Below are 72,089 nucleotides of genomic sequence, written 5' to 3' on the forward strand. Positions count from 1 at the left end.
TGGCACCCAGGGCATTGTGCTCTGCTGCAGAATTCAAAGTAGCTCAAGTCCGTCATATGATAAGATATGCCAACTGCCAATGAGGTTAGAAGATTTCGCTTTTTTTTTTTGCTTATTAAGCCTGTAGTATTATCCAGCATTGCAGTGTCACATGGTTTATCAGTCTCTCTGTGACATCCAATAACTTCACAACAAAGTTGACAACAAATGCAAAGTTTCCAATGTCTTTGCAATTGTTACAAACAAGCAACACATATAAATATGCTTTAAATGAAAACTGAGATGACTGCATTAAAATATAAACAGTAGGCTATAGGCCTATTTCAATCATATTGAAATATATTTTATGATCAATCGAGTTCTATTTTGCTACTTATAGGCTACTGTCTGTAATTTGTCTCAATATATTTCATGATGATGATGCCTAACGTGTGCAATGACATGCCAAATCGGTGGTTTAGTGCCTTTTTATTGGGTAAGTGTTAGAATAAGCCGCCTCGATATTTGCAGCTCTCTAGGAGCTGATCCATTGTCAGTATTGTGAAACAATTCTAATGTTAAGGAAATATTTGAATGGAGAAGACTGATCCGAGAGCAGCATTACCTTTCAAACACGTATGTGTACATTTATTTCGCAACTCTTGTGCACACAACCCGGGCGGTCTGGTTAGCATGTTAGGCTTATGCTTGTTTTAACAATGCATATTTCCAATAACAGCCAAAGATGTAACATTCGTTTCCCAAAACACCACACATAGAGAACAGTTGCTACGTGCGCCGTTGGGGCATGTGTCGATACTGATAGGATCGAAAGAAAGGCAGTGCTGCTCTCGGATCAGCTTTTATAATTAAAATCTTACCTTATCATTATTTCGCAATACTGACAACGGATCAGCTTCTAGAGAAATACAGTACAGTGGCTTCAGAAAGGATTCACACCCCTTGACTTTAGGAGTTTGCTTTGTTGCAAACAGGATGCATATTTTGGAATATTTGTATTCTGTACTGGCTTCTTTCTTTTCACTCTGTTAATTGTGTTAGTATTGTGGAGTAACTACAGTGTTGTTGATCCGTCCTCAGTTTTCTCCTATCACAGCCATTAAACTCTGTAAATGTTTTAAAGTCACCATTGGCCTCATGGTGAAATCCCTGAGTGGTTTCCTTCCTCTCCGGCAACTGAGTTAGGAAGGATGTCTGTATCTTTGTAGTGACTGGGCGTATGTAATTAATAACTTCACCGTGCTCAAAGGCTTGTTAAACAAAAATTGACTCCTGAACTTATTTTTGCTTTCCATAACAAAAGGGTTCACTACTTATTGACTCAAGGCATTTCAGCTTTCCATTTTTAATTAATTTGTAAAAATTTTGAAAAACATAATTCCACTTTGTCATTATGGGGTATTGTGTGTAGGCCAGTGACAAAAAGTGGACGTGAATACTTTCTGAAGGCACTGTATTACCACCTACGGCTGCAAATATTGATGTGGCTTGTTCTAATGTTTACCCAATAAAAAGTAACAAAATCATAGATTTGGCACATCATTGCGGCATGTTAGCCTGAAACGAAATAGAGACAAATTACAGACAGCCTACAAAGTAGCAAAATAAAATGTATTAAACATTAAATATATTTCATGATTGAATAGGCCTAATGTATGTGAATGCAGTCATCTCGCTTTTCATTTGAAGCATATTTTTATACGTCGCTTGTTTGTATCAATTGCAACGACATTGGTAACGTTGTATTTGTTGTAGGCAGCTTTGTTTTGAAGTTTTGGCGGTCACAGAGAAACGGATAAACCATGTGAGTTTAGCGGAGATCTTCGGTGTACAAATTGAAGCTGTAGGCCAAAAAAAACATCGACCGACGCATTTAGCTGTTCTACGAGTGGTCTGAGGCAGGCGTTAGATTATGAGCATTTAAGTACCACGTTATAATAAAGATGGTTTTGGTTAACAGCTCGGAGATTTAACGATACTCCTACTAAGGTTCTAACGATGATCTTAGCCGTAAGATGCTTTTTGGAAACAAGGCCCTGGTCTTTAAACTATACTCCGTTATTGCACCTGCTGCGACTATGATGGGCGTCAAATTCTAACCGCTTCATGCCAGGGGCGAGAGGGTTAAAACTGGGAGGGATCACTCTCCGGAGCCTGACGTATCCAGCACAGTCATTGCAGAACTGGGTTGCAACGTTAATAAAAACTGCATAATACTGCTGGATCATCGGCGTTGCATGCATTTAAATACAGGCATCATCCCAGGCCTATTGAAAGCGACTGGAATGCTTTTTCACACCTCTACAACGCTAACAGGAAATTCTGACTTATTTTCTTGGTTTCTATAGCTGTACAGAGGGCGTTGCAGGAAAGACAGAAAGTGACATGCCCTTCATTCGTAGCCGGACGCGGTTAATTCAGAATGGTGCATTTTAATTTGTGTATCTAGAATACGCGGATTTTCGTATAATTGTTGTGATAACGGCGGATACGACAATATCTATTACAAATCGATCAAAACGGATGCTAAAATGCGAGGTGCCAGGTCGATTTGAGCGGGTGGATGGCCAATCTGATGTTAACAATTGCGTTTCTCCCCGCGTCTGCCGCGTTGCTATGCTGTGAAGCTGGTCGTGAAGACCGGTCACTCGAGCCATGCTTCCCGGGGTCGGCGTGTTTGGCACCAGCTTGACCGCGCGTGTGATTATCCCTCTTCTGAAGAACGAAGGATTCGCCGTCAAGGCTCTATGGGGACGGACTCAGGAGGAAGCAGAGGAGCTGGCCAAGGAAATGAACGTACCGTTTTATACCAATAGAATCGACGACGTTTTGCTGCATCAGGATGTGGATTTGGTGTGCATTAACCTGCCTCCACCTTTGACGCGGCAGATTGCTGTCAAAACATTAGGTGAGTCGGGGATGCTGTGACATGAGCTTCCTTGGTGTGATAGCCTATATATGGCGTTTGACTTATTCCCCATTGATTTCACGAGGACTGTTATACAGCTTATTACAACATTGCCATGTATTATTTTCAATGAACAGACGTAGAGTAAGGTAGGCTTTTTGCGGAGAAGTGTATCTGATGTTGCCGACAGCTGTGTCAGTCTCTCCCAATCAGCTGCAATCCAAATGAATGAAAATGAGCAGCCTATAGGAAAGTCACTTCTGTATAATCACTTTAAAATCCCTTACTAATAGGCCAGGGTTCGGGACACAATGTCCGTGCTATCTTAATTACATCTTCTTCAACATGAACCAGTTGACATTTGGTAAAGCAGGAACTTTTGCAATTGAGTCTACAGTTATTACATAATTATGACAGCAATGACTGGCTGACTATTTGAGAAGGGTGCAACTGCAGCTGCAATTTGGGGTGTTCCTGCAGGTGGGAATTCCTGCATCTGCAGGAACCCCTCTTTATTCTCGTCCATTTTTATTCTACACTACATGACTAAAAGTATGCGGACACCTGCTCGTCGAACATCTCATTCCAAAATCATGGCCATTAATATGGAGTTGGTCCCCCCTTTGCTGCTAAAACAGCATCCACTCTTCTGCAAAGGCTTTCCACTAGATGTTGGAACATTGCTGCGGGACTTGCTTCCATTTAGCGATGAGCGGTAGGGACGTTGGGCATTGATGTTAGGCGAATCGGCCTGGCTCGCAGTCAGCCTTCCAATTCATCCCAAAAGTGTTCGAAGGGGTTGAGGCCAGGGCTCTGTGCAGGCCAGTCAAGTTCTTCCACACCGATCTGAACAAACCATTTCTGTATGAACCTCGCTTTGTGCATGGGGGGCATGAAAGGGCCTTCCCCAAACTGTTGCCACAAAGTTGGCAGCACAGAATTGTCTAGAATGTCACTGTATGCTGTAGCGTTAAGATTTCCCTTCACTGGAACTAAGGGGCCTAGCCCGAACCATGAAAAACAGCCCCAGACCATGTTTCCTCCTCCACCAAACGTTATAGTGTGCACTATACATTGAAGCAGGTAACGTTCTCCTGGCAGCTGCCAAATCTGCCTTTCGTGCACTGTTTTCCTGCAGTTCCGTTAACGACGGCAAGGGAAGGTGTTCGGCAGGCGGGAGCGAAGGACACTGTGCTAGCTTAATCAGCTTGTCCTAAGGAGGACTCCGGTACACGGGAGGCGGCGGGGGGGGGGCAGCACCGTGTGCTACTGTAGCTAACTAGCTACCTAGCAAGCTAGCTAGCACACAATGTCGCTAGCACACAGTGTCGCCACCGCGTGGGGGGCGACACTGGTGTACCGTGTCCCTCGGTTTTCTATGGTGCACAGCAGGCAGGGGCGAGAGCTAGCTAGTTAGCACACAGTGTTGCTCCAGACTCCTGCCTGCTTTACTGGCGGGAGGCGGGGGTAACCAGTAGACTGTGTCCTTTGCTACTGCCTGTCGGGCACTGTTTTCTTGCAGTTCTGTTAAAGACTGTGAGGGCAGGCGTGAGGGCAGGCGTGGGGATGTTCATGCAGGAACCAATGGTATACTCGAGGTGGGGGCGTTCCTGTAGATGCCCACAGGCACCCCAAATTGCGGGTTGCAGTTGCACACTATTGGACTATTTGCCTCTAGTCTAGACCATGTGATAATGGATAAATCAAATGGACAGACTGACACATGCAGGTGTCCAGTGACAATGATGAAATAGGAAATAACAATGGGACGGGACATGGGAGACCTAAAGATAACCCCATGCTGGCCGAGCCAGCAGAGGGCAAAACACATCACTAAGGCAACATCACAGAGAATGATACCCTTAATGAATAAAACCCTCTTAATATGCCTACTTTCTGCGGTCCTTGGAGCTGTGGCCTTGATACATAAGTAGAGGCTGAATATATTTACATGATGTAGGATCTTAATTTGATCACTCTTTTGTTGGTGAGAGTTTTCCTACATAGCAGGATATGCAATCTTGTAGTGTATTCTAGGTTTAAAAAGGCTTCTAAAGTTTGTAATTTCTACTTTAACATTTCATTTTTTTATGTTATTATTATTATTATTATTATAACTTGTTCTCCCAATTTCGTGGTATTCAATTGGTAAGTACATTCTTGTCTCATTTCTGCAACTCCCGTACGGTCTCGGGAGAGGCGAAGTCGAGAGCCGTGCGTCCTCTGAAACACAACCCAACCAAGCCGCACTGCTTCTTGACACAATTCCCACTTAACCCGGATGTCAGCGGCACCAATGTGTCGGAGGAAACACTGTACACCTGGCGACCGTGTCAGCGTGCACTGCGCCCGCCCGCCACATGAGTTTCTAGTGAGCGATGGGACAAGGACATCCCTGCCAGCCAAACCCTCCCCTAACCCGGACAACACCGGGCCAATTGTGCGCTGACCCATGGGTCTCCCAGTCGCGGCCGGCTGCGACAGAGCCTGGACTCAAACCCAGGAATCTCTAGTGGCACAGCTAGCACTGCGATGCATTGCCTTATACCACTGCGCAACTCAGGAGGCCACCACTTTAACATTTCAGACATGATTTGCCCTGATATAACATTTATAAATCATTTTAATCCACATAATAATTCACATTTCCTGTTGCTGCAGGATTATGTCCCTGCTGTAACAAACTGGCTCAAATTAAGATCCTACATCTGTAGCTAGCATTTGGGTCAGACTCAGCAGATAGGAAATTATGGACTTTAAGGGGGAGTTTAGCAGAGTAAAACTAGTAGTAATTACAGTGTAACAGTGGCGTTTGGTGCCGTTTTAAGATGAGGGAAGACAAGATTTCTTTTCATGAGCACGGCCTTATTTCTATTACAGAATATTGGATGACTGTCATTCATATTCAATTCACCCAGCTCAATGTAACATCGATAGGTTTAGGCTACTATACCGATTATGAGGTTGCTACAACCTAGCCTATGAATGAAAGTTTACAATGTAGACACAGGTGCACAGGTCAAGACAATTTTTTTTGTAAACAAGGTAACACACAGTGACACATTCAATACCACCTTGCACACTCTTGCCTGCATCTATCTTGGGTGTAATCACTAGTCCAACAGTTGCAAACAAGAGTTTCTATTGGACAAATTCAGATATGTTTATCCATGTTTTAAGAAAAACATTTCAACAATCGGCGGAATGAATACACCCCTGATCACACGCAAACACAGTTCACTTTCATAGGAGCCACATACAAACAGCATGATCACTCATTGTAGCTAACATAGCATCCCTCTCTGTTTGAGCCGGGTGTTTGAGTAGGCTAAACTAGCTAGCTACCACAGTTTAGTAAGTGAAAGTGAAAAAAATACTATGATACTCTCTCTCTTGCTTCTCCTTCATTTTTGAAGAAATGTATTTGTTCAAAACTGTTTAACTATTGTCTTTCTCTCTCTTTGAGTCAAATACTTACCACATTTTATGCATTGCACTGATATCTAGCTATAGCTAATGCCTTCAGTACTATATTCATTCTCTGGTCCTTTGATTGGGTGGACAAAATGTCAGTTCATGCTGCAAGAGCTCTGATAGGTTGTACGACGTCCTCCGGAAGTGAATTACTGTGTAAGTCTATGGAAGGGGGTGAGAACCATGAGCCTTCTAGGATTTGTATTGAAATCAATGTACCCAGAGGAGGACGGAAACTAGCTATCCTCCGGCTACACCATGGTGCTACCCCACAGAGTGCTTTTGAGGCTACTGTAGACCTTCATTGCAAAACAGTGTGTTTTAGAGGGTTTGTGTTAAATGCATAAGACACGTTTCAATTGAATGCATTCATTCAGTGTACAACTGACTAGGGAAAGGGAGATACCTAGTCAGTTGTACAACTGACTGCCTTCAACTGAAATGTGTCTTACGCATTAACCCAACCCTTCTGAATCAGAGAGGTGCACCTGGGGAACAGTGGGTTAACTGCCTTGCTCAGAATGACAGATTTTTACATTGTCAGCTCAGAGATTCAATCTAGCAACCTTTGTTACTGGCCCAACTCTCTAACCACTAGGCTACCTGCCGCTAGGTATCCCCCTTTCCCTTTCCTTAATCAATTATTTGGTGATGTGAATATTTTATTTTATTTAACTAGGCAAGTCAGTTAAGAACAAATTCTTAGTTTCAATGACGGCCTAGGAACAGTGGGTTAACTGCCTTGTTCAGGGGCAGAACGCCCGATTTTTACCTTGTCAGCTCAGGGATTCGATCTTGCAACCTTTTGGTTACAAGTCCAACGCTCTAACCACTAGGCTACCCTGCTGCCCCTATTTAGTATAGTTTTATCTTAAAATGATAGCTTTTTTTAATGTTTCACTATTTTTATTTTTATGAAATCCACTGAGGAGGAGGGTCCTCCCCTTCCTCCTCTGTCCTCTGAGGAGCCTCCACTGCAGTGTCAGATACTACACAGGTATAAGAGCAATGTGAAATGTTGCCCAGATGAGTACTGGCCAGTGTGTGTTCAACATATGCCCATGTAGCTGATGTGATGTCAGCCCTTCCTAACCTGGAAGGCTTGTGCTCACTGTCCAGACCAATGTATTTGGTTATCGTTAATGTGTGAAGATTACATTTTACTTGTCATTTACCTTTCTTTGAAATTGTTGCCAAAGCACCAGATAGCAGCCTCAAGGACACAGCAGTGGTAGAACTGGATGGTGGCGTCTCTTCGGTAGAAAATGCTTGGGGTCGTTAAGGTTCATTGACCATAGTAACAAAGATGGAACAATTGAAACAGATGTTTCACCGGATGTATAAGTCTGAAGCATCCGGTTAGCATTTCCACTCACCACCAAATATGGTGATGAGAGGAGGCCCAGTGGCCGGCAGTGGGAGAAGATGGAGTGTGATGGGTTTTGCCCGACATTCTGCAGATTTTCGCATTGATGAAACATTTGATCTCTATACGGTTTTCTGTTCCCAAAAGTTGAACCTGTTACGAACAAAGTGGACTCGGTTTTGTAGACTTTACCCTTTGCCAAAGTTTTTTTTTTTAAGTGTGTCATTTAGGAGTTCAAGGGCTAATTGAGTTATTGCACAGTTAACAGAGTAGGCGTTCCCTACCCTTTTTGTGGTACCTTAAATTGTCATGCTGGTATAACCAGAGCCTGAAGATATCAACAGTCACTGAGTAATCAATGTGTCATCATTGTAACTTTTGGAGTGAAATCATTGTACTCGTGTGTTAAAGGTGTGCTGATGTGCGTACAATGGTCTTTGTCATAACTTGAACTTTACTCTGGCGTGTGTAAATAAAGTTGCCACCAACCGTGACCACTCACGTGTAAACATGTCCTCTAGCTTCTGTTTTGACAGTCTTTCGTAGAGCCCCTTATTACATTTCCCACCCCAGTTTTGTTGGTTTAGGTAAATTTAGTGACAGTGCTAGCAGATGATTGATGAGAGCAAGGCAAGGCAAGCCTCTGTTTACTCCATGACTGGACTAATGTGAAATATTAGAAAGTGTGACCACACACCACCTAGGATTTTGTTCCATTTATTGCTGTGGTGACTGTCTTCGTGTTCCCTCCCCACCTGAACAGGTACTGGCATTTTTAGTCACTTTACGTTCTCATTTCTCACTATGATGTCAACCTGGAATGCTGTAGCCCTGCCCATCCTTGACCAGTTTCCTCCATGTCTCAAACATTCTCTCTCTCTCACTCTCTCACACACACACACACACACACACACACACACACACACACACACACACACACACACACACACACACACACACACACACACACACACACACACAGCGGCCCATGAGGGCTCAGGAACTTGCTTTGACCACCAACCCACGCTGACTTGGAATAGTGGCCGTTGAATGCAAAGCTACTTCCCCTTTTCAGGGTGTGTGACAAGGCAATGCTTATCTCTCTAACACCGGCTTGTTTACCTCGTTCATCGTGTCGATAAGCCCTAATCAGACGGTTGCTGAACTGGAATTTGCACTTGGAAGGCATTTGCCGACTGTCTAACCAAAATCATGGATGGGGCCGGCCTGACAATGGACATTGAACCAAACTAAGGGGACCAGGGTAAAACACTGGCATGAGGCAAGTGATGTTTCCCAAGCAACTGGTATTGTTATGCGGTTTTACCCCTCAGTGTAACAATCTTGGTCACATTAAAACAAACGGGTCTAACCAACAAGGCCACATCTCTTCTTCAAAAATAATTTCTTCTTTGTTTTTGTTTTCTTCCTCCTTCCTACTATAGCATTACTAAGGTATCTGATGTTGGGAGTCTGAGACATTTCTCAGGGAATTGGCGCCCTGGCAAGCAAACACGCTGGTTGGGATTAGTAGCTCATCTTACAGTCTTCAGTTAAAGGACTTGCGTTAGCGCCTAGAATGTATTGCCCGACAGTGTAAAGTGCATCAGTGTTTAGAAACTCCCTTACTCAAGTTTTACCCAAATTCATTAGCATTTCTTCTGCACCCGAGCCCGAAGAATTTCCATTTGCTGCTGTGCATTCTAGCAACTAGCTGGAGGATAAGATCAGATTGTGTGATGCAGGACAGATGCTAGATGCAATCAGAGACTGGAAGCAAATGTATTTTGAGGAAGAGGTGCAGGTGTACTTTCCCTCCCTTTTGCAGATTTGTCTTGTAGGCGGGAAGAAAATATAGGCGGGGAGACATTTAAACCTGTTTTGATGCACACTCACTATCTAGCACGTTCATCTGGTGTAGAGCGCGTGTGACACAGGTAGAGCCTTGAGCCTTGAGCCTTCCTGTGCAATTCATGAATGAATACAAAGCCAAGTAGTGAAACCACAGGGTTGACTTGGTACAATAATTACCAATCATTACCAAGCATACAAGCATTCATTCAGTGTACAAATTTAGTGACAGTGCTAGCAGATGATTGATGAGAGCAAGGCAAGCCTCTGTTTACTCCATGACTGGGCTAATGTGAAATATTAGAAAGTGTGACCAGACACCACCTAGGATTCTGTTCCATTTATTGCTGTGGTGACTATCTTCGTGTTCCCTCCCCACCTGAACAGGTACTGGCATTTTGAGTCACTTTACATTCTCATTTCTCACTATGATGTCAACCTGGAATGCTGTAGCCCTGCCCATCCTTGACCAGTTTCCTCCATGTCTCAAACATTCTCACTCAAACATTCTCACTCTCTCTCACACACATACACACACACACACACACACACACACAGCATTCACTCACTATCTAGCACGTTCATCTGGTGTAGAGCGCGTGTGACACAGGTAGAGCCTTGAGCCTTGAGCCTTCCTGTGCAATTCATGAATGAATACAAAGCCAAGTAGTGAAACCACAGGGTTGACTTGGTACAATAATTAGCCTACAAATGGCATCTTATCAGTACATTGACCAAAGTATCACCTGTTAATCTTTTGGCTTATCTGTCTCTTCTCTCTATGGCATGTCAATCTGTCCGTCTGTTTCTAAGTGTCCCTGGTTAGTTGAGACTGCTCACTCCCACTTTGAAGTAGTTTCAAAGGAACAGAAAAACCTACGGAGACGTGATGGGCGAGGTGAACTAGTTGGGCCTGGGAGGGAGGAGGAGGTTGACAGACTTTATAGTCTTCTCCACATCCCATTTTCCTTTGACCTATATGTCGTTATCAATAAAACTTCACAATACGGTGCAGAGCATTCGATTTGACTCCTGGGGGGCAAGGAGACCCACAGCTCCTCTAAAGCCATTGACAACTACGTGCTGTTTTCAAGGGATTGTTAAATAAATGTTAGCAATATTTGGTTTTAATATCATCACTTCTCAAAGAGCATAGTCAGAACAACACATTTCAGATTATTCCACATTTGGCTCTATCATCAGAGTTTTATACAGCAAGCAACTGCATGCTTTTCATGACCAGTAAAACTCAATCGATCATGTAATTTCAGATATGTGAGGGTAGCCTATCCATTTGGCATGTAGCTAGCTAGGATCAGCAAACAACATGCCATATCGCTTCCTTCATCAGAGATTAGGCTTTTGGAAAGAGCTTGACATCGGCAAGTCCTCGTCCTGGTAAAGTCGGACTACTGTTATCACCACTAACATGGCAAGCAAATCTAACAATATTTGGATATAGCCATCTAGTTTACCTCCTGAAAGTTAGCTTGTTAACCAGCCATATTGAAGTGATCTGTTATTAGCTAGCTAGCCAATTTGACGTGGTCCATCAATCCATGTAGCCTATCATATCTGTCAGCAGCAATCGTGATGAAACAATCTTAAAAACAATGTTGAAAATGGGATGTTAGCTTATTTCGCTAGGTAGACCTACATTGGTTGGAGGAAAAAGTACATTAGGTCTACTTACCACGATGTTTAGCCAATTATACAAAGTTTTTACCTGTAGCTTGCAAGGTCAACATTATCAGCTAACAGTAAATCGGCAACACAGGAGGCTGTTGAGGTGAGGAAGGCTCATAATAATGTCTGTCACAAAGCAAATGGAATGGCATCAACCACATGGAAACCATTTGTTTGATGTATTTGATACCATTCCACTAATTCCACTCCAGCCATTACCACAAGCCCGTCCTCCCCAATTAAGGTGCCACCAACCGCCTGTGATCGGCAAAAGTGCCCTTCTGCTGCTTGGCAGGCAGAGCCAACAAAGGATGGGAAATTAATCCTAAACCACAAACCACATACTTGTCAGTTACAGTTCACTTTTTATTTTTATACCACTCAAATATCCAATTGTAATGAACAAAAGTATATACAAAACATGCAACAATTTAATTGATTGTACTGAGTTACAGTTTATATAAAGAAATCTGTCAATGTAAATAAATTCAGTAGGCCCTAATCTATGGATTTCACATGACTGGGAATACAGATATGCATCTGTTGGTCACAGATACTGTACCGTAAAAAAATGAGTCACACAATTGGCCTTTTTGTTCATTCAAATTGCCATCGATAAAATGCAATTCTGTTCGTTGTCCGTAGCTTATGCCTGCCCATACCACAATTCTCTAAAACGACGTTAGAGGCGGCTTATGGTAGAGAAATGAACATTCATTTCTCTGGCAACAGCTCTGGTGAACATTCTTGCAGTCAGAATGACAATTGCACGGTCCCTCGACTTGAGACGTAACATTGTGATGTGTGACAAAATTGAACATTTTAGAGTTGCCTTTTAATGTAATGATCATGCTGTTTAGTCGCTTCTTGATATGCCACACCTGTCAGGTGGATGGATTATCTTGGTAAAGGAGAAATGCTCACTGACAGGGATGTAAACAAATTTGTGCACAACATTTGCGAGAAATTAGTTTTTTGTGCGTATGAAAAAATTCGATGATCTTTTATTTCAGCTCATGAAACATGGGACCAACACTTTACGTGTTATGTTTATATATTTGTTCCGTGTAATTGTGTCCAATATTGAGTAATATCGTGAGGCTACCCTCACGCATCTGAAATTACATGATCAATTGATGTTTACTGATCATGAAAAGCATGCATTTACTTGCTGTGTAACTAAATGTGCGCAATTGTTTTGCATGGAATAATCAGACATTTGATGTTCTGATCTATGCTCTTCAAGGGGTGATGATATTGTAACCAAATAGTTAACATTTATTTAACAATCGCTTGACAAAGGCACAAAGTTGTTAATGGTTTTAGCGGAGCAGAGGTCTCCTTGCCCGCCAGCAAGAAAATCGAACGCTCTGCACCTTATTGTAACATTTGAATGATAACGACCTACTCAGACTTTTCTTATCAGTGCATGCAAAGGAGAAGAGACGAGGAAAGGAGGCCACTCTAGTCTATTGAGATGCAGCCTCTGCTCTCTGGCTCAGTGTTGGGGTCTGATGCAACTGACCTTTGCAGCACCGTGTGAGCCTGCCTGCACTCCTAAGCCTGACCCTGGCTTCAGCGGCCGGGGCTATCGGGTAACAGGTCAGCGTCCTCTGAGACGCACAGACAGACACTTCCTCATCAATAGAAGAAGTCCAAGCAGAGCTACCTGCTAGTGGTGTGCAGCTGTAGTGATTATAAACTGGGTGGTTCGAGCCCTGAATGCTGATTGATTGACAGCTATGGTATATCAGACTGTATACCACGGGTATAACAAAACATTTATTTTTACTGCCCTAATTACATTGGTAACCAGTTTATAATAGCAATAATGCACCTCGGGGGTATGTGGTATATGGCCAACTGCGTTGCGTCGTGCCTAAAAACAGCCCTTAGCCGTGGTATATTGGCCATTATACCACACCCCCTCAGGCCTTATTGCTTAATTATATCCTGTGGAAAGTAGGCCTCCTCTAGCCTAAACACTGCCCAGATACTACACTTCCAATACATCTGGTACCTACCAACTCTGCCTGGATTGGATATCGTCATGTCCCCTGCAGTTACCTCACATGCGTGTAGGTTAGGCTAGCTAAAACCGGCTGACCTCTGTGACACTTTCTGTGGGCTTAAAGCCTTGCAATTGCTCATCCTACTCTGGTGGATATACTACAGCCACCTATCATGCTGTGGAGAAGTCTGAAGGGTTATGTGAATGTACTAGAGCAGCCCTCCACATGATATCTTCCTCTGGGTGCCTTCAGGGCACATTGTGGTCTAAATTAACTATTGGTCTTCCACTTCCTTCCATGCCCTCTGTTCTAGGTCCCTATTGTGAAGACTCAAGCTGTGTGTTTGTAGCTTTTTTTGGCTCTGTGTTAGACGTATAGGAGACCAAATGACAGTGCCATTCCCATGCTTTTCCTCAATGTCGCCACTTGTTGTTTGGGAGTTTCCCGGCCCTTCATGTTCGATCCTGTTGGACGTCCATTTACATGCTAATAGAAGCTGCAGAGAGAGAGTGGGAAAGAGGGAGAGAGAGGGAGAGAGGCCCCTGGTCTTAAGGTCCTGTGAAATTGCCTTTGTTTGCTAACTGAATCGCAGAACAGGAGCTCTTTCAGGATACCTTCTCCCGGTGCTGAAAAGTGAGCGTTCCTCAATTGGGGGAAGAGTTTACTCTTCGAAGCCCGTCTGTCTCTATGAAATGAGGGTCTGTTCTTTCGTTGCTTTGTGCCTCCACTTGTTGTTCATGTTTTTTGAAAGTGCCGCAATGGTTACATTTGGCCATGCATCCCACAAACGCAGTGATGTCTGGATGCATAATTCCTTTTTTTGCTGCTGCCATTCCTTAGTTCTATTCATGTTGTGACACGCTGCACTAATCGCCAGAAATTGTGCCCGTCATCCAAATATCCATCCAAACATGTTCTGCAGGATTGCCTTGTTGTTGCCAAATAATGTATCTGCTGACTGTTGTGGGGGCATCTTGATTGATGTTCCTTTGACCAGAAGCGAAGCGTAGACATTTGCCATAAACCACTCCTTCTAGGTAAGGTTAAACAGGGCTAATCTTGTCTACACAAAGTACAGACTTGCAGCTACTGTACCAGTCAGTAAGAAATCAGGGATGATGTCATTTTTCTGCACTGCATACACTCATAGACACAGAACCTATTGTTTCAAGATTTTGAAAAGTGATTTATTGTTGTTAGGATCTTTTTAATTTTTTTATTTGCTGATATTATTATCATTACCAAGGTGGAATCCTCACGTAACAGCGATTCCATGCCAGCTTACCAAAGATATTTTCTGGATATCTCCGATTGTTCTGGCAATTCTTACATAGAAACTTCATTGGGATGTTTGAAATCCTTTTTCCATTTGTATCACTAACCATTTTTGAGAGAATCATGATGAAAGTGGCCATTTTAGGCCCTTTAAGACCATTTGATCTGTGAACCGTACATGATACAGACATCTTGGTGTCATTATACTCCTTATAGTGTGCTCTATAATATGGAGTATGTCTTGATTCTGAAATAAATAAAAATCACAAAAATATTATCTCAAAAGTACTCTTAGTTTTTGCCATTTTAAGATATTGTTTGGAACAATATACTGTACAAGTACATCACATTTCCAGAGTGGGCTCTCTGCTAAATCAAATCAATTTTATGAGCACCACCAACACTGTGAATGGGAAAATGGATTCAAATGGAACTTTCTGAATGTGCAATCCTAAAGGGCTGTGATTGGTTAATAACCTATAAAGTCATTTTCTATTCATAAACTGGGTGGTTCGAGCCCACAATGCTGATTGGCTGAAAGCCGTGGTATATCAGACCGTATACAGTGGGTATGACCACAAAATATTTTTACTGTTCTAATTACGTTGGTAACCAGTTTATAATAGCAATAAGGCACCTTGGGGGTTTGTGGTATATGGTCAATATACCACGGCTAATGGCTGTATCCAGGCACTCCACATTGCGTTGTGCGTAAGAACAGCCATATACCGCACCTCCCCGGGCCTTATTGCGTAAGTATGGGTCACATAAATTGTTACAATGTCTAAAAATAAACAACAAAAAGGGTACTTTTGAAATATTATTATATTTTGATGTTGAACAAATGAATGTGAAAATGTTGATTTCAGAATCTAGATATACTGCATATTTGAGAGTACACTATAAGGAATATAATGACACCAAGATGTTGTCTGTGTCATGTACGGTTCACAGATCATAGGGTCTTATGATTTTCTCATAAATAAAGCATGTCAAACAATGAAGTTAATATGTGCGAATTGACAGAACAATCTGAGATACCAAAAATATTTTTGGGCTACGCTGGTGTGGAATCACCCACAAATGTCTTAAATATCCTTTATGTGCATTTGCACGGGAGCAGCGGCACTTGTGTTTCATAATTGGACAATGGGGAATAGAGACAGGTGGCAGGCCCATATGAGGCAGTCCCATGAGGGGAGAGCAGACTACTCTGGAAGGCCCCCAACATTCACCTGCATTCCTAAAGAGCCTTAACATAAGATTTGGTCTGACAGTGCGGTACCCCAGTCAGATTAACAATTATAGGATGGTATCAGTAATGCATCTACAACTGTGTTTTAATGCTTATAGATGGGGTTTGTAACACCATTGAAAGAAGAGACTTCTTTTAAGACCTACTGTAAGAACAGGAAGGCCATGTTTGTATCAGATCTAGCCGCAGTACATATCTCACTTCCTGTACGAGTGTGTTTTTGTGTGGTCGTGCTCTGGTATTTGAGAGAAGTGTGAATTCAAGTTGAATCTTGCTAGCAGCAATGAACAACAGGAAAAAGGAAGTTCCCTGCTATGACAATGCTAATAATGGCCACAACCTACATACACCATGGGCGGCTGTCGATGAGAGCCTATTCAGGGTGCGACATCCGAGGAACAATGCCTCAGTGCCGTACTCAAAAACGTCCCTCTTGAGTGATTCGTATTTGCATACCCTGGTCTTGCTACTTGGGCCTCGCTGTCTAATTTCTCCACCAAGACGTTTTCTTCCAATCTACCAGCTACACAATTCTTCAGAACATCTACTTATATTCCATTTCTGGTCCTTGTCACCCTCAACCCATCCATTTCCATCCTACATAGACCAGTAATTGTGGTAAGTTTCTCTCATTGAGGTCAAGCATCCTGGCAGTCCTGCATTGTAGCAGTACCATGATTTCAGGTCTCCATTGTCTTTATGCCGCCTCAGAATGCAGATGACCATCACAGAAGACCAGTCCCAGGGGTCCTTCTGTCTGCTCCGTCTCTACAGCACAGGCTGAGCCAAGCAACCTGCAGTCGTCCCCAAAGCTGAGAGGGAAGCTTCTGTGCTCACCACGCACGTGCTCCCCTCTCCCGTGAAAGACAGACATGTGTTTTCCCCCTCAAAGAGATTGTCTTCACAGGGGGAGAGTCCAACATTATGTATATGCAGATTTATTTTAATTTGTAGCCATTGTGGGATGCAAAATAATCATTTTTTATAAATGGTATTCAGTGACTATGTAGGCGCTTACTCTTGAAATTTCCCACATTCATCATTGCCATTGATGCAGAGTCACTTCACTTTTTTCTCTGTCTCATTCATGTAGTGTTATTTTAATGTCAAGCCTTTTTTAGGGGTGCCCATCTCCAATCCTCGGTACTACCATCACATGCCAGGCACAATGGCCCTTTTCCATGAAGGGCTTAGTAATTAAGCAGTCCTAAGCTCTGTCCTCTGATACACTGATCTGCTGTGCATTGATATCAAATCAAATGTTATTTGTCACATGCACCGAATATTGCGAAATGCTTACTTACAAGCCCTTAACCAACAATGCAGTTCAAGAAATAGAGTTAATGAAATATTTACTAAATAAAGGTAATTAAAAAAAATAAAAAGTAACACAATAAAATGACATAACAATAACGATGCTATATACAGGGGGTACCGGTACCGAGTCAATGTGGGGATACATGTTAGTCAAGGTAATTTGTACATGTAGGTAGGGGTAAATTGACTATGCATAGATAATAAACAGCGAGTAGCAGCAGTGTAAAAACAAAGGGGGGGGGGTCAATGTGAATAGTCCGGGTGGCCATGTGATTGTTGTTCAGCAGTCTTATAGCTTTGGGGTAGAAGCTGTTAAGGAGCCTTTTGGAGCTAGACTTGGCACTCTAGTACCGCTTGCCGTGCGTTAGCAGAGAGAACAGTCTATGACTTGGGTGACTGGAGTCTTTAAAAAAAAATTGTCCGTTCCTCTGACACCACTTTGTATGTAGGTCCTGAAGAGCAGGAAGCTTGGCCCCAGTGATGTATTGGGCCATACACACTACCCACTTTAGCGCCTTACGGATGCCGAGCAGTTTCCATACCAGGCGGTGATGCAACCGGTCAGGATGCTCTCAATAGTGCAGCTGTATAACTTTTTGAGGATCTGGGGACCAATTCCAAATATTTTCGGTCCCCTGGGGGGGAAAAGTGTTGTGCCCTCTTCACAACTGTCTTGGTGTGTTTGGACCATGATAAGTTGTTGGTGATGTGGACACCAAGGATCTTGAAACTCTTGAACCGCTCCACTACAGCCCCATCAATGTTAATGAGGGCCTGTTCGGCCTTCCTTTTCCTGTAGTCCACGATCTCCTTTGTCTTTCTCACATTGAGGGAGAGGTGGTTGTCCTGGCACCACACTGCCAGGTCTCTGACCTCCTCCCTATAGTCTGTCTCATCGTTGTCGGTGATCAGGCCTACCACTGTGTCGTGAGCAAACTTAATGAGGTGTTGGAGTCGTGCTAGGGCACTCAGTCGTGGGTGAACAGGGAGTAAAGGAGGGGACTAAGCATGCACCCCTGAGGGGCCCCGGTGTTGAGGATCAGCGTGGCAGATGTGTTGTTGCCTACCCTTACCACCTGGGGGCAGCCCGTCAGGAAGACCATGATCCAGTTGCAGAGGGAGGTGTTTAGTCCCAAGGTCCTTTAGCTTAGTGATGAGCTTTGTGGGCACTATGGTGTTGAACGCAGAGCTGTAGTCAATGAACAGCATTCTCACATAGGTGTTCCTTTTGTCCAGGTGGAAAAAGGCAGTGTGGAGTGTGATTGAGATTGTGTCATCTGTGGATCTGTTGGGGCAGTATGCAAATTGGAGTGGGTCTAGGGTTTCCAGGATGATGGTGTTGATGTGAGCCATGATCAGCCTTTCAAAGCACTTCATAGCTACAGACGTGAGTGCTATGGGGTGGTAGTCATTTAGGCAGGTTACCTTCACATTCTTGGGCACAGAGACTATGGTGGTCTGCTTGAAACGTGGGGATTACAGACTCGGTCAGGGAGAGGTTGAAAATGTCAGTGAAGACACTTTCCAGTTGGTCTGCGCATTCTCTGAGTACACACCATGGTAAGCCGTCTGGCCCCGCGGCCTTGTGAATGTTGACCTGTTTAAAGGTCTTGCTCAAATCGGCTACGGAGAGCGTGATCACACAGTTGTCCGGGAACTGCTTGCCTCAAAGCAAGCATAAAAGGCATTTGGCTCGTCTGGTAGGCTCGCGTCACTGGGCAGCTCGTGGCTGGGTTTCCCTTTGTAGTCCGTAATAGTTTGCAAGCCCTGCCACATAGAACACCGGCTCTGACGCTCGTTAGAAGATTCAATCTTAGTCCTGAATTGACGCTATGCCTGTTTGATGGTTCGTCTGAGGGCATAGCTGGATTTCTTATAAGCCTCCGTATTAGTGGCCTTTAGCTCAGTGCGGATGTTGCCTGTAATCCATGGCTTCCTGTTGGGATATGTATGTATGGTCACTGTGGGGACAACGTCGTTGATGCACTTATTGATGAAGACAGTGACTGAGGTGGTATACTTCTCACTGCCATTGGATGAATCAAAGAACATATTCCAGTCTGTGCTCTCAAAACAGTCCTGTAGCGTAGCATCCGCGTCATCTGACCACTTGCGTATTGAACGGGTCACTGATACTTCCTGCTTTAATTTTAGCTTGTAAGCAGGAATCAGGAGGATATAATTATGGTCAGATTTTCCAAATGGAGGGAGAGCTTTGTACGCCTCTCTATGTGTGGAGTTAAGGTGGTCTAGAGGTTTTTTTTCTCCTCTGGTTAAACATGTGACATGCTGGTAGAAATGAGGTAAAACAGATTTAAGTTTGCCTGCATTAAAGTCCCCGGCGACTGAAAGGGCCGCTTCTGGATGAGCATTTTCTTGTTTGCTTATGTCCTTATACAGCTCGTTGAGTGCGGCCTTGGTGCCAGCATCGGTTTGTGGTGGTAAATAGAAGGCTACGAATAATATAAACTCAGCAAAAAAAGAAACGTCCTCCCACTGTCAACTGTGTTTATTTTCAGCAAACTTAACATGTGTAAATATTTGTATGAACATAACAAGATTCAACAACTGAGACATAAACTGAACAAGTTCCACAGACATGTGACTAACAGAAATTGAATAATGTGTCCCTGAACAAAGGGAGTTCAAAATCAAAAGTAACACTCAGTATCTGGTGTGGCCACCAGCTGCATTAAGTACTGCAGTGCATCTCCTCCTCGTGGACTGCACCAGATTTGCCAGTTCTTACTGTGAGATGTTACCCCACTCTTCCACCAAGGCACCTGCAATTTCCCTGACATTTCTGGGGGGAATGGCCTTAGACCTCACCCTCCGATCCTACAGGTCCCAGACGTGCTCAATGGGATTGAGATCCGGGAACTTCTCTGGCCGTGGCAGAACACTGACATTCCTGTCTTGCAGGATATTACAAGACAGCTCCAAATCGATCCCACTCCAGAGTACAGGCCTCGGTGTAATGCTCATTCCTTCGACGATAAACGCGAATCCGACCATCACCCCTGGTGAGACAAAACCGTGACTCATCAGTGAAGAGCAGTGTTTGATAGTCCTGTCTGGGTTTGTGCCCAAAGGCGACGTTGTTGATGTCTGGCGAGGATGATCAGCTGTCCGTCCTGTCTCCCTGTAGCGCTGTCTTAGGCATCTCACAGTACGGACATTGCAATTTATTGCCCTGGCCACATCTGCAGTTCTCATGCCTCCTTGCAGCATGCCTAAGGCACATTCACACAGATGAGTAGGGACCCTGGGCATCTTTCTTTTTGGTGTTTTTCAGAGTCAGTAGAAAGGCCTCTTTAGTGTCCTAAGTTTTCATAACTGTGACCTTAATTGCCTACCGTCTGAAAGATGTTAGTGTCTAAACGACTGTTCCACAGGTGCATGTTCATTAATTGTTTATGGTTCATTGAACAAGCATGGGAAACAGTGTTTAAACCCTTTACATTGAAGATCTGTAAAGTTATTTGGATTCTTACGAATTATCTTTGAAAGACAGGGTCCTGAAAAAGGGACGTTTCTTTTTTTTGCTGAGTTTAGATGAGAACTTACTTGGTAGATAGTGTGGTCTACAGCTTATCATGAGGAATTTTACTTCAGGCGAGCGACACCTCGAGACTTCGTTAATATTAGACATCGCGCACCAGCAGTTGTTGATAATTAGACACAGACCCCCGCCCTTCGTCTTACCAGACTTAGCTACTCTGTCCTTCTGATGAACGGAAAACCCAGCCAGTTATATATTATCCGTGTCGTCGTTCAGCCACGACTCTGTGAAACATAAGATTTTACAGTTTTTAATGTCCATTGGTAGGATAGTCTCGATCGTAGATCATCGAGTTTGTTTTCCAGTGATAGCACATTGGCCAATAGAACTGATGGTAATGGCGATTTACTCACTCGCGTGTGAATCCTAACAAGGCACCCCGCCCTTCTCCCTCTGTATCTTCGCCTTTTCTTCACGCCAATTGACGGGGATTCGGGCCTGTTCTCCAGAAAGCAGTATATCCTTTGCGTCGGACACATTAAAGAAAAAATCTTTGTTCAGTTCGAGGAGAGTAATCGTTTTGTCCAGAAGCTGTTTTTGATAATAAGAGACGGTAGCAGCAACTTTATGTACAAAATAAGTTACAAGCAATGCAAAAAAAAAAAAAAATGGCACAGTTTGTTAAGAGCCTGTAAAATGGCAGCCATCCCCTCTGGTGCCATTATAGGCAGACCCTGATTAACATTCTATAGAAGTAGTGCAGGCCTCTTATATAAACAAGGCAGGTTGCAGTCCAACACAGACACCCTATAGAAATGGTAGATTATGTTAAGAATAGAAAGACTATCCATGCTGCAAGCTTGAAACACATTTCCTGTTTTTTTTTTTCTGTTGTACCGTCATCTCATTTACTTACCGCCCTGACATGGACTTTTTATTTTAATGTGTGGTCTGTGGAATGACTGTGTGTCCTAATGTAACAAAGGTTGAGTCAGGTTGACATCCTCTTAGCAGGATCGTTTTCGTCTGTATAGCTCTGTCAGAATGAATTGTGTTCCGTATATATTTTAGATATTCAAGAAGAGGGATTGGTGCTTTAGTAAGGACATGAGCAGTATTGTTTTTCTCACAGCCTTCTGGGTTGGTCTGCATTGGAGTTGTAAGGCAGAATTTACACAGCAGAAAATAAATCAGGGCCGTATCCTATAGAAACTACCAGAGGTGATCAAGCCTGTAATTCGAGTGTATGATTGTTTTTATTTTCACTCTGCTCTGTGACACTGAGCACGTAAAGGCCTCTCTGCTGTCACAATGGAGCCTCGAGGCTGTAGAGTAGAGATATGCTACTGCGGACTGGAACGACACAAGCGATAATGCATGAACAGGAGCGAGGAGAGTTTTCTCATGTTGGCTATTTATCTCGCTCACGGATTATCTTGCCATTCAAATGCATGCAGGCCCAGAACCATATCGTTCAAAAGCACAGCGTTTCTTGAAGATAAGGATGCTTGATTCATATGTTGAAGACGAGGCATCTTCCAGTGTTGAGCCCTGTGAATAACTGCTGCGTAACCCTCAAAGATCATTTTTTTTGTTTGTTTACTCTTCTAAATGATCCTCTCCCTGAGGTGCAGTGCGTATGTCATCGTGTTTATCCGACATCTTGAGGCAGGAACCACACAAATTATTAATTGTGGCGTTCCTGTCAGCAATGCTTTTCTTTCACACAAAAGCGGAGCAATCTGCTGAGCTCTGTAGCATAATGCTCTGCCTAGGCATTTAAGGAAGGATAATGCTGATAAAATTGTTGATGTAAGTTACCAAATGGCCAAAGCAAGAAGAGCAATTAAACACAACCTATAATATAGAAATATCTTGCAATGTGTCAAGGAGGTTATCTGGGGTCATTTACATCAAAATCAAAGGTTATCTTGAAGAGCCGGGAATTGCCAGGGACCTCACAATACGATATTATCATGATACTTAGGTGCAGATAGATTGTCAAGTTTTTATATGTTTTGAAATTCGATACTGTGATTTTATTGCGATTCAATTTCCAAACATATTGCTCACCATATGTCTGCTGCAGAGAGACACGAGAGAATCATGAGAAAACAAGCGTTGATCAGTCATGGAGATCAAAGTGCTGAAAACTAATTGGCTCCCTATTTAAAAAGAAGATGGAGAACAAGTTATGAAGGACAAATAATGGAGTTTTGGTGCAGGTACAGCCAACAAGCACAACAATAATATTGTGATATTGTCAAAACTATACGATATATCGTCTAAAAGAATATCCCAATATGTAACTGTAGATTTTTTTCCCACCATCACTATTATCTTGTGACCCTGTCTTAACTTTAGCCTCTGAGAGAATAATGTCTCTATGTTCTCTATGTGGTAGTAATCAGTCATCCTAAATGGTTGTTGTTCTCAGCACTGATTGTCCATAGAGGCTGAAAGATTGCCAACCCTCTTTCCTGTAGAGATAGGATATCTGTGTATTCTCCCTCTCTTGCTCTTTAACCCCCCTCTGTTTCTCTCTCTCTCCCTTTTGACCCTGAGTGGGAGGATGACAGAGGGCATCACCATGTCGACGATGACTACCCCCCCCACCGTCTCTTTCCCAGTTACCCAGCCGAGCGTTCATTGTGTTTCTCTCCTCCCTTGAGGAAGTTCATTTCTAGCCATCTTTGCAGAAAGGACTGGCAGTGAGGCGTACAAGGCAAGCGAAGCTGTATTCACCCACAGCTGTTATACTGCCTTTTCCCTGCAGTCACTGTGAGTCAATGGAGATGTCTGGCTCCATTACTCAGACCTGGCTGTTTCATTCAGTTGCCTGTAGGCTTTTGACATCGATGGTTATTAATGAATGTCTCTATACTAACATTAGATGGCTTTATTGAACTGTGTAAATATCACTCTGAGGGTGAGAAAGTTTGAAGGGCACTGTTGTTAGTGAACCGTCACTGTGGATCTGTCTTCTAGGATGATACAATTTCCCAGCAGCCTGAATATGTTCCTCCTCCTCGCTGGACTGGACTGTCCCCCTCTCTCCTCCTTTGCCCTTTCCTGTAGTCCGACTACTTTTCCACTGCTGCTTTTACCATATTTTTAAACGAGTTTAGGATTGAAGTGAATGAGAGTCACATGTGAAGGAGCAAACAAAGTCACATGCCCTACCAGCCCTTGTATAAGGAGAAGGATGAGGGTCCTAGAAGGTCACTTGTTTTTCTTTTAATCTCATTACCTCCAGCCATGTTTTGAGGACAACTTTATTGTTGGTTGTATTTTATTATGTTAAATAGTATAGTACTATAAGTTTTTGTTACTGGAAAAAGTAACTCGCTGGCTGTGAGGGACCAATGCTATTCCTGTAGTCCGTTGTTCATCTTTGCCTTAGCATTCAAGTCACCACTCTTTCACCTCAGACACCTTCATTTTTTTCTGGAACAGCTTTTTTTGAAAGCCGTTCCACTACAAAGGCAATGTCAAAATGAGGGTTGAGTTGACTTCATGTGACAGCAGGGCTTGTCCCAAAAGATGGGCCTTAACGTGCACATTGGACTGTATCCTTAATTGACCTAACATGCTCCTTGTCTAGCCCGTTCTCTGCTGGTGAGCAAGCTGCTTCATCTCCTGTGAAAGGATAGGCACCATTTCCCAGTAGACAAAGGAACTGATCAATCACCTAAATTGTTCAAGACGACCGGCAACCACTACACAACTATTATTTTCAACATGGGCGTTATGTGCTAGGCTGCCCCCCCCCAAATGTTGTGATCAATAATTACTCACTCTCCGCTGGGCCATAACAAACCATTTACCCCCTCAAAGTAGCCTATAATTGTTTTGACATTTATGCTGGCAGATTAATTAAATGGAGAGTGCTTAAGGCCAATATAGATAGCTAATTTACATAGCTAGCGCCTGCACGACATGCGTTCATTAGCATGAAAATGGACAGAGTGACTCACTGAATAGTAGATATATCATATCATTATTTTCCTTTGTGTCGTTCCATGTTTTCAGGGACACGTGTAGTGCTGTTCCACAGGAGATGGCATGAAGGTAGGTCTAATGATTAGGTAGGCAGGGGGGTTAGCGGTTAGCGCACATGGCTAATTAGTCCCTCAGGAATAAATCAAATCAAATGTTATTGGTCGCATACACATATTTAGCAGATGTTATTTCAGGTGTAGCGAAGTGCTTGTGTTCCTAGCTCCAGCAGTGCAGTAATATCTAACAATTCACAACAATACACACAGATGTATAATAATGAAATTGAGAAATATATAAATATTAGAATGAGCAATGTCAGAGTCCGGGAGTATGAATAAAAATATGCACTACCGTTCAAACGTTTGGGGTCACTTAGAAATGTCCTTGTTTTTGAAAGGAAAGCAAATTTTTTGTCAATATAAAATATCAGCAAATTGATCAGAAATACAGTGTAGACATTGTTAATGTTGTAAATGACTATTGTAGCTGGAAACGGCAGATTTTTATGGAATATCTACACGGGCGTACAGAGGCCAATTATCAGCAACCATTACTCCTGTGTTCCAATGGCACGTTGTGCTAGCTAATCCAGTTTATAATTTTAAAAGGCTAATTGATCATTAGAAAACTCTTTTGCAATTATGTAAGCACAGCTGAAAACTGTTGTTCTGATTAGAGGCAATTAAACTGGCCTACAATTTCCCGCTACAATAGTCATTGACAACATTAACAATTTCTACACTGTTTCTGATCAATTTGATGTTATTTTAATGGACAAAAAATTTGCTTTTCTTTCAAAAACAAGGACAATTCTAAGTGACACCAAACTTTTGAACGGTAGTGTGTGTGTGTGTGTGTGTGTGTGTGTGTGTGTGTGTGTGTATCAGCAAAAAAAGTTACGTCCTCTCACTGTCAACTGTGTTATTTTCAGCAAACTTAACATGTTATGTTCATACAAATATTTACACAAGATTCAACAACTGAGACATAAACTGAACAAGTTCCACAGTACCACATGAGGGAGGAGGATGTCTTCCCTGTAACGCACAGCGTTGAGATTGCCTGCATTGACAACAAGCTCAGTCCGATGATGCTGTGACACACTGCCCATGACCATGACGGACCCTCCACCTCCAAATCGATCCCGCTCCAGAGTACAGGCCTCGGTGTAACGCTCATTCCTTTGACGATAAATGCGAATCCGACCATCACCCCTGGTGAGATAAAACCGCGGCTCGTCAGTGAAGAGCACTTTTTGCCAGTCCTGTCTGTTCCAGTGACGTTGTTGCCGGTGATGTCTGGTGAGGACCTGCCTTACAACAGGCTTACAAGCCCTGAGTCCAGCCTGTCTCAGCCTATTGCGGACAGTCTGAGCACTGATGGAGGGATTGTGCGTTCCTGGTGTAACTCGGGCAGTTGTTGTTGCCATCCTGTACCTGTCCCGCAGGTGTGATGTTCGGATGTACTGATCCTGTGCAGGTGTTACACGTGGTCTGCCACTGCGAGGTCAATCAGCACAGTACGGATATTGCAATTTTTTGCCCTGGCCACATCTGCAGTTCTCATGCCTCCTTGCAGCATGCCTAAGGCACGTTCACACAGATGAGCAGGGACCCTGGGCATCTTTCTTTTGGTGTTTTTCAGAGTCCGTAGAAAGGCCTCTTTAGTGTCCTAAGTGTTCATAACTGTGACCTTAATTGCCTACCGTCTGTAAGCTGTTAGTGTCTTAACGACAATTCTACAGGTGCATGTTCATTAATTATTTATGGTTAATTGAACAAGCATGGGAAACAGTGTTGAAACCCTTTACAACATATATGTCAGAGTCAAGGCCCGCGGGCCACATCCGGCCCGCGAGAAGGTTTTTTACGGCCCCTGGGATGATCTTGATTTATTATTAGAACCGGCCCGCAGACCGCAGCAAGCCGGCAGCCCGCAGATCTTTTACACGCACCAATACTACATTTCCCACAATGCAACGGTGACGCACCGAGCAGTAGGCTGCTGTGTAAATGAGATGGAGCTGCCTTGGGAAAAACTCGTGGGTTTGACAACCGACGGAGTACCTGCGATGTGTGGACACAGGAGCGGACTGGTGGCGAAGATACGGGAAAAGATGCAAGAGGAAAACGCGACAGGTGAGCTGACAGCTTATCATTGTATCATACACCAGGAAGCGTTGTGCGGTAAAGCCTTGAAAATGGAGCATGTAATGAGCATCATCACGCGCACAGTTAACTTTATCAGAGCCAAAGGTTTGAATCACCGCCAGTTCAAGGCATTTCTGACGGAGTTAGAAACGGAGCATGGTGATTTGCCTTATCACACAGAGGTGCGATGGCTAAGCCAGGGAAAGGTGCTTCAAAGATGTTTCGAGCTTCGTGAGGAGATTTGTCTGTTCTTGGACAGCAAAGGGAAAGACACAACACAACTCCGAGACGAAATGTTTCTGTGTGAAATGGCTTTTCTGTGTGACATTACGAGTCATCTGAATGCAATGAACTTGCAGCTGCAGGGTCGGGATCATGTCATCTCTGATATGTACAGTACAGTGAAGGCATTTAAAACCAAACTGACTCTGTGGGAGACGCAGATGCGGAAAGAAAATTTGAGCCACTTTCCCAGCTGCCAGACCATGAAAGAGAAGCTCTCTACCAGTGCGTTCCCGAGCGCACAGTTGGCTGATAAAATAGGTATGCTTGCCGCTGACTTTCGACGCCGTGAAGATCTGTGAAGTTATTTGGATTTTTACGAATTATCTTTGAAAGACAGGGTCCTGAAAAAGGGACGTTTCTTTTTTTGCTGAGTTAAATACACACAGTACCAGTCAAAAGTTAAACACCTACTCATTCCAGGGTTTTTCTTTATTTTTACATTGTAGAATAGTAGTGAAGACATCAACACTATGAAATGACACGTATGGAATCATGTAGTAGCCAAAAATGTGTTAATCAAATCTAAATATATTTTAAATTCTTCAAAGTAGCCACCCTTTGCCTTGATGACAGCTTTGCACACTCTTGGTATTCTCTCAACCAGCTTCATCTGGAATGCTTTTCCAACAGTCTTGAAGGAGTTCCCACATATGCTGAGCACTTGTTGGCTGCTTTTCCTTCACTCTGCAGTCCAAATCATCCCAAACCATCTCAATTGGGTTGAGGTTGAGCGATTGTGGAGGCCAGGTCTTCTAATGCAGCACTCCATCACTTCCTTCTTGGTCAAATAGCCCTTACACAGCCTGGAGGTGTGTTGGGTCATTGTCTTGTTGAAAAACAAATGATAGTCCCACTAAGCGCAAACCAGATGGGATGGTGTATCGCTGCACAATGCTGTGGTAGCCATGCTGGTTAAGTGTGCCTTGAATTTTAAATAAATCACCTACAGTGTCACCAGCAAAGCACCATCACACCACCTCCTCCATGCTTCACGGTGAGAACCACACATGCAGAGATAATCCATTCACCTACTCTGCGTCTCACAAAGACACAGCGGTTGGAACCAAAAATCTAATTTGGACTCATCAGATCAAAGGACAGATTTCCACCGGTCTAATGTCCACATTGCTCGTGTTTCTTGTCCCAAGCAAGTCTCTTCTTATTATTGGTGTCCTTTAGTAGGGGTTTCTTTGCAGCAATTCGACAATGAAGGCCTGATTCACGCAGTCTCTTCTGAACAGTTGATGTTAAAATGTGTCTGTTACTTGAACTCTATGAAGCATTTATTTGGGCTGCAATCTGAGGTGCAGTTAATTGCCAATTTTTGAGGCTAGTAACTCTAATGAACCTATCCTCTGCAGCAGAGGTAACTCTGGGTCTTACTTTCCTATGGCGGTCCTCATGAGAGAGCCAGTTTCATCATAGCACTTGATGTTCTTGAAATTTTCCGGGTTGACTGACCTTCATGTCTTAAAGTAATGATGGACTGTCATTTCTCTTTGCTTGCTTGAGCTGTTCTTGCCGTGTATGGACTTGGTCTTTTACCAAATAGGGCTATCTTCTGTATACCAACCCTACCTTGTGACAACACAACTGATTGGCTCAAACGCATTAAGAAGGAAATAAATTCCACAAGGCACACCTGTTAATTGATATGCATTCCAGGTGACTACCTCATGAAGCTGGTTGATAGAATGCCAAGAGTGTGCAAAGCTGTCATCAAGGCAAAGGGTGGCTACTTTGAATCTCAAATATAAAATATATTTTGACTTGTTTAACACTTTTTTTGGTTACTACATGGTTCCGTATGTGTTATTTCATAGTTTTGATATCTTCACTATCATTCTACAATGTAGAAAACAGTAAAAATAACGAAAAACCCTGTAATGAGTAGGTGTGTACAAACTTTTGACTGGTACTGTATATGTGATGGGATGTATAAACATTATGGACAGTATGTGGATAGAATATTTAGGATAGAATAGTATATATACAGCAATAGTTGAATAGGATGGTATTGACTAGAATACAGTGTATACATATAAAATGAGTAAAACATTAGAAAGTCCCTAGAAAGGCAGGAACCTACTGTAGGAAGAAACCTAGAGACGAACCAGTCTCTGAGGGGAGGCCAGTCCTCTTCTGGCTGTGCTCGGTGGAGATTATAAGAGTACATGGCCATTATTAAGGCCCGATCATTCTTCAAGATGTTCAAACGTTCATAGATGACCAGCAGGGTCAAAGCCTGCACCACTGTATGCTGCTACTAAATGCAAAGGCAGATGTTGTGGTAGTACTTCATCTATTATCAAATTCACTGTCCTTTAAATGGATCAGTATGCACCATCTATGCAATGTAATGGCTGCACTCTAATCATGTGGGAAGGATCTGGTAATGGCTCCGGGGCATTAGTGGGAGTAAAATCTGGCTAATTGCTAATGCTTATGCCCTCGATCATCATCCAGACTTAGGACTGCCCTTGACCGCTAGCTATTGGAGCTCCTAGCATCATCCATACCCTTTATGAGCACAGCCAGATGTAAATAGGTGTTACTTTTCAAAGCCCTCCTGTTTGAATATTCTGTTCTAGCAGAAAATGCCCTAGACCTATTGAAATTGGATGCTATTTTATTTGACCTATTTCATTTGTAATACAGCAGTAAGGTCCTGTGTGACTTAGTTGGTAAAGCATGGCGCTTGCATCGGCAGGGTTGTGGGTTTGAGTCCCACAAGGGACCAGTATGGGGTAGGTGTTTTGTTTATTTTGTTAATTGTGGTGGAAAAGGTCAGTTAGTGAGCGTATCCCAGCACTAATGGGCACAGATTAAGAGGGTCAGCCTGGGAGAAAGGAAAGTGGTTTGTTGGGTAACGTTTCCCACTGCCATTGGAGCTACCTTTGCAGTGTTGTTTTTTGCTTCAGGGCCAGTTAAGCAAACATTGTTCTGTCCCTGGAGATAGGCCTATCCATCACTCCTTGGATGGACCATTTAAATGCTAATGTCTGACTGGACACTGGACTGGAGGAGGCAAACCCAATGGAACAATGAGAGCAAATTAGGCAGCAGAAAGCTCTTTGTTTGAGGATATAACGAGAATAACTTGTTTTCCTTTGCTCAGTAATACCTCCTCCCTCTTGTAATTACTTCAAGACAAATTACATTTGGGCAAACAGCAGAAAGATGAGCTTGTTGCTAGGTGTCTGGTTTTCATCTTTCTGTCGTAACCTTCCCTCCTTTGACAGCTGATGCGTTTTCTAAACGTGTCCTATTTGTGAAATCCCCAGGATGATAGTGGCATGATGCCCAGGAACACAGCATATCTGACACTTCCAGTGAAATACAGTGACTGGCCTGTGTGGCTCTGTATCATTCCACCTTTTATGATAAACATGGTTACTGCATAGGTTTGTTGCTCAACTTGGTTGATTTCTTTTCATTTCTGATTTCAGATAAATCCCTTTATCAGCATGGCCTCGCAAGCCGCCTGATCTCGAATGCTTACCTGATCGTTCGCTGCACGGTGATCAGTCTGGTAATTACAAGGGTAGTATCAAAATCAAACAGGTGTTCAGTGAAATGCTTACTAACGAGCCCCTAACCAACAATGCAGTTAAAAATATATATATGAGTAAGAATAAGAAATAAAAGTAACAAGTAATTAATGAGCAGCAGTAAAATAATAATAGCGAGACTATACACAGGGGGGTACCGGTACAGAGTCAATGTGCGGGGGCAACAGTTAGTTGATGTAATATGTACATGTAGGTAGAGTTATTAAAGTGACTGTGCATAGATTATAACAACAGAGAGTAGCACTGGTATAAAAGATGGGGGGGGGGGGGGGGGGGGTCTGAGGACCAATGCCAAATCTTTTCAGTTTTCTGAGGGGGAATAGGTTTTGTCGTGCCCTCTTCACGACTGTTTTGGTGTGCTTGGACCATGTTAGTTTGTTGGTGATGTGGACACCAAGGAACTTGAAGCTCTCAACCTGCTAGTGGAGCAGCCCCGTCGATGAGAATGGGGGCGTGCTCGGCCCTCCTTTTCCTGTAGTCCACAATCATCTCCTTTGTCTTGATCACGTTGAGGGAGAGGTTGTTGTCAGCACTTCCTCAGCTAAATAGTTTTCTGTCCTACTGACCTAGAATGTTGCACATTCTTAGCATAAGTTTGATTCAATTCAATGTCATCTACTGTTTGGCACTCCATTAGCTAGTCTATTTCTTTGTGTCTTTGCTTTGAGTTAAAGCCACTATCTTTTGCTCATTCATGCGATCATAATGGATTTTCTTTGCCCCCCTTCTGCAACTTTTTATCGTTATCAACAATATCAGCACATTCTCTCCCATCCACCAGTGTAAGTTGATAATGAGTCTTTAAGCTTCTGAAAAAGCCTTGGTTGATTAAACACTGATTGGGCAGAACATTGTGGCCTTGTGTTCAATGGCTGGGCTAATTACTTTTCCACCGGGTTGCTAGCAGACCACACACTTTGATCTTTGGAAGCCCACTCATTCCACTTAGTCTTGTACACTGCGCCACCACACACACGGACAGACACACACACACACACAGAGTCATATAGCACCCACAAGTGAAAAAGACTGCAAGGTAACAGCGGGTTAGCTCCTGTACAACGGCAGCATAATTCGACTGGCGGCAGGTAGCCTAGCGGTTAAGAGTGTTGGGCAGACAGACACATTGTCTTGACTCTTTGCCTCAGAGAAGCATGTGCACATGACAGCGTTCATGATTGACCGGTTTTCCCCGTTTCTTTTTCAGCCGCTTCTATTTTTGGCATCCTAAAGTAGAGGGGCCTTGTGTTCAGTTGTCACACAGAAGCATCCATTTTAATATTTTAATCCACCTGGATTTTCCACATTGGCCCCTCGGTCAGTACAGTTGTTGCCCAGTTGTTTTAGCCAAGCTTATCCTCCAGCGCTACCCCAGGACGTTTAGCCTAATTTGGAGCTCTGGTTATTAACTGTGTGAAGGTGAAAACACAACTACCAGCTAAACTCCAACCATAATTAACATTAGCCTTACGGCTCTCTGTTCACTATCTCAGAAGGGAGGTTGTTGACCTGTCTCGTGTGCCTGGATGTGGACACTCCTCTCTGGGTGTGTTTGCTGCTGCAGCTGGGTGTGGATCGATGGCGCAGGGTGTGATAGCCTATGTTGCCTAGGGGGGACCTGTAATTCAATACCACAGACACAGACTGCCTCCAGCTTCTGCTCTCTGTAGCAAGCTTCCTCCACCACCACCTAACTCCCATTTCCCCTCCTCTACAGTCACCCTCCTCTGGCTTCCTTCCTCAACCTTATTGTTAATGTGCACGAACGCTGGATAAGTGTGTTCGTGCGTAATTGGACTGCAATGTACTTCGGTGCACATATTGGTGTTTTGTCATTGTATGCAGCTTGTGCATGACACGTGCTTTTGCCTTATTGTGCTTTTGCATCATTAATTTGCACTACATATTTTGTCAATATACGCCACATGACCTGCTCGTCAATCATCTCATTCCAAAATCATGGGCATTAATATGGAGTTGGCCCCCCCTTTGCTGCTATAACAGCCTCCACTCTTCTGGGAAGTTTTTTGGAACATTGCTGCGGCTGACTTGCTTCCATTCAGCCACAAGTGCATTAGTGAGGTCGGGCACTGATCTTGGGCGATTAGGCCTGGCTCGCAGTCAGCGTTCCAATTCATCCCAAAGGTGTTCAATGGGGTTGAGGTCAGGGATCTGTGCAGGCCAGTCAAGTTCTTCCACACCGATCTCAACAGACCATTTCTGTATGGACCTCGCTTTGTGCATGGGGGCATTGTCATGCTGAAACAGGAAAGGGGCTTCCCCAAACTGTTGCCACAAAGTTGGAAGCACATTATCGTCTAGAATCCCATTGAATGCTGTAGCGTTAAGATATCCCTTCACTCGAACTAAGGGGCCTAGCCCAAACTATGAAAAACAGCCCCAGACAATTATTCCTCCACCAAACTTTACAGTTGGCACTATGCATTCAGGCAGGTAGGGTTCTCCTGGCATCTGCCAAACTCAGATTTGTCCATCGGACTGCCAGATGGTGAAGCTTCATCACTCCAGAGAACGCGTTTCCACTGCTCCAGAGTCCAATGGCGCCGAGCTTTACACCATGGTGATTTTAGGCTTGTGTGTGGCTGCTCGGCCATTGAATCCCATTTCATGAAGCTCCCAACAAACAGTTATTGTACTGACGTTGCTTCCTGAGGCAGTTTGGAACTCGGTAGTGAGTGTTGCAACTGAGGACAGCCGATTTTTACACGCTACGTGCTTCAGCACTCGGCGGTCCCGTTCTGTGAGCTTGTGTGGCCTACCACTTTGAGGCTGAGCCGTTGTTGCTCCGAGACATTTCCGCTTCACAATAACAGCACTTACAGTTGACCGGGGCAGCACTATCAGGGCTGAAATTTTACGAACTGACTTGTTGGAAAGGTTGCATGTTATGACGGTGCCACATTGAAAGTCACTGAGCTCATTAGCTAGGCCATTCTACTGCCAATGTTTGTCTATGCAGATTGCATGGCAGTGTGCTCAATTTCATATACCCATCAGCAACTCGTGTGGCTGAAATAGCCGAATCCACATACTTTTGTTTATATAGTGTCTACGCAATGTTTGTGTTTGTGCAGTTGTGTGCGTCTGCATGTCACTTTCGTACCATCATTAATACCAAACACACTATTCCCAGGGCTTATCTTGCTGCTGTCACGCCTGCCCTTGCTCCTTGATGTACATCTGGTGCGGTGGGGATGGGTTGGTCATTAGAATATTGGGATTTATCTGGCACAGTGGAGCGGTAAGCAGAACAGCTAGCGCCACGGGAAGCCCGCCCGGCCCTTTGTCATAATGATGCTGCTGCTGCATTTCACCCTTCTCTGAGCGCACAATTCATTTACACCAACCTCCATATTCTCCCATAATCCCCCTCTCTTTCAATCAGAGTGCAATCTGAGCAAGCCACTGTGATAGGTTAAGAGGCATCTATTGTGCATCACATGTCTTCGTTAGCCCCATAGAAGAGACAGAACCAGTTTTACCTGCCTCTGTTCCAGGGGGAAATGGAATGATGATACGCAGGTGTGTATTTTAAGCCCTGAGGTAATGTGGTCAGCAGAGGGATTTAGGAGGCCTGGGGTGTCTCACTATGGAGCGGTGTGGCGCTACTATCCTAGTCCCTGGTGAAGCTTGTGACAGTGACACATCTGGGACAAGTCTAGTGATTGGGGGAGGGGAAAGCCCCCATGTCTACTTTCCAGTCACTCTTCCTGGTCTGATCACAACCCCTAGTTCCTCTTCCTAACCCATCAGTTGTTGCAGATCTGAATGAACTAAACTCAGCAAAAAAAAGAAACGTCCTCTCACTGTCAACTGTGTTTATTTTCAGCAAACTTAACATGTGTAAATATTTGTATGACCATAACAAGATTCAACAACTGAGACATAAACTGAACAAGTTCCACAGACATGTGACTAACAGAACTGGAATAATGTGTCTCTGAACAAAGGGAGGGTCAAAATCAAAAGTAACACTCAGTATCTGGTGTGGCCACCAGCTGCATTAAGTACTGCAGTGCATCTCCTCCTCATGGACTGCACCAGATTTGCCAGTTCTTGCTGTGAGATGTTACCCCACTCTTCTACCAAGGCACCTGCAATTTCTCTGACATTTCTGGGGGGAATGGCCCTAGACCTCACCCCCCGATCCAACAGGTCCCAGACGTGCTCAATGGGATTGAGATCCGTGCTCTTCACTGGCCATGGCAGAACACTGACATTCCTGTCTTGCAGGAAATCACGCACAGAACGAGCAGTATGGCTGGTGGCATTGTCATGCTGGAGGGTCATGTCAGGATGAGCCTGCAGGAAGGGTACCACATGAGGGAGGAGGATGTCTTCCCTGTAACGCACAGGGTTGAGATTGCCTGAAATGACAACAAGCTCAGTCCGAGGATGCTGTGACACACCGCCCCAGACCATGACGAACCCTCCACCTCCAAATCGATCCCGCTCCAGAGTACAGGCCTCGGTGTAACGCTCAGTCCTTCGACGATAAACGCGAATCCGACCATCACCCCTGTTGAGAAAAAAACGCGACTCGTCAGTGAAGAGCACTTTTTGCCAGTCCTGTCTGGTACAGCGACGGTGGGTTTGTGCACATAGGTGACGTTGTTGCCGGTGATGTCTGGTGAGGATCTTACTTACAACAGGCCTACAAGCCCTCAGTCCAGCCTCTCTCAGCCTATTACGGACAGTCTGAGCACTGATGGAGGGATTGTGCGTTGCTGGTGTAACTCGGGCAGTTGTTGTTGCCATCCTGTACCTGTCCCGCAGGTGTGATGTTCGGATGTACCGATCCTGTGCAGGTGTTGTTACACGTGGTCTGCCACTGCGAGGATGATCAGCTGTCCGTCCTGTCTCCCTGTAGCGCTGTCTTATGCGTCTCACAGTACGGACATTGCAATTTATTGCCTTGGCCACAGCTGCAGTTCTCATGCCTCCTTGCAGCATGCCTAAGGCACGTTCACGCAGATGAGCAGGGACCCTGGGCATCTTTCTTTTGGTGTTTTTCAGAGTCAGTAAAAAGGCCTCTTTAGTGTCCTAAGTGTTCATAACTGTGACCTTAATTGCCTACCGTCTGTAAGCTGTTAGTGTCTTAACGACCGTTCCACAGGTACATGTTCATTAATTGTTTATGGTTCATTGACCAAGCATGGGAAACAGTGTTTAAACCCTTTACAATGAAGATCTGTGAAGTTATTTGGATTTTTACGAATTATCTTTGAAAGACAGGGTTCTGAAAAGGGGACGTTTCTTTTTTTGCTGAGTTTAGATAGGTGTAAGTTAGGTGTAGCCATCAGTTTGCATGCTCTTCTATCTCTCTCTCTTTCTCTTTCCCCATCTCTTTCTGAAAAGGCAGTTGTTTTCCTTTCCCCAGCATTGATGACTGGAGGGATGTGTAATTCCCTCTGTGGCATTAAGTGGGTTCCCCCCCTCTTCTCTCCTCCTTTTTCACGTTTAATTCCTCCCAGTGACAGATGATGGGTAATTGAGAATGAAGATGCCATTTTTGGAGCCTAGTGACAATTAGGCTGCTCAATCATATTGGATCTGTTTGAATGTTTTTGTTTTGAAGGAAAATGGGCACAAAGCCCGTTGGAAACCATGACTGATGTCGAAACTGTGTGGTGTCCACGTGCCAGTGGCTTACTGCTAATCAGTGGTCTTACAGTGTTCGCTGCTCATTTTCCATGGTTGAATTTGTGGTTTGTTGGCCCAGATTTGATTGAAGTTGTCTCTGCTGCCTCTCCTATTAAATGGTCCTTTATCGTGCTACTGTATGATGTAAGAGTTGTCATTGCTTAAGAGCTGTTAATATTGAATGTGTAGAGCATGTCCCATGGGAGATGGGAGATGTTCCAGTAGGAGCTTCCTTATTAACCAGAGCTATAAGACCTCATGACTCACTCTGATTTAAACATGGATTTGCGTTAATGCCGTCAACATTTCTGTGTTGGTGAACAGTAGTAGCTTATATTAAAAAAAACTGTTTCTGCCTATGACAGGCTATTGAGACTGTGATGAAAATGTATATTGAGACTCGATATGTCTCTGTTCACCTACAGTATGTCCTTGTCTAGTAAATTTAAAGTCATAGAGTGGGTATCTCTAGGGATACATGAGAATCAGGATTCTGACAGGCCTCTTAAAATCAAAAGGACCCAAGGACGTTTATGGCTGCTCATGACACTTGATGACGAAGACAGATTTGATCTTCCGTCTTCAAAACATCAAAAACCCAGGTTAGGTTTAAGGAGAGGGGCGGTGTCAGCTCTGCCCTCTGAAATGCCAATCTTGTGTCAACCACACGCTTAGCTTTGGGTGGAATTCCCACTACCCACTGCCAGCTTCCTCACTCTGGCAGGTACAGCTAGTGGGTTCTTTGAACTACTGTATGCCTGGCGCTTAACGTGCATTATTGATGGTAAGGGGCTGTTCTGCGATGCCAGAGGCTTTTTCTGCTCCATTACTGGACTCCCACTGGGACGTAGACACTACATGTGAGATGAGATGCACACTTCACATTGGCTAACACAGTTAGTACTGACTCCCTCTATTTCTACTAGGGACACTTCATCCAAACTAGCGTTGGCTAACACGGTTAGCACTGACACCCTCTATTTCTACTAGGGAAACGTCACTTTAGTTAGCGTTGGCTAACACAGTTAGCAATGACCTGCTCTATTTCTATGTGCCCTAGCTGTATGAAGCCTCTGTCTGCCTGTTGCAGAGCTCTAGTCATTAGTGCTAGACTGGCTTCTCTAATCCGCCAGCAGCACCCTGGGGACAACTGCAGGAAGTGTTTACCGCAGGCCACATAATTCTCTCTCTCTCTTTCCGTCTCTCTCTCTCTCTCTTTCCGTCTCTCTCTCTCTCTCTCTCTCTCTTGGTTGATTTCCCTTTACCACTTTAGCTCTCTGTCTCACTCACATGTGCACCTCTCTATTTCATTCTCTCCCCCTCCCCATGTCCTCTGCATACTCTCTTCCTCACACTCAATCCCGCTCCCTCTAGCTTTGCTCTCATACACACACTCCCCTTTCCACTTAGGTGCTGTTGAGCTCGACTGATGACCTTCAGTGTGACCTCCAGAAACTAGCTAGCAACCTCTCAGACAGGAAGTGAGGGGAAGGCCACTCATGACTTGATGAGCTGTCTGCACAGTAAAGGCCTCAGACGTAACGCATCAACACAGCGTGAGCTGGTGTGAGAATGGATTTGTAAAAGGGCCGCTTTTCATAGGCGTGAGAAATTGTGACAGGAACATTAAAGGCTAAGACCGGCTCAGTTTAGCTTTTCGCTAGCAGCCTGGCTGTCTGTCACTAGCTCTCACTCACTGCAGGCCTGTGCCAAGTTGTTTAACTGAGAGCCGGCGGCGCTTAACTTTTCGCAGGGGTGCAGACCTGGGGTCAGGCCTCCTCGATAAGGGTGCACTGTAGCCAGCCTCGGTGCCTTTGTCCAGGGGGAAGGTTTTTTCCGTCGCACCGGAGAACTGGGTCAAGGGGATTAATTTCCTGGCCTGGCTGGATCTAGTCGTTCGGCGCTAATGGGAGATTAGCTGGGAAGTTTCAGTTCCAAAACGTCTCTGGGTGCCGCCTGCCTGTTCTTCACATGGGTTGGGGGGATATTTAGGAAGTGATTGGTGCCTCTAAATAGGGGTAGTTGGGATGCGGAATGGGCAAAGGAGGGGGTTTGAAGGGGGTGGATGTTTTCCCACCCCTGCTGTTCATCAATGTGTCTGGATTAATTACAGGGAGCATTGTGTTCATGGGGGGCAGACTGGCCAGGAATCAGGTGGTGTAGGGGGGTATCATTGGCCTTTTATTACCAGAACTCTTTCATTACCATTGGGTGGTGGAGGGTCTTTTTTTTAAAAACTTTTTTGTATATACAATCTTTTGATTGGCCACCCACAATTCCCCATTGCTTTTATTTTGTTGGCTATCTGGTGTCCATTTTGTTTCTCAAAGTCACTGCAGACTCAGAGTTATGAATAGGGTAATTGCTCAGCTCGGAGTAATGTGCCCTTGAGTGTAATGGGCTATTAGCGGCTCTATGTTAATTGTTTTAGCCTTTCTCGTGGCACAGTCAGGGCAGTGTGTGAATAGCCTCTCTCTCCCCCAGTCTGCTCTGCTGTTACATGGTTCATAGAAGCTATGTTTTGCCCAGCTTTCTTTTTGCAGCAGCTATATTCCTCATAGATATCTGTAATGAGGTTATGTGAGCGAGCACAGCACCACTGGGGGTTCGGTAAGTAGTGGAATTAAAAGAGGGCCTAATGAGGTTTCTCTCTCTCTATCCCTCTCCTCATCCCTTTGCTCTCTTCACTCTCATTTGCTTCCTACAGCAGTCTAAAGTCAACCCTATCTGTACAGTAGGCACACTCATGACAGACAGTGAACGCTTTCCTCTCAGAAAAACAACAGTATTGACAAAGCTTCTAGAATGTTTTCTCATGTTTCATTTTCAGAATCACTTGTTGAGCCGTGGGTTTAAAATAGTTTTGGAGAGGCTATGTTGGAATATTTGTGTCAGCTAGTCTGTTTTTTGCACTGATTAATGTCTCTTCAAGTGATGTTTTCATGGAGAGGAGGATATTATGTCTACGTGTGAGTAACATTGGCCTCTCTCCCACTACCTAGGTATCGGTAAGAATGTGATCTGTGACCGCACCGCCACCCCACTGGATGCCTTTCGCATGATGTCGGCCGCCCAGTACTACCCCAAGCTGCTGAGCATCATGGGAAACGTACTGCGCTTCCTTCCCGCCTTCGTACGCATGAAGGAGCTAGTGGAGGAGGGCTACGTGGGGGAGCTGCTGGTCTGCGAGGCCCAGGTCCACAGCGGCAGCCTGTTGGGTAAGAAGTACAACTGGAGCTGTGACGACCTGATGGGCGGTGGGGGGCTGCACTCAGTAGGCAGCTACATCATTGACCTGCTCACTTTTCTCACGGGCCAGCGGGCGGCCAAGGTGCACGGCTTCCTCAAGACTTTCGTCAAGCAGACGGAGCACATCTGCGGCATCCGACAGATTACCAGCGACGACTTCTGCACCTTCCAGATGGTGCTGGAGGGCGGCGCCTGCTGCACCGTCACACTCAACTTCAACGTGCCTGGTGACTTCCGCCAGGAGGTGATCGTGGTGGGCACGGTGGGCCGGCTGACGGTCAGCGGCACGGACCTGTACGGCCAGAAGAACACCATGGAGGGAGGGCCGGAGCTACTTCTGAAAGACAGCACCCCTCTGGAGAATGCCTCCCTACCGGAGAAGGCTTTCAGTGACATCCCCTCACCCTACCTGACAGGAACCATCCGTATGGTGCAGGCGGTGCGGCAGGCCTTTGAGGACCAGGACGACCGGCGCACGTGGGACGAAAGGCCGCTGACTATGGCGGCCACATTTGAGGACTGCCTGTACGCACTTTGCGTGGTGGACACCATCAAGAAGTCCAACCAGTGCGGCGAGTGGCAGAACATTGAGGTGATGAAAGAGGAGCCCGAGGTAAGCCCGGCGTACCTTATCAGCGAGGCCATGCGGCGCAGCAGGATGTCGCTCTACTGCTAGCACTGGCACCAAAATGGCTGCCTGGTGCTAGAGACTGGGGGTGAGAGAGCTGTCACTGTGCCCTGATTGGTTCGCAACCCTAAAAAAGATGTGAACAGTGATGAACTCTCTCCGATCTCATTGTCCTCTCTTCTGCATGATCTATTCTGGATTACTACGCCGCGCATTGTGACTCTGAGAAAGGAGAGGAATAAAGAGCACCTCCAAAAAGAAAAAGGCGTTGCTATGGATGCTACAGTCGGGTCAACAGAGTGGTTTAACTGTACCTCTAGAGAGGTGAATGTTTAATCCCCAGGGGGCTTCGGACCCTGTCTCTGTGTATGTCTGCTGTGTGTGAAACCAGAGAAGAAAAACGCAGAAAAATCAATCGTTTGTCTGGTAGGGCTTTTAGTGAGGTCCCCTCCTCCGGTTAAGTATGCAATAAATCCAATCAGAGCTCCAGGCCAGTGGAATTATGTCATCCTAAGCAAAAAAAAGTGTGATGGGTCCACACTCATTCACACTCAGAATTATGTAATCCTGCCTGAATCAAGGGAATGCCTTTTTTGCCTGCTTCTCGTTTTTGTAGTAACGTCCATATGCAATAGACCGACACATAATCTGTGGATGGTGGTGCAATCCCATGCTAAGCCTAGGCACATGTCTGCTATCCCCATGTTTTCAATCTCAAGGTCATGCCTGTTGCTAAACTAATATCCTTAGCTTAGCCAGCTAGGTTAGCGGTGCATGCGCTAAAGCTTCTAACACAACAGCAACGATGTAGAGTAAAACAATCAGTAATAGTGTCCCTGTGGGTTAGTGCATGGATGGGACACTTCCACGCATTAAACATTCCGATCTGCTTGTAAAGGCTAGTGTTTTGTGACTCTTTATAGTTTGTGTGAATATGTAGCTTAGGACTACTAACAGAAGGGCAAGTAGAACATGGTCTATTTAAGAGAAGACCTCTGGTTTTCACCTTGTCATTTACTCATCACTATCCACACAGGTCACAAGAGATGATAGTAGTACAGTAGCAGAAATTCACGAAGCCAAAACATTTTTGTATTTTATTCAAGCTCGATCTTATTGTTTCCCCAGTGTTGATTGTGTTCTCAAATTATGCTACTGTATATCTCGCCATCTGCATTTGCCTACTTTTCCATAGTCTTGTATAAGTCAAAAAAGTTAATATGGTTTCAAATGTGTCATGATATAAATGTACTGTATGTATTTGATTTGTTTTTAAACTATCTGCGAAAGACAGGAACTGGAACATGTTTTGATACACTCACTGTTCAGTGTAAAATTATTTATTTTTCATTTTGGACTGATTCGTACTGTATCGGGAGAAGATGTCTAGTTCGTGGGCGACAGTTGAGGTAAGAGAGGCCTTTTAGTATTCCGTTTCTCTGTGTGTTGGTCCATACTGTGGGATGTCTGAAGACAATGACTACTTTAGTTGGAGTATATAGACGTTTTTTTAGTCATGTGGTCCTAAATTGTAATAAATGTTGATAGGTGCAGCCATTTTAAGATTTGTAGCTATTTAACCGTTATCGTCTGTCCAGTCACCCATTTTTCCCTGTGTTCATGTTTCATTCGATGTGGTATATTGTGTTTTACAGTGGGTTTTGGAACATTTAATATTTTTCTGACCATGCTCCGGGTTAGTTTGTTTGGCATTTGTGTCGTGCAAGTTATTTTTTAAGTAGCTTTTCAACCAACAAGACAAGCTTCTCACATGCTGCTGACCTTTCCCAAGTTCTGTAAATACTATCTCACTCTGATTGGGTGACATGATGTGTTCTGCATAGAAACATGATAAGATGTCACCTGTTATACCATTGCAGATCATAATAGCTTATCAATACTGTAGACTTTCCCCTTTGTCCAATGAGGACCTTTATACCATAAACATGCCTTGATCTTTTCAATGAAACCTGGAAAACATTATACTGGAATAAACTCTCCAAAGTTGCACACTATGGTATAAGAACCCCCAGTTACTTGATGGACTTTGCCATCTAAAGGATGGAGACACAGAGCAACGTCTAAAGCTGTGCTCTTTCCAACTCTCTCTGTTAGTCCCCTATATTCCTAAGCCGGGTCTATGGCCTAATTTCAAACAATGCTCCTCTAAAGCTGCACCCAGAGAACAGGAGAGGAAGTCCCCTGTTGAGGCCTTATAGGGAGGACGTAGGAACCGTGGTTTAGTCTCCAGTCTTCCAGTCTGGATAAAACTATAGCTTTACATATATGACAGGAAAGAAATAAGGACTAAATTAAATCAAACACTTGAAGTAAATCCTTGAACACTTCACATTTATAACGTATGCTGAATCAAACATATTATCATGTAATATCAATGTAGGGGAGAAAAGATCATTGCAAAGTAGAGAGGAGTCCCTTTAGCAGTTTGATCCAGCACCCATGTGTATTTAGGCTTAATCCTACATCTTGCTGAGGTGCTGTAGAGCAGTGCTTCTCAAACCTCTCCTCTGGAACCCCCAAATGTTTTCCTGATTCACCTTGTCAAGGGGTGCGTTTCTCTGCCCAGACATTACAATGCCTGGATATGTGGTTAGCTGATACGTAAAATACCTATGTTAGAGCAATCTGGTGCCCGACGGCACTGTTGATGAGGTGGCACGTGACCATTGGTGGAATGGCTGGTGGTCCCCGAGGTGAGATTTGAGGATCACTGCTCTGGAGGCACCTTACCATTTTCTTCTACACTGAACAAAAATATAAACGCAACATGCAACAATTGCAAAGATTTTACTGAGTTATAATTCATATAAGGAAATCAGTCAATTTAAATAAATTCATCAGGCCCTAATCTATGGATTTCACATCACTGGGAATACAGATATGCATCTGTTGGTCACAGGTATCTTTCAAAAAAAGGTAGGGTGTGGATCAGAAAACCAGTCAGTATCTGGTGTGACCTCCATCATGCAGCGCGACTCCTTCGCATAGAGTTGATCAGACTGTTGATTGTGGCCTCTAGAATGTTATCCCACTCCTCTTCAATGGCTGTGCGAAGTTGTTTGGTATTGTCGGGAACTGGAAAACGCTGTCGTACACATCGATCCAGAGCATCCCAAACATGGGTGACATGTCTGGTGAGTATGCAGGCCATGGAAGAACTGGGACATTTTCAGCTTCCAGAAATTGTATACAGGTCTTTGCGACATGGGGCCGTGCATTATCATGCTGAAACATGAGGTGATGGCGGCAGATGAATGGCACGACAATGGGCCTCAGGATCTTGTCACGGTATCTCTGTGCATTCAAATTGCCATTGATAAAATGCAATTGTGTTCGTTGTCCATAGCTTATGCCTGTCCATACCATAACCCCACCGCCACCATGGGTCACTCTGTTTACCACGTTGACATCAGCAAACCACTCGCCCACACAACGCCATACGCTGTCTGCCATTTGCCCGGTACAGTTGAAACCGGGATTCATCCGTGAAGAGCACACTTCTCCAGTGTGCCAGTGGCCATCGAAGGTGAGCATTTGCCCACTGAAGTCGGTCACAACGCCAAACTGCAGTCAGGTCAAGACCCTGGTGAGGACGATGAGCATGCAGATGAGCTTCCCTGAGACGGTTTCTGACAGTTTGTGCAGAAATCCTTCGGTTGTGCAAACCCACAGTTTCACCAGCTGTCAGGGTGTCTGGTCTCAGACGATCCCGCAGGTGAAGAAACCAAATGTGGAGGTTCTGGGCTGACGTGGTTACACGTGGTCTGCGGTTGTGAGGCCGGTTGGACGTACTGCCAAATTCTCTAAAACGACGTTGGAGGCGGCTTATGGTAGAGAAATTAACATTACAGTCTCTGGCAATAGCTCTAGTGGACAATCCTACTCTCAGCATGCCAATTGCACGCTCCCTCAAAACTTGAGACATCTGTGACAAAACTGCACATTTTAGAGTGGCCTTTTATTGCCCCCAGCACAAGTTGCACCTGTGTAATGATCATGTTGTTTAATCAGCTTATTGATATGCCACACCTGTCAGATGGATGGATTGTCTTGGCAAAGGAGAAATGCTCACTAACAGGGATGTCAACAAATGTGTGCACAACATTTGAGAGAAATAAGCTTTTTGTGCATATGGAACATTTCTAGGATGTTTTATTTCAGCTCATTAAACATGGGACCAACACTTTACATTTTGCGTTTTATATTTCTGTTCAGTGTAAATATCCAGGCCAGTTGATGTAAAATATTTAAGTTGTTGAATATTTAATGTCTGAAATTATAAGATTTAATCCATCTGATGTCTGCTGACTGATTTATACATTTGAATTTAATCCAGGGGTGTCAAACTCACCAGGGGTGTCAAACTCATTCCACGGAGGGTCTAGTGTCTGCAGGTTCTGTTTTTTCCTTTCAATTAAGCCCTAGACAACCAGGTGTGGGGAGATCCTTACTATTTACTTAATTCATCAGTCAAGTTCAAGGAAGGAGCGAAACCCGCAGACACTCGGCCCTCCTTGGAATGAGTTTGACACCCGGGATTTCATTTCTTTATGCCAATTATTATTTTATTTTTATAAAGTGTATGTTTCAGGTCACAGCTAATATTGGTTACGTTTTATGATAAAATGGATATGTATTTGAATGGACAACTGCTGTATTACCGTCAAAGCTGCAACACCTGGAGTATTACTACTGCGGTCAATACAACTGGAAAACGTGTATCACTGTACCCGAAGGTATTACCCTTATAGCACTGTAGGGGTGCCATTCTCTGAGACACTGTAGTCACTGTCTGTCTAGTATGGAGAGAAAAAAGAGCAGTCACATTACTTATTGTCATTGCTCACTTCGCTTGTGGGTTCTTACGATCCAGCTCTTGGCTTCAAAAAAGAACAAAACTTGAAACACGGGGGAGATGTTACAGTGTGTGTGTGCTTTTTCTGTGTTGTTTGCTGAAATGTATATATTTTAGATCTCCTTGCTGTGCCAGCATTTACAAACACTTGAGGAGATTGGGGCTTCCTGCTTCAATATAGCTAGTAATCTAGCTATGTGTGATAGATTTGTGAAACAAAGACTCAAATGTGGTTTGGCCACCTGACTCTGCAATTCCCCTCCCCCTCTCCCTGGCCCCGTTGCCCTAAGGGGGTCACTGTTCATAATGAGAGAAGCAACCTCAAAGAGGTGCTTCTTGTGCACCCTCAGTTTGTCACCTAGCAACCACTGTGGCAGCCACTGTGCCAAAACTCAGCCCATCTTGGATTTTTTCTCTCCACTCATTCTCTCTCCTGTTCCTGTCTCTGTTTCTCTGTCTGTGTTTTGTGTTTCACTGACACACTTTCTTCCTCTCTCAACATTTCTCTTCTTCACTCTCTTTTATTCTCTGTCTCTCTAGAGAGAGCCAGGTCACAGCCTGGAGGACAAACTCACTCGGTGCTTCTGCAGACCACTGCTACCTTAGCATTTAGTTCACCATTCTGATTAAAGAGCCACTTATATTTAAGCTGTAAGAGGAAATATGACATTGATAGATTTCCCCCACATTTCACCTACCATACAAAGTGTACTTTGTCATTCATTATGTCACAGACAAAGCAACCACTGGGCAAGGAAGCTTACATTAAGCCTGCTTATTTTGATGAAAAAATTATTGTTGTAATTGTATTATGATGATGACGATGATGGTCATTTGATATGTTATGTCTTATCTCAATATAGACATGATGGCAATAGTCAGTAAAGCAAATGACTACTGCTGTTAGTTGGGTGACTGTTTCCTTTCATACTAAGGAAACCCTAAACTCTACTCCTACTTGCCCTAGTGTCCATTTTCTTGACTCCAGGCTGGAGTAGCCAATCAGGCAGTAGCCAATCTGGTAGTCCCAGGCCACTTTTGTTTACTGTGCTCATTAGGTCAGAAGTGGTAACTATGGTGACCGCTGAAAAGGGTGACACACACACAGGAACCCTCCCCAACAGGTTAGTAAATGCTGGTAATCACAGTTGCTGTACCGTTCAATTGCTTAGTTCATGTTGAAGGAAATGTCCATCTTGATGATGTAATGACGCTTGTTGACTATTTATTATACTATATGTATATCGTGGACGCATGGACCTTTGTAAATATTTTGAACCAATAGGCTCATATTAATCCGTCTTAAACTAGAGAATGTACTGTAGGAATATATTTATATTTTCTATATATCAGAAAATGACAGTTGTGATTTGGGAGTTGGGTTGAGAAGAGGTGGTGGGTGTCACATTAATAACGGTCCTCGTTTCTCTCTTTGTAGAATATGGAAAGGCATGATCATGTGCATCTGTTAATGGAGTCTTCATTCATTCCTTGGGCTGGCTCTGTGAACCCTTTGTCAGTGTTCTACTGTTTGATCTCCCCCCTCCAGTGCTCTGCATCGCTATTGTGTATGTGCGCATGTTAATAGTAAGCGAAAGTGTGTGAGTGTGTTGCTAGGGGGGTAAATGTGTCTTGTTCTGAACACATCACCCTGGTGTTCATGAAAGCCTGCAACATGGTTTACCGCTTTAAAATTTGTCTGATGCTGCAGTTTCTAGGGATAAAAAAAATAGATACCTACCTACACCTTGTCATGGTTTCATTTCTTCACTGCATCACAGCCTTATCACTCCACATAGTCTGGAATTACTCAGACATATCAGTAGTTGCACATTTTACAACACACACACATACATTAACCCACATTTACACATCATGCATCGCACAACTTGACCAGGGTCAGGGAGGCAGGTAAGTGTGACTTGGTAGAACGTGTTTGCGGAATATGTGTGTGACGGTGTGTATCGTATGTAGGCCATCTATGTGTCTTGGTACGCTCTGGCCCTGTAGTGTGTGACCTGTAGTGATTTTGAAGGACTGCTCAGGCCCTTCATCACGCTCCTCTCCCTCCATCTCTTGACACACATTAGCCTTTTCCAGTTGCGGCAAACCAGAATGATAAGATTAGCTTGAATACTGACATACACATTGATGTTTTGAACCTCCTGATATCAGTAAAGACCATCTCTAAGGAGGTGCTGACAGAGGCCTTCTGCTGCCACCTAGTGACTGGAATAGAAACTCCCTGTTCTCTCCACAACCACTATCAACATAATGCAGAACTATTTAATGACGCTATTTTAGGGCTTGTGGTTTTCCTTCCTTCTAATCTGGGACTTAATTAGATGTGGGACATGTGTAAGCAATTGACTCTATATAAGCTGAAAGGTTTCTGCCTCCTTATTTGCAGCTCTTGTAAAAGTTGTCTCCCTCATGTTTCACCCCAGATAACCTCCTATTCAGTGAAGGGGAAACAACCAAAAGGAATGAATTAAGGCCCACACCCACAGTTCCACCAAACAACATCAAACAGACAGTTTCCCTGCAGAATGGCGTCAAACGTGGTTTCCATATGTTGGATGTGTTTAACACCGTTCCATATATTCCATTCCAGCCATTACAATGAGGATGTCCTCCTAAAGCGCCTCCCACCAGCTTCCTCTGGTGTGCAATCCATAAGAAGCAGGTTAAAACCCGCTGTAAATTCATATCAATGAAATGTGTGGCCGTGGTACTTTTATAAGGAGTTCAAGGGGGGCTAGAGCAATCTGCGGGTAATGCAAGGTACATTTAAATGCCAGTGATCTGGAGAGAAAGAGAGAGATGGTTTGATGCCCCTACAGAGAACTGAGTTTTATATACCCCCCCCCCCCCAGCTTTGTCAGAATGCTTTAATAGCCACATCAATCTGGGTTAATCTTATCCTGTCATAGTGTCAGAGGTTTGAGACGACTTTAATATGGAGAGAATGATGCCCCGTGGGGAGAGAGATTGGGAGCAAGAGAAAGAGAAGCGAGAGAGACTGTACTGCACATCAAATGTATAAATCAAACGCACCAAAAAAATATGCTGTGACTGATTTACGTATTTGATGTGCAGTACAGTCTCTCTCGCTTCTCTTTCTATTGCTTCCAAATCTCTCTGTCTCTCACTCTCCATATTAAAGTCGTCTCAATCCTCTAACACTATGACAGGATGAGATTAACCCAGATTGATGCGGCTATTAAAACGTTCTGATAAAGCGGGAGAGTGGGATATAAAACCCTGCCACGGTTCTCTGTAGGAGCATCAAACCATCTCTTTCTCCTCTCTCTCTCTCGCTTTCTCTATTTCCATATCACTGGCATTTAAATGTACTTTGCATTACCCGTACATTCATTTTTCTACCTTTAATTCCACTCAACCAGACACACACTTACTACACACTCCTTTGAACACCCCCTCTCTCCTGTCACTGTGAGTGACACTCAGGTAGTGAGACACTGGTTCACATTTTCTCCCCCTCGGTTTGAGATTGTGTGCATGTAGCAAAACCTGAGGGGATTATGATGTATTGTAGATGAAGACATGCCAGTGGTTCTGTGGTTATTCCCATGCTTGGGTAGATACTTTATATTTATGTTTCACTTTCATGGTCTGTAGCTAGGAGATTATAAAAAGATACCGTCCTAGAGAGCTGCTGTGTGCAGTGTTTTATTTCTGCCCTGTTACAACATACTGGATTCCACTTAGCTGCTCATCAGGACTTTGATTGGCTGAATGAGGTGTGATAGGGGCTGGAGCAAAAGCCTGCACATTCAGTAGTTCTCCAGGAGAAGGGTTGGCCACCACGGCTGTTCTTTCATCTTCAATGTGCTTTATGACATGTCACCTTATAATGCTGTTCACCACTGTAGAACCTCTAGAGTGGGAGGAGCAGTGTCCAAATTTGGTCATAAACATTTTCAATTGTTAGTAAGAGAGGACCTCACACTTACATCTGATTACATTGATGTTGAATCTCTTTTCATAGAAAATCCCTCTTAATTTTTTGATGGTAATTGGATGCATATATCGGCTTCCCGATTCTGACATTGGTAGTTTCATTGATATCCTTGCATCAACCTTGGATTTGATTAATAATGAAGATAACATTTGTTTTCTATTGGGGGATTACAACATACATTTATTTAAAAGTGAGAACCACCCACTGACATTGACTTTTTGAATACTTTATACTCCAGCTAACTATATCCCCTCATCTACGGTGGCAAGAAAAAGTATGTGAACCCTTTGGAATTACCTGGATTTCTGCATAAATTGGTCATCAAATTTGAGTCACAAGTCACAACAATAGACAAACAGTGTGCTTAAACTAATAACTCACAAATTATTGTATTTTTGTTGTCTATATTGAATACATCATTTAAACATTCACAGTATAGGTTGGGAAAAGTATGTGAACCCCTATAGGCTATTGACTTCTCCAAATGCTAATTGGAGTCAGCTAACCTGGAGTCCAATCAATGAGACGAGATTGGAGATGTTGGTTAGAATTGCCCTGCCCTATAAAAAGAAACTCAGTGTGAGTTTGCTATTCACAAGAAGCATTGCCTGATGTGAACCATGCCTCGAACTAAAGAGATCTCAGAAGACCTAAGATTAAGAATTGTTGACTTGCATAAAGCTGGAAAGGTTTACAAAAGTATCTCTAAAAGCCTTGATGTTGATCAGTCCACGGTAAGACAAATTTGTCTATAAATGTAGAAAGTTGCTACTCTCCCTCTCAGCACTGTTGCTACTCTCCCTAGGAGTGGCCGTCCTGCAAAGATAACTGCAAGAGCACAGAGCAGAATGCTCAATGAGGTTAACAAGAATGGGAGGACCCCACGTTAGAAGCCACTGCTGTCCAAAAAAAAACATTGCTGCACATCGGAAGTATGCAAAAGTGCACCTGGATGTTCCACAGCGCTACTGGCAAAATACTCTGTGGACAGAATAAATTATAGTTGAGTTGTTTGGAAGGAACACACAACACTATGTGTGGAGAGAAAAAAAGCACAGCACACAAACATCAAAACCTCATCCCAACTGTAAAGTATGGTGGTGGGAGCATCATGGTTTGGGGCTGGTTTACTGCCTCAGGGCCTGGGCAGCTTGCTATCATCGATGGAAAAATGAATTCCCAATTTAATCAAGACATTTTGCAGGAGAATGTTAGGCTTATTTTCTGCCAATTGAAGCTCAACAGAAGTTGGGTGATGCAACAGGACAACGACTCAAAACACAGAAGTAAATCAACAACAGATTGGCTTCAACAGAAGAAAATATGCTTTCTGGACTGGCCCAGTCAGAGTCCCTGACCTCAACCCGATTGGAGATGCTGTGGCATGACCTCAAGAGAGCAGTTCAGACCAGACATCCCAAGAATACTGCCTAACTGAAACCGTTTTGTAAAGAGGAATGGTCCAAAATTCCTCCTGACCGTTATGCAGGTCTGATCCGCAGCTACAGAAAACATTGGGTTAAGGTTATTGCTGCCAAAGGAGGGCCAACCAGTTATTAAATCCAAGGGTTCACATACCTTTTCCATCCTGCACTGTGAATGTTTACACGGTGTGTTCAATAAAGACATGAAAACGTATAATTGTTTGTGTTATTAGTTTAAGCAGACTGTGTTTATCTATTGTTGTGACCTAGATGAAGATCAGATTTTATGACCAATTTATGCAGAAATCCAGGTATTTCCAAAGGGTTCTTGCCACTGTATAAGCCCACAAGAGTGACCATGTTTCTTGATGTTTTTACAACTTGTGGTCAATTCAATTGATTGGACATTATTTGGAAAGGCACACACCTATCTATATAAGGTCCCACAGTTGACAGTGCATGTCAGAGCAAAAACCAAGCCATGAGGTTGAAGGAATTGTTTGTGAGGCTCAGAGACCGGATTGTGTCAAGGCCCAGATCTGGGGAAGGGTACCAAAACATTTCTACAGCATTGAAGGTCCCCAAGAACACAATGACATCCATCATTCTTAAATAGAAGAAGTTAGGAACCATCAAGACTCTTCCTAGAGCCTGCCGCCCAGCCAAACTGAGCAATCGGGGGAGAAGGGCCTTGGTCAGGGAGGTGACCAAAAACCCGATGGTCACTCTGAAAGAGCTCTGGAGTTCCTTTGTGGAGATGGGAGAACCTTCCAGATGGACAACCATCTCTGCAGCACTCCATCAATCAGGCCTTTATGGTAGAGTGGCAAGACGGAAGCCACTCCTCAGTAAAAGGCACATGACTGCCTGCTTGGAGTTTGCCAAAAGTCACCTAAAGACTCTCAGACCATGAGAAACAAGATTCTCTGTTCTGATGAAACCAAGATTGAACCCTTTGGCCTGAATGCCAAGCATCACTTCTGGAGGAAACCTGGCACCATCCCTACTAGAGTTCGACCGATTATGATTTTAACGCCGATACCGATACCGATTTATTGGAGGACCCAAAAAAAACGATGCAGATTATTATTTTTTTCTTTATTTGTAATAATGACAATTACAACAATACTGAATGAACACTTACTTTAACTTAATAAAATCAATTTAGCCTCAAATAAATAATGAAACATGTTCAATTTGGTTTAAATAATGCAAAAACAAAGTGTTGGAGAAGAAAGTAAAAGTGCAATATGTGCCATGTAAAAAAAAAAATTCCTTGCTCAGAACATGAGAACATATGAAAGCTGGTGGTTCCTTTTAACATGAGTCTTCAATATTCCCAGGTAAGAAGTTTTAGGTTGTAGTTATTATATGACTTTTTCTCTCTATACCATTTGTATTTCATATACCTTTGACTATTGGATTTTCTTATAGGCACTTTAGTATTGCCAGTGTAACAGTATAGCTTCAGTCCCTCTCCTCGCCCCTACCTGGGCTCTAACCAGGAACACATCGGGGAACAATTACTCCAAGTCTCAGAGCGAGTGACGTTTGAAACGCTATTAGCGCGCACCCCGCTAACTAGCTAGCCATTTCACATCGGTTACACGAGCCTAATCTCGGGAGTTGATAGGCTTGAAGTCATAAACAGCTCAATGCTTGAAGCACAGCGAAGAGCTGCTGGCAAACGCACGAAAGTGCTGTTTGAATTAATGCTTACGAGCCTGTTGCTGCCTACCATCGCTCTATCAAATCATAGACTTAATTATAACATAACACACAGAAATACGAGCCTTTGGTCATTAATATGGTCGAATCCGGAAACTATCATTTCGAAAACAAAACGTTTATTCTTTCAGTGAAATACGGAACCGTTGAGGGGTTTATAAAAAAATACATTCCTTTGGTTAATACTGGAGGATTTTGGAGAGGGAGATCTCTGGATTTCCTCTCCTTTAAATTTACGACAGGGTGCAAGCTGTCAAACCGGCCCAGTTCCCTCAAACCGGCCCAGAGCTCTGGTTACTGTCAACCATTGCCAAGCTGATCTGACATATTGGATCCTCACAGGACAGTCATGACAACTGTTTGTTTTTTTGTGATTGGTTCATTTGTACATTTATAATTAGTAGGTTTTGTTATCTGTTTTAACAAACCTTTGTATATTTTTGTACTATGTATTGTATATAGTTTTTTGTGGTTTTTATAGAAACCTTTGGTGTTCCAACAACACTTGTATACCGTTTATGTATTTATTTTTATCTGTATTGTTGTTTATCACTTATTTTCTTTGGTGCAAATAAATTAAAGCTTAAACCATGCCCGATGGGCCTTCACAATAGCGTAATATTCAAAAACAAATTATTAAAAACACATTTAGAGAGAAACTAAATGTTAAGGTGTTTTATTGACAGAACCAGCATATTTCATGAAGCCTTTTCATTTGCCCTCAACATCAGCTATCCCACCAAGAGCCCAGGCTTCTCAGTCCAAGGCCCACATTGAAGACAGGCAGTGAAGTAAAGAGACCACCAACGCATGTAGGCGGATCCCTTTTTTTAGGAAGAGGATTCCGTGGTGGGGAAGGGCAGCTTCAGGTACTGGTACCACTGTTTGAGTTGCCGCGGCAACAGCAGCAGGACTTTCTCGGTGAGGAAAAGCAGTGCTTCCTGCATGGCTGGTTGAAGCAACTGATTGGCAGGCATGGAGAGGACCAGGAGACAGAATTTCTCCTTCAGAGGTAGATGAGAGACAGGGTCATGTTCATTAGGACCCAAATGGGGGGGAAAAAGACAAACAGGGTGCTTCTTGTCCAGTAAGAACCGCTTGTTCTGAGTTTCCGTTACAAAACATTTTACTACGGTATGCACTAATGAATACAACCCAGGTTGAGTGTTTCTGTGTCTTCTAGGAAGGGGGAACATTTCAAAATGTTGTAGTTATAAATGCAATGCATAGGTCGGACACAATTGCCTATTCTCTGTGAGAAAGACTTCCATACCTTGGAGTAGGGGACCCTTTTGTTGGAGAAGCTTTGAAACGCTGAGATCTTCTGCAGTATGCTGTTATATTTGGGGTCTCTGTCTCCGGACAGTTCTGTGGCCTCACTCTGCAGTGTTGCAAACCTGTTCATACATGATTCACATTTATTTTGTTCTATTTATAATTCTATAACATTTTCTTACAGGAAGTGAAGACGAAGAAAAGCAGTCAAGGAGTTTCAAGCAACTTGCAATTGTTGAGTTACACCACATGATGTTTGTATGAGAGAGGAGAGAAGGGGCCTACCAGAGACCAGTGGTGGATTTGGGCTCCTTCAGCTCTCTCTTCAGAGAGGCAAGGAGCGAAGACAGACCAGCATCGGTCTTGGAAGCCATTAGAGCATCGAAAAGAGTTCTCATCCTCCCCTCGCGGTTCCTGAGGACAGAGAATGGGATTACAATAAGTCGCTGAGTAGGGCATTTTGACGACAAAGTATCACTTTTTGATCATTACATTTTAATCCATAAATTTGATTCCCAGTGAAAAGGGTCAGCCTGAATCCAACTCCTTTTTTTGTTGTTTTCAAATTGGTTGTGTTTCTACTTCCTGTCATTGCCATAATGGACAGAGAACTAACAGACTGTGCCTTTAATGGTTTCCTATTCATATACCCTCTATGTCAACAGGTGTGGCACTGTGTGGCTCAGTCAGTAGAGCATAGCACTTGTAACACCAAAGGTTGTGTGTATAGATTCCTGCTGGGGCCACCCATACATAAAATGTATGCATGCATGACTAAGTTGCTTTGGATAAAACGTCCAGAACAAATGATCCTCTATAAAAACGACCTGACTGTGACATGTAGATACTTCAAGTTTAAACTTTATTTGTCCCAGAGGGCAATTGGTTTTCGCAGCAAAGGGGCATAAAACAACATTGAACATATAAAATCCACACGGATCACAATGTATAGTTCTAGTGAATACAATGAGCTAGTACATCAAGTCATAGGGCTGACAGTGTCCTCACTTTTTCTTTTCAAACACTCCTGACTTGATCTGGATGTTTCGAACCTTCTTCACATTCAGGTATTGGACCTTGGCTCTCTCCAGCTTGCCTGACTGGTCTACTCTAGGCCTAGGTGAGGGAATGAAAAGAGCAGCTTAATCTTTACATCTCAACTATGTGAATAAATTATCCATTTTACATACAGATATCAATACATTTTGTTGGTTTGTTTCACACTCACTTGACTGTTTTCTTCTCTAGGGATGCTGTCGGAAAAGAAAACAACAGGTGACTATAGAAGCAAAACGTGAGAGATACTGTATCCACAACAGTGAACGGATTTATCTTTGTAGAACACATTGTAAAAATACTATGGCTAAAACGAAAGCCTTGCCATTCCCAAAACAAACATATCATTTTGCCATTTCAAGGGATTTGTACTGAAGTGATGTGTTTGGCAAAGGGTGGCACGTAGTTGGTGAGGCACACAAATGCCACATCAAAACCCACAAGCCACAATGTAACCAGGGTGACACTGCCCATGGAGTCTAGTCTCACTATGATACTGTTGCCTGCATGTATTTCCTGTGCCTTAGGGCATAGATCACATCAATAAGTGTTACAAGGCCACAATGGCTATGTCTGCTAAGTGGGAACATGACACATCGTTGTTTGTGTGGTATCGTATAGACTGACTGTTCTCATCCAGCAGCAGTAGTAGCCATGGGGGTATGTCTCCATCGCCGTCTGGATCTCTCTGGCCAACCTTACGCCTGGGCCCAGACAGCAGAGCTTTATATCTGTGATTATAGACCAGAAATGTACTACAGTATGGAGGGATAGATCTGCAATAGCTGATGTTGTCATGTCAATTATTGTTCATCATTCTCTTACCCTGTGGTTCGGATGGTGGTTATCTTTGAGGGCTCTGAAATTCACAAGAGAGTCAGTTTAATGATCGACACACACTCAAAGCTATTTGGATATCGCAATTCACGTATGAAGGTGAGGTTGGAAGCCAAAGAGGGCTTGTATGAAAACACCACAAAACAATACACTGTATATAGAAAACAGACAGTCACCTGCGGCATCCTGGTGACCAATGAAGGTGTCCCACACGTCAGGGGTGCCGTTGTGACAGTCATCGGGGGCCAGAGACACCAGCTGTCCGGTGGGATTCACTGGAGGGTTGTAGTAGCTGTGTGACTGCTTCAGGATGATGTTGGTCTTCTCTGTGTCCTTCATGATGACGTTCACATAGCTGCTGTTGAGAGGAACCTGGAATACAGGCTGTCAGTATTAAATCACCAATCAGTCAATCAAATGTATTTCATAAAGCCCTTTTTACATCAACAGTTGTCACAATGTGCTTTACAGATACCCAGCCTAAAACACCAAAGAGCAAGCAATGCAGAGGCAGAAGCACAGTGGCTTGGAAAAACTCCCTATATTAACAATACAACATACAGTAATAATAGATAGGGTTGGAACTTTCAATAAATTTCCTGGTCTTCCAGAAATCCTGGGATTTTGTAAAAACCAGGGAACTTATTGAAAGTTGCTGGAATTTTGCAACCCTAATAATACATCACACACATATGTTGTTGTTTTTGTTGTTTATTTAGTTGTTTTTGTTGTACTAGCTGAGTCTCACCAGTGTCTTCAGGTCTTTGTTTCTCATGTGAGAGATGCCGCACAGGACCATGTAGACCCACTGCAGTTTCTCTGAGAACAGCTTCTGCTTCCTGTACTGTATCCTCCTATGAAGAGAGCAGGGAAATACAACATACTGTATGTCAAGCAGGGGAAAAGGCCAACAGAAAGTCACAGACAGAACTATGAGGAACATTTCTTATCAATAAGAAAAATCCACCATTGCATGGGAGTATGAGCGATAAAACTGCAGCAATCTATGTGTTGTAGCAGTATTGGGTTTATTTTCAAACTTTAGAAGAAATAAACCGGGACAGTGTACAACATACTGTAGGTTCTCTTCTTCCTCTGGGTCCAGTGCATGTTGGTTCATGGTCATGGGGGTTGGTGGCACAGTCTCTTTATCAGCTGAAGAGAAAGAAGGATCAGAGTGCATGGACGGGGCGAACATAGTAGAATGTAGTAGTAGCATTGTAATTAATTCGTGCATTGTGCTTTAGGTGACCAACCTGACATGGCTCGGTCACATGGTGTCATTAGCGATGACTGTTTATCCTTTACAATGAGAACATATCAGAGACAGCAACATGTATTCTTCGTGTTACAGCAAGCGGTCCTAACATTCTATACAGTTCAAGAATGAGGTTTTCAACAGTGAATAGAAACCTAAGGCTGGAATTCATCGGCGGAAGTCTAGAACAATCACATCTCAGTGCCATAATAATACTCAGCAACAATTCTAATAACTAAGGGGAACTAAACAAAAACACATTTTGAAGTTAATCAGAATATACTTTTTTTAAATGTTTTAAACTGGGTTTCTCCTGAGTTCTGTTTTCCCGCAGTGCATTACCTGGTCCCTGAGGTAACATACGAGGGGGCGTCCAGCGTGGAGAGAACGTCTAATGGAGGCCATCTCCCTCACGTAGTGCTTCAGCTGGAGGAAGCCATCCAGGGTCTGGCTCTCCATTGGAGGGGCTGTGATGTCCTCCTAAAGAGTGTTGAAATATATACTATTCAAATATCAAATACATGAATGTGATAATGAAGAAGGATTTACTGCATGATAATGAATTATGTTTGGTCATAATTCTATAGTTAAGTCCCTCCCACCTTTCTCTCTCTTTCCTCCTCTCTCACCTTTTTAGCCTTCTCCTGAGAGAATTTGCTGGAGATCACTCCACCTCCTGACTTTTTGCCAAACTTCTTGTCCCAGTGTGTCTGCCATAGAATGACTCTGAGTGAGGACCAGTCATTTTAAACAACTATAAACACAATGAGTTGATTATGTGTGTGTGTGTGTGTGTGTCCGTGAATACAGATGTATGTGTGTGGGTGTGTCACCTTCAGTGACTCCTGATCCTCTGATGTTAACCAGGTTGAGAAGAGATCAACGTTGTCAGAGTAAAGCATTCCCACTGTTTTGTATGGTCTATCCAAGGGACAAGGCATTGCTTTAAGTTGAATGTTTAAACACACACACATCATGGATACCATCACAGTTGAAATGAATTACATGAAATTCATATTATACAATGCCTTCAGAAAGTTTTCAGACCCCTTGACTTTTTCCACATGTTACAGCCTTATTCTAAAATGTATTAAATAAATAAAAATCGTCAGCCATCTACGCACAATACTCCATAATGACAAAGCAAAAACTGGTCGAAGGAATTGTCCGTAGAGCTCCGAGACAGGATTGTGTTGAGGCACAGATCTGGGGAAGGGTACCAAAACATTTCTGCAACATTGAAGGTCCCCAAGAACACAGTGGCCTCCATAATTCTTAAATGGAAGAAGTTTGGAACCACCAAGACTCTTCCTAGAGCTGGCCGCCCGGCCAAACTGAGCAATCGAGGGAGAAGGGCCTTGGTCAGGGAGGTGAGCAAGAACCCAATGGTCACTCTGACAGAGCTCTAGAGTTCCTCTGTGGGGATGGGAGAACCTTCCAGAAGGACAACCATCTCTGCAGCACTCCACCAATCAGGCCTTTATGGAGTCGGCCAGACGGAAGCCACTCCTCAGTAAAAGGCACATGACAGCCCGCTTGGCGTTTGCCAAAAGGCACCTAAAGGCTCTCAGACCATGAGAAACAAGATTCTCTGGTCTGATGAAACCAAGATTGAACTCTTCGGCCTGAATACCAAGCGTCACATCTGGAGGAAACCTGGCACCATCCCTACGGTGAAGCATGGGGGTGGTAGCATCATGCTGTGGGGATGTTTTTCAGCAGCAAGGACTGGGAGACTAGTCAGGAACGAGGGAAAGATGAACGGAGCAAAGTACAGAGAGATCCTTGATGAAAACCTGCTCCAGAGTGCTCAGGACCTCAGACTGGAGTGAACGTTCACCTTCCAACAGGACAACAACCCTAAGCACACAGCCAAGACAACGCAGGAGTGGCTTCGGGACAAGTCTCTGAATGTCCTTGAGTGGCCCAGCCAAAGCCCACGACTTGAACCCAATCTAACATTTCTGGAGACCTGAAAAATAGCTGTGCAGCAACACTCTCCAGACAACCTGACAGAGCTTGAGAGGATCTGCAGAGAAGAATGGCAGAAACTCCCTAAATACAGATGTGCCAAGCTGCAGCGTCATAGCCAAGAAGACTCATGGCTGTAATCGCTGCCAAAGGTGCTTCAACAAAGTACTGAGTAAAGGGTCTGAACACTTATGTAAATGTGATATTTCAGTTTTTTATATTTAATAAATTAGCAAAAATGTCTAAAAATACGTTTTTTCTTTGTCATTAGAGCACGTAGATTGATAAGGGAAAAAACGATTTAATACATTTTAGAATAAGGCTGTAACCTAACAAAATTTGGAAAAAGTCAAGGTCTGAATACATTCATTGAGCACTGAACTTTAACAAAGTGTAGGAAATGGTAAAAGATATAATATGTCTATATTTGTCTTTGTATTATGTTTCATACTTGTTAAGAGGGGAAAAAAAGCCTTTTTTGAGCATCTCCTGTCTCCTGTCATAGTTCTTCTTGGCCTGGCCATTTTGTATGAGGACATACTTTGTGTCACTGCGGGTGACAACCTTCTCAGGTAAGTAGCTGTGCTCTTGGAAAACACAAAGCAAAATGTGGTAACAGTCAGTAATTCATTGCATGAATTCAAATTTCGTCCAATAACTCCAGTGGCTTTTCATGAAGTATTGTGACACATTGTACAGTAGCCTAGTAGGGCCATTCGCTCACCTTTTTTTAAGTTAATGGTAAACTTGTGCTTGATGTAAGTGATGAGCTCTTGGTCTCTCTCAATAAGAGCAGCTATTCTCCTGATTTCTCCAGCCATGAGGACGGAGGGGGGCAGTTGGCTGGTTGACAAATGAAGGTAGTAATGTATGTCTTTATATTGCAAATCAGTGGTCATTTCTACTTGTTCCATTTCTAGTGTGTGTGTGTGTGTGTGTACATGCACGTCTTGGAAAGAAAAACATATATATGCTGTATTACTTCAATAAACGCAATCTCAAATAGCTGCCTGTCCTTTTTAATAGCCGGCCAACACCACACATTTCAGCTAATAAACTCCTATTTCAAATAAAAGTTGGGCCTACATTAACTGTTTACAAGAGTACCACGAGTCATTAAATATGAGTATTGTAACATGATTCTATATTTGTGAATTATTATTTGTGCTCAAATAATTGTGTATGCATAAACAGTAATAAAAGGTAACTTAGCCTTATGGTCATTTTTTGCATCCTCAATCAGCATTACATATTTTTGATGCACCTGGCCAAAAGATTACATTTGGCCACGCTCTTCACACGTCAATTACATTACATGAGGTGAAAATTAAATAGGCCTGCAAACAAAAGTTTGCGACAAAAATAAACTTTAGGAAAATCCTACCGTTTGGCAAGCGTGTTGATAGTCATCTGTTAGCATTTTGGAAGGAACGTAAACAACGTTCTTTACATCCACCGCGTCACAAAGCGTGTTCTGTAATTTTGATTATATTGAGGCCTATGCTCTGCCTGACCAGGAGGCAGAGACCATCGTCGACGCCCTGACAGCGGGGATGTTCAGCAGGTTTGGAGCTGCAGAGTCCATCCACAGCGACCAAGGCAGAAACTTTGAGTCCCGTGTGTTCGCCACCATGTGTGAGAGGCTGGGTATGCACAAGACCCGCACTACTCCTCTCCATCCTCAAAGTGATGGCCTTGTGGAGCGCTTCAACAAAACGCTTGGACAGCAGCTGGCCATCGTCTCTTCCAAACACCAGCGTGACTGGGACAAGCACCTGCCTATGGTCCTCATGGCATGCCGCTCCGCTGTCCAAGACTCCACCTCCTGCACGCCTGCCCTCCTCATGCTGGGGAGAGAGATCCGCACCCCTGCGGAGATGGCGTTTGGTCGGCCCCTGGATAGCCCTCATGTTCCTCCGGGGCCGGAGTATGCCCGGAGACTCCAGGACCGCCTGGAGACAGCCCACACCTTCGCCAGAGAGCAGCTGGTGAATGCAGGTGTGAGGCAGAAAAGGAACTATGACGTGCACACCCGGGGAAGGCACTTTGTGGCTGGGGAGCTGGTCTGGGTCTACAGCCCCCTAAGGAAAAAAGGCAGATGCCCCAAGTTGGACAGTCACTGGGTGGGACCCTGCAGTGTCCTGGAGAGGGTAGGGGAGGTTGTGTACCGGGTGCAGCTTCCTCCCAGGGGGAGAAAGGTGGCACTGCACCGGGACAGGTTAGCCCCATACAGAGGGGCCTCTTCTCCCCAAACCCCAGGAACCCCCACAATTCCCCTCTCTGGCAATGACATTCTCCAGGCACCCACCCTCAGGTGCCGCAGACAAGGCTCCAGACAGCCCACTCCCCCTGTCTCCCCCCCTGTGTCACCGCGTGGTTCCCCAGAGCCACGGACTGTATTACCCGTTCCCGCTTCCTTGTCCCCCATATCCCTGCCTTCATCCCCTGGTTCCCAGAGGGGCACTCTGCGACCATCACGGCCACGCAGGCAAAGGAGACCTCCGGGTCGCTTCAGAGACTTTGTTTGTTCCCTCGGGGACGAGGGACTTTGTGGTGGGGGGGCTGTGTAGCGACCCGCACAGACAGCTGTGTGTTATGTGTTAGGCTAGGAGGTGGTTGTGTTGTACTGACCAGTACCCGGTGTTCGCGGGGTCCGACATGTCAATCAACCTGCTATCTGCCAATCACGGGAATGCCTGGAATGTTCTGATGCCGGGCATCCTGGTGGTTGGCGGAGTGGCGTGGAGGGGGGTTGGGCAGGGGGGTGGAGCATTGGAAGTTAAGACCAGGTTCAGCCTTTGTTCTCTCTCTCTTACGTCTGGGCTTCACAAGAGAAGGTCACGATTGGCTTGTGGGTTATCTGTCATCTCTTTGGCGTGTGCTACGGCCCAAACAGTAGCCTGTGTAAAGTTGGTTTAATAAACCGTCAATTCGCAAACTCAAGCCTCTGTCTGGACAATTGTTCATTTATGATCTAGTCAGGTCATTACAATATTTTGATTATCATGCCGGTGAACGCGCGCCAATCCTTTCCCTCAATAATTTGACCTACAATGAAAGAAAAGTTTTCCAATTGCATTTTCCAGATGAATGTGTCAGAGTTACTCTTAAAAATTAAGTGGGTGCATGGACAAATTGAAAAATAGCCCATGATATGACACTGCCCCTAAATTGGCATGGTGAAATGATTAATAGAATTTTCATTTTCAGTGGAAATGAGTAGTATTCCAACAATGTCCAGCAGGGGGAGCAAAATTAAATGCAAAGATTGTCAGTAAATTGGACTATGAGGTTTTTGTCCTGGCCGAAGTTTTACACTTGAGAGTTGCTCAAATATACATCAAATCACACACTGCAAAAAAGTGGAACACTTTATATGTTGTCACTTATGACATTCTTTCTGTCATTTAATGAGTCTGTCAAACTAGGTCCAAGGTAGCTTACTACATACAGCCCAATGTAGGTTACTGCAGCCCAATGTAGACTAATGTAACCCAAGGTAGGTTACTGCATCTACTGCAGACCTTTTGAATTAGTCTGACTCTTCTTCAGGATTCTTTGAGACTATATCTTGTATTGACACCTCTGCTGGCCTAACCAAAGAAATTACCTTTGTAGTGGAGACTGATAAACAGTAAAGACAAGTCATTCAAACATGTCATATTATGAAGCCCTGATGCTCTCTGTGTACTCTTCTGTACGGTACTGAGGGGTCTTACGAGGACAGCCACACATTGAGACAGGCCGGTTCTGTTTTTTCGTTTAGGAGCTCAGGGACGGACCTCTGGGCTAGAGGCCCCATGGAGGGAGGGGGGGTGATTGTCCTGAGACGACCCCTCCAGGCAGGACTGATGGTTTTTCCCGCTATCTCTGGGCCTCTCCAGGTGCAGGGGGTAACATGGTAACATTGTAATCCCACTCTACCCTGCAACAGGATGGATCATTTCCTGGTGAGTACTGAGTACCAACCTTTCCAAGCCCCCCACCACCTCCCTCTCATCCTCCTCTTCCAGCCTCTGACTCATGGTGCAATCCCAGCTGCATCTTTTTCCCTCTCACAGTGCTGGGAATAGTAAGGGAAATGTTATTGTCTTGTGTAGTGCATGGGAATGTTTGATAGTAATACAAATAATTTGGTGCTTAGTAACTGCAGTCTCATGTCCATAAGGGGAAGATGTATTTCTTCACATGTAAGCTTTGCCAAAGTTAATCTCTTTAGAGATATCGCTCTATAAAATGGAGTAATTATTTTTCCAATGACTGCTGAAATACAGTTCACTCCTTATGCAATAGCTTGGGACAGTCCGTAGCTGTTCTAAATGCACGCAGATACATTAAAAGAATGTAATCTCTGGTGTGCAGTAGTCGACTGTATACATTTACTGATGACTTCTAAAATAGTTGCAGTCTTATACCTCCTGCGCTATACAATCCCACTGCTTCCATTTGGGGTTGCTTATTATTGTAATGTCTGCAGACAGTGAGTACTACTATACTGAGCAAAGATATAAACGCAACATGCAACAATTTCAGATTTTATTGAGTTATAGTTCATATAAGGAAATCAGTCAATTGAAATTAATTCCTTAGGCCCTAATCTATGGATTTCACATCACTGGGATAACAGATATGCATATGTTCGTCACAGATACCTTTTTAAAAAAGGTAGGGGCGTGGATCAGAAAACGAGGGAACTGGAACACGCTGTCGTACACGTCGATCGAGAGCATCCCAAACATGCTCAATGTGTGACATGTCTGGTGAGTATGCAGGCCATGGAAGAACTGGGACATTTTCATGTACAGATCCTTGCAATATGGGGCCGTGCATTATCATGTTGAAACATGTGGTGATGGCGGCGGATGAATGGTACGACAATGGGCCTCAGGATCTCATCACGGTATCTCTGTGCATTCTACTTGCCATTGATAAAATGCAATTGTGTTCATTATCCGTAGGTTATGCCTAACCATACCATAACCCCACTGCCACCATGGGCACTTTGTTCACATTGTTGACATCAGCAAACCCCTCGCCCACACATACGGAGGCCGGTTGGACGTACTGCCAAATTCTCTAAAACAACAATGCAGGCAGCTTATGGTAGAGAAATTAACATTACATTCTCTGGCAACAGCTCTGGTGGACATTCCTGCAGTCAGCATGCCAATTGCACGGTCCCTCAAAACTTGAGACATCTGTGGCATTGTGTTGTGTGACAAAACGGCACATTTTAGAGTGGCCTTTTATTGTCTCCAGCACAAGGTGCACCTGTATAATGATCGTGCTGTTTAACCAGCTTCTTGATATGCCAACCTGTCAGGTGGATGGATTATCTAGGCAAAGGAGAAATGCTCACTAACAGGGATGTAAAAAATGTATGCACAAAATTTGAGAGCAATAAGCTTTTTGTGCATATGGGAAATTTCTGGGATCTTTTGTTTCAGCTCATTAAACATGGGACCAACACTTTACATGTTCAGTTTTTTTACATGTTCATGTTTTTTGTTCAGTGTACATGCTATAGACATGTTAAGTATTCACAGAATCCCAGTGCCACTGGAGAATGTCAGGCGACCTCTATCAGAAGGCCTTGTCTCTTTGGCTGAGCTGCACCACTCAGTGCTGACGGCCCTTAATGTCTCACATGAGGTTTCACAAAAAAACGTAGTTTCCACTGGCAAGAGACTCTTATCATGTGGTTTGGAATTGCACTGTCGGCCGTCACCTCACACTTTCCACAACTATTTCAGCCAGGCAACACAAGACCGGCTAGTTGTCGCGGAATTATAGTTATCCTTTGAACTGTATGATAAAAGCTTCAAAACATGTTCTGATTTACATTGAACACACTTTGGTTTGGATCGTAAATACTTTAATAAAACCATATGGAAATATTACTCCTAATCCAACATTACCTACAACTTGGAACCTCGTCAGGGGATTGAACTTGATAAGAATTTAAGCTTTGGCATCAATTTGCCTTCATATAACTGAGGACCCAGAGGGGAAAAGCGAGAGGGTTAGTGATAAAGTTTGATAGAGCATCTGTAATGATATAACCATGTAGTATGAATTTATTATTAATGGACCCCCATAAACTCTGTTTATTATTAATGGACTCCCCCATAAACTCCTGTTTATTATTAATGGACTCCCCCATAAACTCCTGTTTACCAATTTGGTGTTGTTGTAGTCGTTGTTTCCATAGCAACCGAAAGGACCCCAAGGAATTTCAAGAGGAAATTGTGAAGTGTAGCATAGTCATGGCTCATAGCACACATTCTGTCACAAAGGCAAACATATATAAAATGGCAGAATTCAGATATGATGTCATTGTTTTAGCACTATCCACTGAGTCTTTAAACTAAGGCGTGTACATTGTACAATAATAGTGAAGACTGCAAAACTATGAAATAACACATATGTAATCATGTGGTAACCAAAAAAGTGTTAAACAAATGAAATTAGATTTTATATTTGAGATTCTTCAAAGTAACCACACTTTGCCTTGATAACAGCTTTGCACACTCTTGGCATTCTCTCAACCAGCTTCATAAGGTATTCACCTAGAATGCATTTCAATTAACAGGTGTGCCTTGTTAAAAGTTAATTAGTGGAATTTATTTCCTTCTTAATGTGTTTGAACCAATCAGTTGTGTTGTGACAAGGTAGAGTGGTATAAAGAAGATATCCATATTTAGTAAAAAACCAAGTCCATATCATGGCAAGGACAGCTCAAATAAGCAAAGAGAAACAATAGCCAATCATTACTTTAAGACATGAAGGTCAGTCAATCCGGGAAACTTCAAGAACTTTAAAAGTTTCTTCAAGTGCAGACGCAAAAACCATCAAGCGCTATAATGAAACTGGCTCTCATGAGGACGGCCACAACAAAGGAAGACCCAGAGTTATCTCCGCTGCAGAGGATAAGTTCATTAGAGTTAACTGCACCTCAGAAATTGCAGCCCAAATAAATGCTTCACGGAGTTCAAGTAACAGACACATCTCAACATCAACTGTTCAGAAGAGACTGCGTGAATCAGGCCTTCATGGTCGAATTGCTGCAAAGAAACCACAACTAAAGAACACCAATAATAATAAGAGACTTGCTTGGGCCAAGAAACACAAGCAATGGATATTAGACTGGTGGAAATCTATCCTTTGTTCTGATGAGTCCAAATTTGAGATTTTTGGTTCCAACCGCCGTGTCTTTGTGAAACGCAGAGTAGGTGAACAGATTATCTCTGCATGTGTGGTTCCCACCGTGAAGAATGGAGGAGGAGTTGTGATGGTGTGGTGGTGCTTTGCTGGTGACATTGTCAGTGATTTATTTAAAATTCAAGGCACACTTAACCAGCATGGCTACCACAGCATTGTGCAGCGATATGCCATCCCATCTGGTTTGCGCTTCGTAGGACTATCATTTGTTTTTCAACTGGACTATGACCCAACACACCTCCAGGCTGTGTAAGGGTTATTTGACCAAGAAGGAAGTGAATGAGTGCTGCATCAGATTGCCTGGCCTCCACAATCACCCAACCTCAACCCAATTGAGATGGTTTGTGATGAGTTGGACCGCAGAGTGAAGGAAAAGCAGCCAACAAGTTCTCAGCATATGTGGGAACTCCTTCAAGACTGTTGGAAAAGCATTCCAGGTGAAGCTGGTTGAGAGAAGGCCAAGAGTGTGCAAAGCTGTCAAGGCAAACGGTGTCTACTTTGAAGAATCTCAAATATACATTATATTTTCAATGGTTTAACACATTTTTTGTTACTACATGATTCCATATGTGTTATTTCATAGTTTTGATGTCTTCACTATTATTCTACAATGTAGAAAATAGTGAAAATAAAGAAAAACCCTTGAATGAGTAGGTGTGTCCAAAGTTTAAACTGGTACTGTAGTTCAATGTGCCAATAAATCAGCACAATCTACATTTTCGTTTCGTTCAAATTGCCGGCGTCTTGAAGATACAATTTACATCATGAATACTCTGCTAATGACCATACAAAAAAAACAGTAACGGAGATCTACGCCATCTTTATGGACCTCCGTTATTGGACATTTGTCAGACAGGGCTGAGAAGTCTGCCTTTGAACTATATGCTCGGTGCACGCTTGTCGAGAAGAGATAGTAGGTGAGGGAGAGAGGAGGAGACCAGGAGAGGAGGATACAGGCCATTTGTTGCATTTTTATGTGTTTATACTTTGGACCCCCCCCCCCAACTGTCTGATATGGGAGAACTCTGTTACTGTAGGCCCATTACTCCTCACTTGAAAGGTTATGGTTGAAACTGACAGCAAGTTCAACATATATACTTCATGACGAATGAGACTAGAAGCAGGGGAATAAAGGAATGACCTCCTGTGGAAGGATGTAGTGTAGCTGTGGAGGCAGGTGACTGTGTGTGTGTGTGTGTGTGTGTGTGTGTGTGTGTGTGTGTGTGTGTGTGTGTGTGTGTGTGTGTGTGTGTGTGTGTGTGTGTGTGTGTGTGTGTGTGTGTGTGTGTGTGTGTGTGTGTGTGTGTGTGTGTGTGTGTTTATACAGATAATACGTGTGTACATGCTCAAATGTCTGTGTACACTGCTTCCACATGTGTGTGTAAGGATATTGCCATGGAGGAAAGGAGGTATCATGCTACTGCTGCAGGGCTGTTTCCCTCCCAGGCCTCTCTGCCTCCACACAGCTCTTTAAATGGGAGGTTTGTCTCCATCAGTGTCCGCCTGCAGGCTTCTGGAAAGAAAGAGCAGCCAGGCAGCCAGGGGGGACTAGCTTCTGTGGAAGTACACTTTCGGGTTGCTCAAATCCTTGAATTTCGATTCACACTCCTATCTTGATCAAGATTCCAGCCCTTTGAATGTGGTGATTTGAAGGTGATTTTTTAGTCTGCAAGAATGACAGATATCAGGAAATACAGCATTGCATCCTGTGTAGATCATCCATTGGTGTCTATTGATGATTTGCTCAAAATGTCTTAAACACTAGGCAGTACACCAACACAATAAGGTCAACATATTATAGACTATACACATTTTCTAAAGGCTTTGACTTTCAAAACCCTCATCTGTTAATTGTAGTGCCTTCTTCCATTAACTAGAGTGGCTACTAGCTACCTGGCCATAACTGTGATCTAATCACGTCCATAAGTGGTGTATTTCATTCCACTCTGTCACGGATCCCCCTTTTCATTACTCACACCTGTCCCCTATTCACACTGATTAGTACTTGTAGAAGTGTGCCCTTTGGTTTCCATTGGGCTGTCGATTATTGTTACTATGTCCGTTGGTGCATGTGAGTACCTGTGCTGTGTGTTTTAGCTTTCGTGCCATTGTGGATTGCGCAGATTATTACGGGTCTCGTCTCATGTGTTAATCATTGTGCGCGTGTGTAATTTATTCGAGGTACTCCTCGCTCTTTTGTTTGAGTTTCAACCCTGTGTTTTGTACGGTGTTTGTTTGGTCTTCGTCCCCGTGCCCTTACACACGCATGCCGTAATTTGGGCTTAATAAAAAACCCTATTACACATTCCTGCGCCTGTCTCCCGATCCTTCATGCCAACGTGACAGAATAATTGACCATTAAGGGAGACAGCGGTAATGGCCCGTCCAACGACGCTGCGACAGGTCTGTCCGACGTGTCCGCAACTTCGGCTGCTGCAACTGGGCCGTCCGACGTTGCCACAACAGGTCCGTCCAACGACGCAACTTCAGCAGCTGCAACTTCCCGTCCGACACCGCCACTGCAACTGGCCCGTCCGACACCGCCACTGCATCTGGCCCGTCCGACGACGGCGCAACTTCGGCACCTGCATCGGGTCCTGATCGACACGCACTGCGTTCCTGTGATCGCCCTCAAGACCAGCGCATCAGGGGGGAGGTACTGTCACGGATCCCTCCGGAACTGTCATTACGCACACCTGGTCCCTATTCCCTTTGATTAGTAATTGCATAAGTGTGCCCTTGGTTTACAGTTGTCCTGTCAATTATTGTTCCAATGTCTTTTGGTGCGTGTGAGTACCTGTGCTGTGTGTTTTGGGCTTTCGTGACACGTATATTGTGCAGATGATTACGGGTCTCGTCCCAAATCAAATCAAATCAAATTTTATTGGTCGCATACACATGGTTAGCAGATGTTAATGCGAGTGTAGCGAAATGCTTGTGCTTCTAGTTCCGACTGTGCAGTAATATCTAACAAGTAATCTAACAATTACACAACAACTACCTTATACACACAAGTGTAAAGGAATGATTAAGAATATGTACATATAAATATATGGATGAGCGATGGCCGAACGGCATAGGCAAGATGCAGTAGAGGCTATAGAGTACAGTATATACAGTACATATGAGATGAGTAGTGTAGGGTATGTAAACATTATATAAAGTGGCATTGTTTAAAGTGACTAGTGATACGTTTATTACATCCAATTTCTAATTATTAAAGTGGCTAGAGATTGAATCTGTATGTTGGCAGAAGCCACTCAATTTAGTGATGGCTGTTTAACAGTCTGATGGCCTTGAGATAGAAGCTGTTTTTCAGTCTCTCGGTCCCAGTTTTGATGCACCTGTACTGACCTCGCCTTCTGGATGATAGCGGGGTGAACAGGCAGTGGCTCAGGTGGTTGTTGTCCTTGATGATCTTTTTGGCATTCCTGTGACATCGGGTGGTGTAGGTGACCTGGAGGGCAGGTAGTTTGTGCAGACCTCACTACCCTCTGGAGAGCCTTACGGTTGTGGGCGAGGCAGTTGCCGTACCAGGCGGTGATACAGCCCGAAGGATGCTCTCGATTGTGCATCTGTAAAAGTTTGTGAGTGTTTTTGGTGACAAGCCAAATTTCTTCAGCCTCCTGAGTTTGAAGAGGCGCTGTTGCGCCTTCTTTACCGCGCTGTCTGTGTGGGTGGACCAATTCAGTTTGTCCCTGATGTTAACGCCGAGGAAGTTAAAACTTTCCACCTTCTCCGCTACTGTCCCGTCGATGTGGATAGGGGGGTGCTCCCTCTGCTGTTTCCTGAAGTCCACGATCATCTCCTTTGTTTTGTTGACGTTGAGTGTGAGGTTATTTTCCTAACACCACACTCCGAGGGCCCTCACCTCCTCCCTGTAGGTCGTCTCGTCGTTGTTGGTAATCAAGCTTACCACTGTAGTGTCATCTGCAAACTTGATGATTAAGTTGGAGGCGTGCATGGCCACGCAGTCATGGGTGAACAGTGGGTACAGGAGAGGGCTGACAACACCCCCTTGTGGGGCCCCAGTGTTGAGGATCAGCGGGGTGGAGATGTTGTTTTTCCTACCCTCACCACCTGGGGGCGTCCCATCAGAAAGTCCAGGACCCAGTTGCACAGGGCGGAGTCGAGACCCAGGGTCTCGAGCTTAATGACGAGTTTTGAGGGTACTATGGTGTTAAATGCTGAGCTGTAATCGATGAACAGCATTCTTACATAGGTATTCCTCTTGTCCAGATGGGTTAGGGCGGTGTGCAGTGTGGTTGCGATTGTGTCGTCTGTGGACCTATTTGGGGCGGTAAGCAAATTGGAGTGGGTCTAGTGTGTCAGGTAGGGTGGAGGTGATATGACTAGTCTCTCAAAGCTCGTTATGATGACGGAAGTGAGTGCTACGGAGCGATAGTCGTTTAGCTCAGTTACCTTAGCTTTCTTGGTAACAGGAACAATGGTGGCCCTCTTGAAGCATGTGGGACAGCAGACTGGGATAGGGATTGATTGAATATGTCCATAAACACACCAGCCAGCTGGTCTGCGCATGCTCTGAAGACGCGGCTAGCGATGCCGTCTGGGCCAGCAGCCTTGCGAGGGTTAACACGTTTAAACGTTTTTCTCACGTTGGCTGCTGTGAAGGAGAGCCCACGGGTTTTGGTAGCGGGCCGTGTCAGTATCACTGTATTGTCCTCAAAGCGAGCAAAGAAGTTCTTTAGTTTGTCTGGGAGCAAGACATCGGGGTCCGCGACGGGGCTGGTTTTCTTTTTGTAATCCGTGATTGACTGTAGACCCTGCCACTTACGTCTCGTTCCTGGGCCGTTGAATTGCGACTCTACTTTGTCTCTATACTGACGCTTAGCTTGTTTGATTGCCTTGCGGAGGGAATAGCTACACTGTTTGTATTCGGTCATGTTTCCGGTCACTTTGCGCGAATGCTGCCATCAATCCACAGTTTCTGGTTGGGGAAGGATTTAATGGTCACCGTGGGTACCACATCACCGATGCACTTGGTAATAAACTCGCTCACCGAATCAGCGTATACATCAATGTTATTGTCCGATGCTATCCGGAACATATCCCAGTCCACGTGATCGAAGCAATCTTGAAGCGTGGAATCGGATTGGTCAGACCAGCGTTGAACAGACCTGAGCACGGGCGTTTCCTGTTTTAGTTTCTGTCTATAGGCTGGAAGCATTAAAATGGAGTCACGGTCAGATTTGCCGAAAGGAGGGCGAGGGAGGGCTTTGTATGAATCGCAGAAATTAGAGTAACAATGATCCAATATTTTGCCGGCCCGTGTTGCGCATTCGATATGCTGATAAATTTAGGGAGCCTTGTTTTCAGATTAGCTTTGTTAAAATCCCCAGCTACAATAAATGCAGCCTCAGGATATGTGGTTTCCAGTTTACATAGAGTCCAATGAAGTTCTTTCAGGGCCGTCGAGGTATCTGCTATGTGGGCAATATACACGGCTGTGATTATAATCGAAGAGAATTCTCTTGGTAGATAATGCGGTCGGCATTTGATCGTAAGGAATTCTAGGTCAGGTGAACAAAAGGACTTTAGTTCCTGTATGCTGTTATGATCACACCACGACTCGTTAATCATAAGGCATACACCCCCGCCCTTCTTCTTACCAGAGAGATGTTTGTTTCTGTCAGCGCAATGCGTGAAGAAACCAGGTGGCTGTACCGACTCTGACAACGTATCCCGAGTGAGCCATGTTCCAGTGAAACAGAGAATGTTACAATCTCTGATGTCTCTCTGTCGGCCACCTCTGTCAGCGCCAAACACAAATGGTCTTTGTTCCGTGTGATAATCACTGTGCGATTGTGTATTTATTCGAGGTACTCCTCGCTCTTTTGTTTGGGTTTCTACCTTGTGTTTTGCATGCGTGTTTGTTTGGTCTTCGTCCCCATGCCTTTACACGGCACACTGTAATTTGGGAAATAAAAACCCGTATTATGCATTCCTGCTCCTGTCTCCCGATCCCTTATATAAACGTGACACCCTCTCCCCAAAGCCTGTCATATAAATCTTGCTCATCAGTAGCCGTCTTGTTCGTGTATCATAAGTAAAGCAAATACTGTGGGATATCTGCTGTGAAGATCATCACGGGGGTGAGATGGACTAACCATGTCCAGTTAGACTCAGCGGACCCCCGCCTCCCTGTAACCAGAGAACTTCCGAATCGGGAGCCCCCGCACGCTACTGTACCCTGCCAGGTTGCCAAGACCCAATGCCAAGCCTGCTGCGCCAGGCCCGTTGC

General features: G+C 44.0%; 1 protein-coding gene across 1 annotated transcript; it reads left to right on the plus strand.

The window, feature by feature from the left end:
• The first annotated feature begins 2,169 nt into the window (after nt 1-2,169).
• On the plus strand, nt 2,170-46,816 carry gfod1 (glucose-fructose oxidoreductase domain containing 1). The gene is made up of 2 exons (XM_071328686.1): nt 2,170-2,908; nt 39,322-46,816. Exons 1-2 carry the CDS (start codon nt 2,656-2,658, stop codon nt 40,242-40,244), a joined length of 1,176 nt encoding a protein of 391 aa, XP_071184787.1. The 5' UTR covers nt 2,170-2,655; the 3' UTR covers nt 40,245-46,816.
• The last annotated feature ends 25,273 nt before the right edge of the window (nt 46,817-72,089 follow it).

The sequence above is a fragment of the Salvelinus alpinus genome, chromosome 10, assembly GCF_045679555.1.
Source record: "Salvelinus alpinus chromosome 10, SLU_Salpinus.1, whole genome shotgun sequence".
Classification (NCBI taxonomy): Eukaryota; Metazoa; Chordata; class Actinopteri; order Salmoniformes; family Salmonidae; genus Salvelinus; species Salvelinus alpinus.

What these genes read in the sequence shown, in the direction of transcription:
- gfod1 (XM_071328686.1), top strand. Translation starts at nt 2,656, where the DNA reads ATGCTTCCCGGGGTCGGCGTGTTTGGCACCAGCTTGACCGCGCGTGTG. An exon ending in GATTGCTGTCAAAACATTAG is followed by an intron (nt 2,909 to 39,321) that starts GTGAGTCGGGGA and finishes CCCACTACCTAG; the next exon opens with GTATCGGTAAGAATGTGATC.